The sequence below is a fragment of the Rhynchophorus ferrugineus genome, unplaced genomic scaffold, assembly GCF_030347505.1.
Source record: "Rhynchophorus ferrugineus isolate W39M unplaced genomic scaffold, kcgeb_rfMv2 rfM7, whole genome shotgun sequence".
Taxonomy (NCBI): Eukaryota; Metazoa; Arthropoda; class Insecta; order Coleoptera; family Curculionidae; genus Rhynchophorus; species Rhynchophorus ferrugineus.
In genome coordinates, this window is record NW_027472586.1 from 20,335,857 (window position 1) to 20,406,461 (window position 70,605).

At 34.7% G+C, this 70,605-nt stretch overlaps 6 protein-coding genes and 1 long non-coding RNA gene across 11 annotated transcripts; 4 read left to right on the forward strand and 3 right to left on the reverse strand.

The window, feature by feature from the left end:
• The first annotated feature begins 5,477 nt into the window (after positions 1-5,477).
• On the forward strand, positions 5,478-7,414 carry DCTN2-p50 (dynactin subunit 2). Its single transcript, XM_076409676.1, has 7 exons — positions 5,478-5,627; positions 5,680-5,914; positions 5,970-6,201; positions 6,280-6,512; positions 6,576-6,739; positions 6,787-6,889; positions 6,982-7,414. Exons 1-7 carry the CDS (start codon positions 5,592-5,594, stop codon positions 7,161-7,163), a joined length of 1,185 nt encoding a protein of 394 aa, XP_076265791.1. The 5' UTR covers positions 5,478-5,591; the 3' UTR covers positions 7,164-7,414.
• Positions 7,415-7,956: 542 nt separating this feature from the next.
• Positions 7,957-9,963, reverse strand: Ssl1 (general transcription factor IIH subunit 2 Ssl1). 3 transcript variants are annotated; one of them, XM_076409673.1, is made up of 6 exons: positions 9,763-9,963; positions 9,513-9,714; positions 9,160-9,462; positions 8,852-9,105; positions 8,527-8,795; positions 7,957-8,211 (listed from the first exon to the last, which is right to left on the reverse strand). In XM_076409673.1, the coding sequence occupies exons 1-6, from the start codon at positions 9,819-9,821 to the stop codon at positions 8,039-8,041; spliced, it is 1,260 nt and encodes a 419-aa protein (XP_076265788.1). In that variant the 5' UTR covers positions 9,822-9,963; the 3' UTR covers positions 7,957-8,038. The 3 variants fall into 3 exon arrangements, with proteins under 3 accessions (XP_076265788.1, XP_076265790.1, XP_076265789.1); XM_076409675.1 differs by lacking the exon at positions 7,957-8,211 and adding an exon at positions 8,350-8,471 and having other exon boundaries at positions 9,763-9,962; XM_076409674.1 differs by lacking the exon at positions 7,957-8,211 and having other exon boundaries at positions 8,350-8,795; positions 9,763-9,961.
• A 90-nt stretch (positions 9,964-10,053) lies between these two features.
• LOC143199691 (macro domain-containing protein PG1779) lies at positions 10,054-11,196 on the forward strand. Its single transcript, XM_076409677.1, has 3 exons — positions 10,054-10,497; positions 10,549-10,717; positions 10,772-11,196. The coding sequence occupies exons 1-3, from the start codon at positions 10,159-10,161 to the stop codon at positions 11,065-11,067; spliced, it is 804 nt and encodes a 267-aa protein (XP_076265792.1). The 5' UTR covers positions 10,054-10,158; the 3' UTR covers positions 11,068-11,196.
• Positions 11,197-11,490: 294 nt separating this feature from the next.
• On the forward strand, positions 11,491-20,311 carry Mi-2 (chromodomain-helicase-DNA-binding protein Mi-2 homolog). Of its 2 annotated transcripts, none has more exons than XM_076409671.1 (31): positions 11,491-11,694; positions 12,247-12,332; positions 12,646-12,777; positions 12,832-12,973; positions 13,039-13,184; positions 13,266-13,501; positions 13,556-13,771; positions 13,824-13,965; positions 14,026-14,205; positions 14,294-14,506; positions 14,563-14,746; positions 14,817-14,986; positions 15,046-15,190; positions 15,297-15,467; positions 15,522-15,746; positions 15,814-16,049; positions 16,104-16,268; positions 16,320-16,635; positions 16,696-16,885; positions 16,947-17,104; positions 17,164-17,381; positions 17,433-17,797; positions 17,858-18,017; positions 18,069-18,347; positions 18,405-18,971; positions 19,024-19,217; positions 19,277-19,394; positions 19,448-19,610; positions 19,669-19,866; positions 19,923-20,066; positions 20,132-20,311. In XM_076409671.1, exons 1-30 carry the CDS (start codon positions 11,658-11,660, stop codon positions 20,057-20,059), a joined length of 5,889 nt encoding a protein of 1,962 aa, XP_076265786.1. In that variant the 5' UTR covers positions 11,491-11,657; the 3' UTR covers positions 20,060-20,066; positions 20,132-20,311. The 2 variants fall into 2 exon arrangements, with proteins under 2 accessions (XP_076265786.1, XP_076265787.1); XM_076409672.1 differs by having other exon boundaries at positions 11,494-11,694; positions 13,571-13,771.
• A 2,100-nt stretch (positions 20,312-22,411) lies between these two features.
• htt (huntingtin) lies at positions 22,412-36,193 on the reverse strand. 2 transcript variants are annotated; one of them, XM_076409669.1, is made up of 32 exons: positions 36,010-36,193; positions 35,771-35,954; positions 35,435-35,713; positions 35,234-35,375; positions 35,001-35,173; positions 34,762-34,948; positions 34,459-34,671; positions 34,243-34,400; positions 33,725-34,189; positions 32,785-32,940; positions 32,566-32,726; positions 32,254-32,515; positions 30,446-30,677; positions 29,986-30,383; positions 29,670-29,933; positions 29,381-29,614; positions 29,108-29,268; positions 28,855-29,055; positions 28,153-28,483; positions 27,748-28,099; positions 27,422-27,687; positions 27,189-27,368; positions 26,880-27,133; positions 26,420-26,819; positions 25,622-26,367; positions 24,634-24,888; positions 24,256-24,568; positions 23,969-24,163; positions 23,517-23,909; positions 23,311-23,461; positions 22,985-23,247; positions 22,412-22,924 (listed from the first exon to the last, which is right to left on the reverse strand). In XM_076409669.1, the coding sequence occupies exons 1-32, from the start codon at positions 36,090-36,092 to the stop codon at positions 22,577-22,579; spliced, it is 8,400 nt and encodes a 2,799-aa protein (XP_076265784.1). In that variant the 5' UTR covers positions 36,093-36,193; the 3' UTR covers positions 22,412-22,576. The 2 variants fall into 2 exon arrangements, with proteins under 2 accessions (XP_076265784.1, XP_076265783.1); XM_076409668.1 differs by having other exon boundaries at positions 24,634-24,903.
• A 523-nt stretch (positions 36,194-36,716) lies between these two features.
• On the reverse strand, positions 36,717-44,379 carry LOC143199692 (uncharacterized). Its single transcript, XM_076409678.1, has 3 exons — positions 43,894-44,379; positions 37,137-37,178; positions 36,717-37,080 (listed from the first exon to the last, which is right to left on the reverse strand). The coding sequence occupies exons 1-3, from the start codon at positions 44,336-44,338 to the stop codon at positions 36,848-36,850; spliced, it is 720 nt and encodes a 239-aa protein (XP_076265793.1). The 5' UTR covers positions 44,339-44,379; the 3' UTR covers positions 36,717-36,847.
• LOC143199694 (uncharacterized) lies at positions 40,032-41,344 on the forward strand. Its single transcript, XR_013006522.1, has 4 exons — positions 40,032-40,178; positions 40,266-40,454; positions 40,732-40,858; positions 41,041-41,344. It is a non-coding gene; the product is annotated as an uncharacterized LOC143199694 (long non-coding RNA).
• Positions 44,380-70,605: the final 26,226 nt, after the last annotated feature.

Consider the following 70,605-nt stretch of genomic DNA (forward strand, 5'->3'; position numbering starts at 1 on the left):
TACTTAAGCCCATTTGGACCTATGATATTGTGGGGTACTACTAGCAAATCTAACATAGATATCCTCCAGAGGTTCCAGACTAAAGTGTTGCAAGTCATCGTCGATGTCCCATATTAGGTGTCCAACAAATTGATTCAGCGTGATATCCCCATAGAACCCATAACGAATGTGATTCGGAGTGCTAGTGCGAAGTACTCTGAAAAACTATTAGTGCATCCCAATGCACTCGCCAAATAGTTATATGTGCGCGGTGACAGTGAAGTGCATAGGCTCAAACGCAAACTGTCATACGAACTGATTGTCTCTCTATGTCATCTCTAGAATAAGCTAGAATAGTATCTACAATAAGATTTAGATTATAAGTTGTACAGTAGATCACTTACTGAGCTGATCTACTACGTGTCAGGATAGTTATATTATATAATTGAAATCATATAATAATACTTATTGCTCACGGGCAGATTGTTGATGTTCTAGGAGATTAATGAAAAAAGTTCCTGACGAACAATTCTGCTTTTGCTCACCATTAATTTGTCCATCAGGCTACCCATCTGCAGCATGCATCCATCACGCTCTTGACCAACGCAAAAAGCTTGGAGCAGTCCCCCTGGACCTAACCAAAACCTTCGACAAGGTCTGGCACGACGGTTCGATCGCAAAGTGCGTGCGGTTAGTCCCCCCAGAAGACTCCTACCTATCGGATAGATCTTTCCAGGCCAAGATCAGGAAAACACTTTCCAGTCGAAAACAATTCTCTTTATCTCTTTTTATTTTATTTGACAAATTGGAGAACCTCGTCCTTTTTCGAAGTTGGTTAAAAATTAACTAAATTGCAATAAAGAACTTCGGGTTCTTTGATGGCACTTGTTTCTGTATTAGTAGTCTTTTTCTAAAGATAGAATATGTAATTACTGCTATACTTTTATTGAACATTTTCATATAATGAAGTTACAAAGCGGTTATGATAAATGGCTTATATAACTAGATGAATATAGTATAGGAACTTGACGAATTGTTTACAAAAATAAAAAAAATTCAGTGTACCATTTGTTTCAGTAAAAATATTTAAAGCATATAATTATTTATCTTCAATGTATAGAATTAATTATCTTCAATGAAATTCTGATTCGTTGTTTCTTAATTCTTAATTAAGCAGGATTACACTAGTAAGGATTTCTTTAAGTTACGATGAAGTCCTCCTCTAGATTGCTCCCGCTGTCAAGTGGCAAAGCCTTCTGCAAGTAGATACACTTCTTGACTGGACTGCTAGCTGCCGTGGCATAGCTAGTACCAATATGCCCATGTTACCGCAACTGGTACAAGTCTTGCCTAAGTCCAATGCAGGAGTTAGGGCGTTCTTGCTTTCTGCAACTGGTACAGGTGTTAGCTAAATCCACCGCAGATATGTGCTTCCAGTTATAATTCGCCAACTGAGTGTAGATTCTTTCTTCTTAATCGTTGATACGAACAGCGTACACTTATTCACGATGAACTTCGCGATATACTTGAAGTATTACACCGATTGCGCCAATTATATTAAACTCCTTAAATTTGTCTTTAAAAATTAACTTTATTTAATTAAGATTAAGATTACAGGTTTTACACTAGAACTAACGAACAACAAGACTGCATGCAATACAACGCCAACCTATACTGATTTGCTATGTAGCAGGAATGCAGAAAAAACATCGATATATCGATATTTTTCAACATTTTTTCAGAATAAATTAAATATAATTTTTAATAAGCCTTTAAAATTTATTAATAATTACAGGTTTTACACTAGAACTAACGAACAACAAGACTGCACGCAATACAATGCCTAACTATACTGATTTGCTATGTGGCCTAGGGATGCAGAAAAAATGTATCGATATATCGAAAAAATATAGATATATCGATATTTTTTAGCCGATATTTTTTTATTTTAAAGGTCTTAAATATTATTACATTTTAGAGGTTTAGAAAATTTTGAAAAACTGCCACATATGTGCCACAAATGCGGCGTTAAAAAAAACAATAGCAGGTTTAAAGACATGGTTTAAAATAAAAAGTGAAAGTGCGATCGGAAAATAAAGGTTAATTCAGTAGAAAATAAATGCAAAATGCCATAGAACGTTAAGGGTCGAAAACTCAACATCTGGACCACAAATGCAGCGTGCAGGATAATTTGAAACATAAAAACAAAAACCACAGTATTATTTTAACAATACATAAAGGAAATATAGAGAACACTGCACAAAAACAGGTAAAATGGAAATATCGACATCAGGCGAAGCATCACATGTTGCAGTTTTGAATCTAGAACATCTAAAGCCTAGACCGTACAGGTACTCTACAATGCGTGGATGAACGAAAAGTCGGCGCGGGAGAGCCTTGAAATTTCATTAGCCAATATGCAGAAACAAATAAACACCCTCCAACTGCTACTAAATAAACAAAGCTCTGAGGGCAATGACAAAATAACGATAAACCATCAAGCCAACAAAAGCAGTCTAATTCTAACATATTAAACAGATGAAGAATAATTGTAGAAAGAAGTAGGCTGGATAATGGTTAAAAACTTAAGAAAAAGGAAAGCAAATAATTCACCAGGATCTTCACCGCAGCTATTAAAAATATAACAAATGAATAAAAATGAACAAAATAAAGGAATTGAATGCCCAGGCCACTCCCAATTATCGTAAGTAATGTTACCGACTTTGACATGCTTTACAAAACATTGAGGGCCAACTATATAGTATTCAAAGAAACGGTGCTAAAGAATGACCAAATAAAATTGAACGCCGAATGTAAAACATTCACGAAAATAATAGATTGTCTAGAGTTGCTGAAACTGCAATGGCACTCTTACGGAAACAAACAAAGCAGAGACATCAAAGTTATGGCAAGAGGGCTTCCATCAACAGCTAAAACTGAAAAAATTATCTCAGAACTAAACCAAAATGAGCTTAAATGCTTAAATCCGACAAATATTTAAAAAAATAAAGGACCAAAAATAACAAAGGAGAAATTGTAGTCCACAAGAAGCCATTACCCCTATTTATGTTAGCCTTTGAAGATGATACGCAAAAACAATTTTTAGTATTAAAAGGAATTTAGGGGTCGATGAAAAAATCGAAACTCTTAAAAAATCGAACTTAATACCGCAATGCAAAAGATGCAATTGCATGGACACACACACACATTCTGCAGAAGAGAACCCAGATGTATAAAATGTTCAGACAAATATATCACCACAGAGTGTAGAAAACCCAAAGAAGCTAAGATAAAATGTGCAAACTGTAATGAAGCGCATACGGCAAGTTATAGGATGTGTAGTTTAGTATAGAAAAATTCGTAGGAGATCTTCAACAAGCTTGAAAAAATACTCCAGAAATTAAGAGTACAAAATAAGAGTATCAAAAAGAAGTTAAGGAAATGGTAGCTGAAAAACGAAAATTTACTTAAAAATGGCAATAAAACAGAACACCTGAAAATAAAAATACTTTAAACAATATAACGCAAAGACTGAAAAGGGAAATACTGGAAATTAAAAACAAATCCATAAATGACTATCTGAAAAATTTAACACATTATAAAGAAACTGATTATTCACTCTGGAACGCTACGGAATATCTAAAAACGTTCAAGAGACCTATGAGGGGAATTGGGCCACGTGACAATCACTAAAAAGCAGAAGCATTTGCTGAATATCTAAAAAAAACTCAAACCAAACGAAATTAATATTGAAAATAATTTGTCGGACATAGAAGCTGAAAATTTAATGATCGAATTAGTCACGACGAAATGTGCAAACTATAATGAAGCGCATACGGCAAGTTATAGGTAAATAAAGTTATTAAAACTGACATTAATCCCAAGAAATCACCAGGCTATGATTTAATAAGAGGAGAATTACTGCAAAAACTACCAAGAAAGGGAGTTATAAAACTCACCAACTTGATCAATAAAGCATTTAGATTAAAACACGTCTGAGCCATATGGAAGATGGCGGAAATTATAATGATCCCAAAACCTGGAAAGTCACCAAACGAAATAAAAACCTATAGACCTATATCACTGCTGCCAATAATATCTAAGGTTTTTGAAGAACTCCTGATGAAAAGAATAAAACCGATCATAGAGAGAAAAAACCTAATACCAACACACCAATTTGGGTTTATTAACAAGCATTCAACAATTGACCAGGTCCACAGAATAACAGATGTTATTGAAAAAGTCTACGAAAGTAAAAATGTATACTCAGCTATATTGTCAGATGTAGCACAAGCCTTCGATAAGGTTTGGCATGAAGGCCTTGTTCATAAACCACAGAAAATGTTACCAAAACAACACACCGAACCACTAAAATCGTACATTACAGCCAGAATGTTTAGAATTAAACAAGAAGAAGCTTACTCTACGATAAAAGAAGCTAAAGCAGGTGTACCAAAAGGAAGTTTAGGTACTGGGGCCAATGCTTTATCTACCCTACACTTATGATATACCAAAAATGAAGAATATTACGATGGCTACATTTGCTGATGATACTTCGATTATAGCCGTCGGAGACAATAGTGAAGAAACCATGCGAAAATTCAAGCACGAAACAACAGGCAAGTGACAATATAAATAATTGTACACAATAAAAATTAACGAAAGTAAATCTGTACAGTTCACCTACAATCAAACTGTACAAGCACCAAAAAATAAATCAAATAAATCATTCAATATAGCAATAACGCTAAATATCTCAGAGTGAATCTTGACATATATAAACATTATTTCACCAGAGACTGAGATAGGGCCGATGGGTCCTCTTAATTATATACCTAGATTTAATTTATCATAAAGGCAGATTGTAGGTTAGTTGGAAACGACTAGTAACAATGTAATAATTAAATATTAATAGAAAAATACTTATTGCAAAAAAATATCGATATTTATTTCTCAGATATATCGAAATATTTTTAAGTGTCGAAAACGCGATATCGATATGTCTAATTAATATTTTTTAAATATCGATATAGGGTAATATCGATATTTTCTCAATATATAATATTTTTCCTTATTTTTTTTTAATTAAAGATATTTTTAAACATTATATTATTGACCGATATATCGCGATATAGTAAGCCTATATTTTTTCAAAAAAATTAATTCTATTAAACACAAAAACCATTTAATAATTTTTTTATAAACTGCTTAAATTGGTAATAAATTTTTAAGTATTAGTGTATTTTGGTACTTAATTTTGGTTGTAAGATTTTATTAAAAAAATCAATATATTTTGCAAAAAAAATCGATATAGTATTTGTACGTTCTATCGATATTTTAAAATTTTTTTTTAAAATATCGATATTTTTTCGGTGCCCAAAACCCCTAGTCCTAATATAATTATTTTTTCTATAAGTCTGTAAAATACATAATGATGATAAAAAATTAATACAATTAACGCTTTTCTATTTAAGAAGATGTATCGTTAACATTGAATGTCAATGTCAAAAACATATGTTATATGTCATTTAGTGAAATCCTATTACTCACTGCTAAGATACTGCCTTGTAAAAGCTAAACGTTTGTAATTAAATATTTACTAAATATTTAAGATGGCAGATCCAAAATATGCTGATTTACCGGGCATTGTGAGTATACCCCGTAATATAGTAGCCAAAATATGATTAAACACACTTGTAGGCTCATGATGAACCTGATATATATGAAAACTTACCGGAATCAGAGCAGGACAACAGTTTTTTCGTCCCAGAAAGTTGTCCTGTTGAGAGAATTCATATATCTTCTGAAGAGGCTTTTAATAAGTTTAAAGGAAAATTTTTAAATGCAACTAATGTAGATTTTTCTGATAGTATCAGTAAACGCATCAAAACAGGATATGATTCTAGAAGTGGAGATTGGGAACTAGTAGGAAGAGGTAAAAGAATTCCAGAGTTATATATAACATTGAAAAAAATATTGTTTCATTTTAGGGGAGAATGAGACACCAATCCAAAAATATCAAAGACTTCAGTGTGAAATGAAGGAATTATTGGAAGAAATGAACACTCTAAGCAAGGAAAAAAGTGAGGATGATCAAGGATGTCTGATTCCAACAGATCAAGTAGAGCAATCCTTAAAGTTATTAGCTGACTTGAAGCTTGAGGAGTCATTAGGTGGAGAAATAATTTCAAAATTATCAGACCCAGAAGGAACCCAAATTAAGTAAATATTTTTTATATTTTGTTATTTGCTATTAGAGTTTTAGATGTTGCTAAAAATTAATTATGATTTTTGTTTTAGAAAATTATTTTTGCAATTACAACAGTTTAAACAGAATATAAATGAGAAACCAGAATCACAAACCCAAAGCAATGAGGAAGCCATTGTGTATCAATTGAAGTATAGACCAGAATATGCTAAGTTACAGCAGACCACCAGAATATCTGAACTTGAAGGTAGATTGCATAGATTGGAGACCGTCTTAGGCTCCAATAATGATAAATTATCACGTCTTACTACAGTTGCAAATAAAGGTAATGAAAAGAAGCTATTGTAAGTAAAAATTAAAATGTATTGCATTGGTCATTTAATTTTAGGAGGTTTATTAGAAGCTGCTCAGTACTTGAGTGCCACAGCTAGTTTATTGGATTCAGCTCAGTTAGATCATATAGAAGGGAGGTTATCAGCTTTAGATCAAAAATTGGATCAAATTTCTAAGAAAAAGCAGGAAATTCAGCAAGATGATGAAAAAGATAAAATGGTAAAATTATATTAAGGTGTACGTCATTTATTGATTAATTATTTTAGATATTGGAGTTGTATGATTTAGTGAAAAATAGTGAAAATATTACTAAGCTGCTGCCTCCTACCATAGAGAGATTAAAATCTTTAGAAGCTCTTCACTTAAAAGGTAGTGTTTTACTTGAACATATTTAGAAGTAGTAGTTTAGAAGTATTTAGTAGTTCTTAGTTTCTGATTTTTTTCATTCTTATACTTTACAGCTACAGATTTTGCTAAAACCTTAACTCAAGTTGAGCTTATGCAATCTGAAATCCAAACCCATGTACAAAATAACAAGGCTTTACTGCAGGGTGTTCAGGAGAGTTTTGCAATGAATCTCAATGAAATTAATCAGACAGTTATCAGTTTGGATGCCAGAATCAAAGCACTAAAGAAGAAATAAGCAATTCTACATCTATTTAGAATAAATTTATATTTTATATGGATTCTAATTTATTTTTAATATATTGGTATCTAATTGCGTTAAGTATACTTCTCTTTCCAGGGTGTCTAATTCATTCATTTAATAGCACATTTGAAAAAAAATTGTTAATAGGTATTTATATATTAGGCGACTAACACACCCGATGTAATGTGATCTTTTTCTATGCTTCGTAAAATAATTTTTCCCTTGCAATAAAAGTATTATATCTACTTACGTTGTTTGAATATATATATGTTTTAATTTTCTGGGCTATGCAGTTAAATAAATTACAAATATTTTTGTGGGTTTTTATTTTTATCGACATAATTGAACAACTGAAAAACAGATATCTAAAACAGTTATCGAAAGTGTCCCCAATATATTTCCACTAACTGGACTGGAACAAATGTTCGGCAGACGGTAGGAGAATTAAAACGGAAAATTCATAGATTTCGGAAAATACTGTAAGTCAAATCGAGGTGGTTAAAAACATATTACAAAGAGAAGTTAAGCCTACTGGATTAGTGTAGTCTCCGTTTTCGAATGTACTGCATTGAAGTGAGAATATTGTACTGTGTGATACAAACACAAAACCTTATTGTGTTATCAATTGATATTAGACTCGATTTTCTGGTGATGGCTTATTAACAACAGCAATAAAATCTCCGAACTATGGTAAAAATTCAGTATTGCTGAAATTAAATGATCAAAGCCAATAAGAAACCTTGTTTCATTTAGGTGTCATTTCTTCACTGCTTTCAACAACTACATGTAATTATGGAACATTTATATTTAAAAGGACAGGGTATTCAATATGATGCAACAAACTTCTTAATCAATAATTTGGATATGCTTTAAGAATAAATGAAGAAAAGTTCTAAATCTTGAAAACCGACTGCATAAAAAACGTTAAGTCCAAATACTTCACTAATATATGAGAATAAAATATGTGAAACTTTTGAGGGAATCAACTCAGTCAAGCTTTTGCTTCGAGCGGGTGGGATTAAGGCAAAGTCGGCAAACAAACCTAAAACACAGATTACGGTAGTTATCAATTAAGAAATGAATGAAAATAACATTGTTCGTTCATTTTTTTTAATACATAATGAGCGAACACTAACAATTATTTTGCTTAAAAATATAACTATTAAATCTATTCTATATATTCAGGAATTTTTTATTACAAAAATTTTATACAAAAGTACAATTAAATAGGTTTAATCAGAAAAGGAAAGCTAGTTTTGCATTATTTGAAATGTTGCTAAATCAGTGGCGCATCCTGGGCAACTGTGTAAAATATCATGAATGAAGATATCACAATCAATGCAGAAAATCTTCTTACATTTAGGACATCTGTATACATTCTTGTCTTCATCAGTAAAATTTTTTTGGCAACCATAACAATTTTCAGCAGAGTTTGCCATGGCAACTTCTACATAATTAGCTGCTGGAAACAGATGATGATAGGAACGAGCCAAATGGGGAGCAGAGACCAGTGTTAAACCACAAGCTCTACATTCTACAGGAAGTTCACAATACTTGCTGAAACATTGTGGACAGTAATAACCACCTGTTGTAAGTTTACTTCCTTCTTCGGTACTGTCTACATGACTACAATTGTTTCAAAAAATTAAGAATTTGAAAGCGATTGCAATAAGCCTACTTACCACATACACATTGTAAGTGGCTCTTCTGTACCCTCAGTATTCATTTGATGGGGAAAACCCATCTTTATTAAACTAGATTCTAAAGCAACAGCTGCTGGCGGAGGTTCAACTTGTTGGTATAGCAAATCTTTAAAATGACAATCATCCAATATTACGTTATATGTTCCTTTAGTTTCATTAGCTAGGAACCTACAAACACGTACTTCTGCAGCTAAACCAATAATTGAGCATCTTATTCCCTCTTGTTTCAATTTCTATGAGCGAAATGATGTTTATATGCCAATAAAAATATTACATATTAATCTTACAGTTACAGTGGTACATATATCTCCAGGATCACATGTGGTTAAACTTCCCATAATTACTAATATTTCTCTGCTAGCATGGGAGGGTAACAATTTAAGAGAAGAAATTGCTAGATCCAAACCATTTTGAAGAGATGGCTCCCCTATTAAATTTGTTTTTGAAAGTGACTTCAAATATTTAATATGCTTTCTAAAATTCCCAGCTAATTCACTCAGTTTATCAGCTCTTTTATTTTGCATTAATATTATTCCCATTTGACTTATTGGATTTTGATCAAAGAATTCCTCAATAAATCCTTCTAAAATCTACCACTTTTAAATTAATTACATTATTTTTCAAAAGATAAAATAAATACCTTTAATGTACAAATCATTCGAGTTGGTTTTAAATCTTGACTTGACATGGACTCTGAACAATCTAATATTAAATATAAATGCCTCATCATACCAAGTTTTTGACTACCCTGCTTTTGAGCTTGTCTTTTCCTTTTGGCTCTTAAAATAATATCAGCTACGGAGGCTTCCAAGAATCCTTCATCATCTTCTTTAATAGCCTCCCTGCAATTAAATATTTAGAACAGGCTTTAAATAATTTCCAAAACAAACCATGTTTTTTCATAACCAGTCTCCCATCTATATTCCTTAGGATCTTCATCGTCGTTCATAGTAAATTTTTGATGAAACTATATAAACACAGAATACGTTTTTGTTTAGAATAAGTTATTTCCGGGTTTTGTGTATATAAACTTTTATCTCTATAAATTTAGTTGAGTGGAACGCCAACTCTTAACCTCACTTATACGTACTACGGCAACCCTTTATACTAGATTTGTACTACCCTCTACAATATTCACCTTTTTTAGGACGATTTCCCTAGATACTATAAATAAATATATTAAATATGTGTAAATCATTAAAAATTAGAGAATTTCTCTGAAACCATATATTTTTAACGGAATAATTTAATATGTTAAATATGACATAACATGGATATACCCAATCATGTTTTCGATTATCTCCCAATCAGCTGTTTTCAAACAGTTCCATTTTCTTCGAACTTCAACAGAACGTCTATTTTCGAGAACGAGTATTTATCTTTTAGCTTCTAAAATGGGATGGCAAGATGTAAAAGAAAAGTTTCTATCATTATCGGGAGAACAAAAAAGCCCGAACTGTGAGACGCTTGAAAATATTCCTACATGGAAGACATACGCATCTATTAAAAAAGCGACCCTGCCTGCAAAAAAACAGACACTTTCAGATATCGTTATTGATAACAGTAGAAACGAGATACTTGCGGAAAAGATATCAATATACATTGGTGACATAACTCATTTAGAAGTATATCCTATTTGCTGTTTATATTACATTTACTAGTTAGGTTACTTATAGGTTGATGCAATTGTCAATGCAGCGAATAAATCCCTTCTAGGTGGTGGTGGAGTAGATGGAGCCATACATAGGGGAGCAGGGAAATATTTATTAGCAGAATGCAAAACTCTAGGTGGGTGTGAAACAGGGGAAGCAAAAATTACAGGTTCTTATCAACTGCCATCAAAATGTAAGTACTTGATAAAAGTTTTCTTTTCTTTATACATAATATTCATATCAACAGATATTATCCATACAGTTGGACCGGTGGGTGAGAAACCAGGTTATCTGAGAAATTGCTATGAAAATAGTTTAAAGTTAGCTCTGGAGAATAATTTGCGAAGTATTGCTTTTCCTTGTATTTCAACTGGTATATATCATTATCCTAATGAAGCTGCTGCTCATATAGCAGCAGGTGTAGTAAGAAAGAAATTGGAAGAACATGCTGATAAATTTGACAGGGTGATCTTCTGCTTGTTTTTAGACATTGATACAAATATTTATGAAAGTATTTTACAGTCATACTTTCCACTAAAATAAAATATGTGTTGACTGATAGAATTTCTATTTTTCAGTGTAATTTACAGTTTCAACTTATATGAAACATGTTATTATTTATTGTTTTTAAATTTTTTCGTAATATATTACTACTACAAATTATATTAAAAATGTGGTTTTATTGGCTTAACTTACTGGTTTATTAATTTTTTTATATCTCTGCTGATAATCATCTTACTTCTGTAATTATGGTTGCCCAACGGTTACAGCTTAAAAATGCATATCAAAAATATATATAAATAAAAATTTAAAATAAAATTGAAAAATAATATATTGAATAGAATAGTATCTTGTATAATAAGGAGTTGGCAAACACATAGCTTTAAATATTTTTATTTTTTATTGTAAATAAAGATGGCAATAATTGTTACATCTCACTTTTTTGACGTTTTAACGCGCATGTCATTTCATACAATTAGAGGAAAGGAGTGGGAGATAAGTGAAGTGTCGAAAGAACTGTACGGCTTTTCTTTGCACTTTTTAATATAGTTTTAATTATCCAGTTTTCTTAATTAAATATTACTTGAAATTTACAAATAAGTGTTTCGTGAGTTTCCTTGTACGGATTAATTATGGCATCAGATGAGGAAGTTGAAGATTCTTTCGCCGGTAAGTTTGTTTTGATGCTACCGCTAGCTGATGTTAAAAAACACGCTTTAATATAAAAATATTCTTATTTGCATGCAAATAATTTGTTAAAAGCAATAGTTAATCGTCTTATTTATGATTTAGTCCTAGTTATCTGGTAGAAATAGGACTTTATAGAAATTTGTCGCATAATTATTATCTTCTAATCAGATATAATCGCGGGGTGAGGGGAAAGTGCGTTTTCATTATTTTTGTGACAGCGCGGGCATACCCTGACCCTTAACAAAATGGAGGCCATCAAACAAAGAGATTGGCAGATTGCAAATAATATTATTTACATTTTTTCTTTTTTATTTATGTCTTTGGGGTTAGAAAATTTGATTTTTCCCACCAAAATGACGTTTAGGTGACACTGGCCACTGTCCATGTGATGCCGTTTTGTAATTTTAAAAAGCTGTTGGCCTAATAAACCCACTAATTACCATAGTATTTTTCTGTGTACCCGCTAGACGTTGTAGATTGATATGATTTATTAAGTAGATTATAAATTGTAATTATTTTTATATAATTTAGGAGGTGAGGAAGAAGCCGCAGAAGAAGCTGCTGGAGATGTTTGTGAGAACGAAGAAGCTTCTGATGATGGAGCACCAAAAGTTGGGGTTAGTATTCAATGTTACAAATTTAAATTATATTTTAAAGTTAATTAAAAATGATAATTTATTCGTTTATGTTTAAAAATTCATAAATGGGACCTTTTAATTACTTTTGAGAAGATTACAATTTGAACATGATTGCGCCAATATTTATTAAAATTAAATATGTACTCAAAATGGAATAGTTTACGACAATTAAAAAAATTCGTGATTGCGTCGGTGCTTCTGTCTATTAAATAATTTGGAAACGTACAGTGTGTTTTGAATTATATATGAATATGTTTGAATATATTAATTTATTTATATACTTTATTTATAGGAAGAAGATGATGACTATGAACCTGACGATATGAGAAAAAAGAAAAAAGGTAAAAAAAGAAAAGTTAGAGGTGAAGAAGGTAGTAAAAGAGGCCGTAAAAAGAAGAAAAAGAAGAAGAATGAGAGTGGAGAGGTAAGTAGGTACAACATAGGACTTGAATATTCAAAGTGTTATATGAATATATAGGAGAGTGATTTTGGTGATGAAGATAATGGTGGGGATTCTGATTATGGATCAAGTAAAAAAGGTGGAAGGAGATCTAAAAGTTCCAAACACTCCGTTCCAGCTGCCCCTAGTACACCAGCTGCAGAAAATACCAACACAGCAGGTATGTGGAATAATATTAAGAACAATAAAACTGAACTGAATATTTATGTGTTGTATGTTTTGAAGGGATGCCTACCATTGAAGAAGTATGCTCCACATTTGGTTTGACTGATGTCGAACTTGAGTATTCTGAGCAGGATATGCAGAATTTAACAACTTACAAAATATTCCAACAACATGTTCGCCCATTGTTAACAAAAGAAAACCCTAAGGTAATAGATTTATAGTATTACAGATTATTATAATTGATATTTTTAAAATAATTTTGGTCTATATAATTATTTTTAATAAAGGTGCCAATGTCAAAATTAATGATGTTGGTGGCTGCTAAATGGCGAGAATTTTCAAATATGAATCCCCACCTTCAATCAGAAGGCCAGGATAGTGCAAATGTCAGTACCGCTAATGAAGAAAGTTTTTCAAAGCCAGCAAGGTCTTCTAGGGCATCTAAAGAAGCCGCCGCAAAAATTGTTGAAGCAGAAGCTGAAGATTTTGACGATGAAGATGAAGATGATGAAGACGATCGAAGGTATGCAGTTTAGAATAGTAGCAATTAGTTTTAGTATAGCTAATGGGAGTGCAGTTTGTCATCTTTCAGGGAAAAAAAGAAGCGTGGCCGTAAACCTGGACCTAAGGCTAAAAAAGCCTCTAAAGTCCCCACATTGAAAATTAAATTGGGTAAGAGAAAAAGGGGCAGTTCTGAAGATGAAGAAGGTAGTAATGCTGGTTCAGAAAAAGATTCAGATGCAGAGTTTGAACAAATGTTGCAAGATGCAGATGAGCCAAAATCAAAGTCGAGGTTAGAGCATTATTATATGAATGTGATTTGTAATGAAACATTACTATTTTAGTGACAATAATGATGCTGGATCTTCAAAGGCTCCATCCGAAGTGGCTGATGATACTCAGCCTAAGCGTAAAGCTAAAACAAAGATTGGTGTTAAGACAAAGAGGAAAAAGAAGACTAAACAAAAAGATGAGGAACCATATGAGGTACTAAAATATTATTAGACTTGTTGAGATATATTTCATAATATTAAACTAACTGTTTAGCATCAAGACTATTGTGAAGTTTGTCAGCAAGGCGGAGAAATTATTCTTTGTGATACTTGTCCACGAGCCTACCATTTAGTCTGTTTGGAGCCAGAATTAGATGAAGCCCCGGAAGGGAAGTGGAGTTGTCCGCATTGTGAAAGCGAAGGCCCAGCAGATCAGGATGATGATGAGCATCAGGTACGAACTTTAAATGATTATGTGAAATATTATTGTATTTTTAAGAATAACTACATAAAAAAGATGATTGAATTAAAATTTTGCATAGGAATATTGCCGTGTATGCAAAGATGGAGGTGAATTACTATGTTGTGATTCATGCCCATCAGCATACCATACCCATTGCCTGAATCCTCCACTGACTGATGTCCCAGATGGAGATTGGAAATGTCCAAGATGTAGTTGTCAACCATTAAAGGCAAAAGTGTCGAAAATATTAACCTGGAGATGGGGTGAAGTAGATGTTACATCGAAAGACAAGGTTAATGTTGTTAATTTTTAATTTCAGACACAATTTAACTTTCTTACCAATTTTAGGATGGAAAGGATGAAGTAACAAAACACAAAAGGCGAGAGTTCTTTGTAAAATGGCATGAGTTGTCATACTGGCATTGTAGCTGGGTTACCGAGTTACAATTGGACGTTTATCATCCTTTAATGTTCAGAAGTTATACTAGAAAATATGATATGGAAGAACCTCCGAAACTCGAGGAACCAATGGGTACGAGTTTGGTGGAATGAAAAAAATCTCCTTGTATAATTTAATTCAGCTTACTGAGGTTTTTTTTTAGATGAAGCAGATGCTAGATGTAATCGTTTGATAAAAATGGGTGGTAAAAACAAGGATGAGGAATTAGAAGAAAAGTATTACAAGTACGGCGTAAAACCTGAATGGTTAGTTGTGCATAGAGTAATTAATCATCGTACTATGAGAGATGGTAGAACTTTATATTTGGTCAAAGTGAGTTAAACAAATTGTATTTAAATAAATACAGCAATTGGTATGAAAATAATTTTTAGTGGAGAGAATTGTCTTATGATCAAGCTACTTGGGAGGATGAAGGTGAAGATATATCTGGATTAAGACAGGCAATCGAATATTATCAAGATTTAAGATCTGCTTGTCTTAGTGGCAGTAGTGTTAAGACTAGCAAAAAGAATAAAGGTTAGCATATATATATATATATATATATATATATATATATATATATATAAACTATTTCTAAAAACTTTACTTATACATTGAATTAAATTGATTTCTTTATAAATAGGTAAATCAAAGTCAAAGACCAAGGAAATTTTAGATGATGACGATAGAATTACCCAAAGAAGATACACACCTCCTCCAGAAAAACCAACGTCGGACTTAAAGAAAAAGATGGATAAACAACCTATTTATTTGGATGAATGTGGAATGCAACTTCATGAATATCAACTGGAAGGTAATAGATAAAAGAATTGGCTCTACTTCAGATTAGTATATTCTATTTTTTTAGGTCTAAACTGGTTGCGTTATTCTTGGGCTAGTGCTATTGACACCATCCTTGCGGATGAAATGGGTCTCGGTAAAACTATTCAAACCATAACGTTCTTGTATTCGCTGTTTAAGGAAGGCCATTGTAAGGGACCATTTTTGGTTTCTGTGCCACTTTCAACCATTATCAATTGGGAGAGAGAGTTTGAAACTTGGGCGCCAGACTTTTACTGTATTACCTATGTTGGTGAGTTTAATATTTATTGAATTAATACTTATTGAACTCTACAAGATTGTTTTATATATTATTACAGGTGATAAGGATAGTAGAGCTGTTATTCGCGAAAATGAACTGAGTTTTGAGGAGGGAGCAATAGCAAGAAGCGGAAGAGCTTCCAAAATCCGCGCCGGTTCTATAAAATTCAATGTCCTTCTGACCAGCTACGAATTAATATCAATTGACTCGGCTTGTTTAGCTTCAATTGATTGGGCAGTTCTAGTCGTGGACGAAGCACACAGACTAAAGAGTAACCAATCGAAATTCTTCAAAGTAAGATTCAGTTTTGTTCTTGATATTATTTGACGCTAATTTTTTGTTCTTTAGTTTCTAAGCAGTTATAGTATTCAGTACAAGCTACTTCTAACTGGTACACCTTTGCAAAATAACTTGGAAGAATTGTTCCATCTATTAAATTTCTTGAACCCGCAAAAGTTCAATGACTTACAGGTCTTCCAAAATGAATTTGCAGATATCTCGAAAGAAGATCAGGTATATGTCCGAATTTTTAAAAGTATAGTATCATTAAAAAGCTTCTTGTAGGTTAAAAAATTGCACGAGATGTTAGGTCCTCACATGCTGCGTCGTCTTAAAGCAGACGTGTTGAAGAATATGCCCTCAAAGTCTGAGTTTATTGTTAGGGTTGAATTGAGCCCGATGCAAAAGAAATACTATAAGTATATTTTGACTCGGAATTTTGAGGCTTTGAATCCAAAAGGAGGTGGCCAGTCTGTGTCTCTGCTGAATATTGTCATGGACCTGAAGAAATGCTGTAATCATCCCTATTTGTTCCCTGCTGCGGCCGAAGAAGCACCTCTTGGTTCTCATGGTCAATATGATATCCAACATTTAACAAAATGTAAGTTATCAATCTTTAGCTATTATTAATATCCATGATTTTGACTTAATTATTGTTTAGCTTCTGGTAAACTGGTACTGCTGTCAAAGATGTTGAGGAAGTTGAAAGAGCAGGGCCACAGGGTTTTGATTTTCTCCCAAATGACCAAGATGTTGGATATCTTGGAAGACTTTCTGGACGGCGAAGGTTACAAATACGAGAGAATTGATGGAGCTATTACAGGAAATCAGCGTCAAGAAGCTATTGATAGGTAAATTTATAGCAGTGAATTTGACCTCAATCCATTCATATAACCTTATTTTGTGCTATAGGTTTAATGCCCCAGGTGCACCCCAGTTTGTATTCTTGTTGTCAACAAGAGCTGGTGGATTGGGTATCAATTTAGCTACTGCAGATACTGTTATCATTTACGATTCTGATTGGAATCCACATAATGATATTCAAGCGTTCTCAAGAGCCCACAGAATCGGTAATATTACTTTTAACCCTAACGTAGTCGTAGTTTATTTCACAATGAAAATGATTTAGGTCAAGCGAATAAGGTCATGATTTACCGATTTGTAACGCGTAACAGTGTGGAGGAGAGAGTCACTCAAGTAGCTAAAAGAAAAATGATGTTAACCCATTTAGTGGTTAGACCTGGAATGGGCGGCAAAGGAGCGAATTTTACCAAACAGGAATTAGATGATATTCTAAGGTTCGGTACTGAGGAACTGTTCAAAGAAGAAGAAGGAAAGGAGGAAGAGGTAGTATATAACGTGATATTTGTGCATTGTATAATCTATTTATTATTTTAGGCTATACATTATGATGATAAAGCAGTAGAAGAATTATTAGATCGTAGCAAGGAGGGTATTGAGCAAAAAGAATCATGGGCCAACGAATATCTCAGCTCGTTCAAAGTAGCAAGTTATGCCACAAAGGAAGGTGAAAACGAGGAAGAGATTGATACTGAAATTATCAAACAAGAGGCTGAGAATACGGATCCAGCCTACTGGATAAAATTATTAAGGCATCATTATGAACAGCAACAGGAGGATATTGCACGTACTTTAGGTAAAGGCAAACGTGTTCGAAAACAAGTGAATTACAACGACGGTGGTATGACGACGGACACTCGCGAGGATACAACATGGCAAGAAAATCTGTCTGATTATCATAGGTACTACGATTCTATTAAAATATTTTTGTTTCTATGTCTCAACATTCTTAACTCCTACAGTGAATTTTCTGCTGGATCCGACGAAGATAAAGAAGATGATGATTTTGATGAGAAGAATGAAGGTGATCTTAGTAGAAGAAGCAAGAGACGTATTGAAAGAAAAGACGAGAGAGATCGACCTTTGCCTCCTCTTTTAGCGAGAGTGGGTGGCAATATAGAGGTAAATTGTTCATAATGTGTTTTTCTATTGGCTACTAAATTCTTCAAATAGGTCCTAGGTTTCAATGCCCGTCAACGAAAGGCATTCCTTAATGCAATTATGAGGTACGGAATGCCACCACAAGATGCTTTTAACTCACAATGGTTGGTTCGAGATCTACGTGGCAAATCAGAAAAGAATTTCAAAGCCTATGTTTCATTGTTCATGAGACATTTGTGTGAACCAGGCGCAGATAATGCAGAAACATTCGCAGACGGCGTACCAAGAGAAGGATTGAGCAGGCAACACGTGTTAACTAGAATAGGAGTTATGTCGTTAATAAGGAAAAAGGTAATATCACCAATTAAAATATATATATACCTGAATTATCTATTAATGTATATATAGGTTCAAGAATTCGAACATATTAACGGCGAATACAGCATGCCAGAACTGATCAAGAAGGTTTTAATTGAGCAAAATAAATCGAGTTCAACGCCCACAGAAGCTGAAACACCCAAAAGTACAACCACCAGCACCAGCGCTACACCAGCAACAAGCGCAGCGCCCAGTCCAGCACCAAACGCGGCCAGTGAAACCTCTGAGAAAGAAAAGTCGGAGTCTGATGAGGGTGGTAAGGATGTTAAGACTGAATCTAAAGAGGAAGAGAAAGAGAAGTGTTCCGAAGAAGCCGAAGCCAAGGGGACGGATGAAGTTGAGAAGGAAACAAAAGACGCGGAGATTAAGGAGGAGTTGAAAGCCGAGGAAGTTAAGAAAGAAGGTACTGAAGAGAAGAAGGATGAGAAATCAGATGAAGTTAAGAAAGAAGAAAATGTTGTTAAGGACGAAGTAAAGAAAGAGGAAGAGGAACCTTCTAAAGAAGTTAAAAAGGAAGAGGAAGTTGAAAAAAAAGAGGAGAAACCTAAAGTAGAGAAAAAGGAGGAAGATGATGTAGTATTAGTAGATGAGGATAAGGTAGACTAAATATTTTTCGTAGAAATTAAATAAAAATTGCATATTATTACAGAAGGAGAAAAAGGATGAATCGGCTGAAGCTAAGAGGAAATTCATGTTTAATATAGCTGATGGCGGATTCACAGAGCTCCATACGTTGTGGCTTAATGAAGAGAAAGCAGCTACACCAGGTAGAGAATATGAAATTTGGCATCGCCGTCACGATTATTGGCTTCTAGCAGGAATTGTCACACATGGTTATGGAAGGTTTGTAGTTCTTTCTTTTGAGTTGTTAAACAAACATTTCTTTGAATTGTTAATTATAGGTGGCAGGATATCCAAGCTGATGCCCGATTCGCCATAATTAACGAACCCTTTAAAATGGATGTCGGCAAAGGCAACTTTTTGGAAATTAAAAACAAATTTCTTGCTAGGAGATTTAAGGTGTGACTTTTTTAGCTTATAAGTTTCAAAAGTATACAATTTAATTTTTACAGTTGCTAGAGCAGGCCTTGGTTATTGAAGAGCAGCTTCGTCGTGCTGCTTATTTGAACCTTACTCAAGACCCTAACCATCCAGCAATGTCTTTGAATGCAAGATTCGCCGAAGTAGAATGTTTAGCTGAATCACATCAGCACCTTAGCAAGGAGTCTTTGGCTGGTAATATGTCGACATACTTACGATTTTGCATAAGGAATTATTAATCTGAACGTTTCAGGCAACAAACCAGCGAATGCTGTTCTTCATAAGGTGTTGAATCAACTGGAGGAGTTGTTAAGTGACATGAAGTCCGATGTTTCGAGGTTGCCTGCTACCCTGGCGAGAATCCCACCAGTTGCACAACGGCTACAAATGTCTGAAAGAAGTATTTTATCGAGATTGGCGGCCACATCTTCGTCTAGCAGTCAGTCAACCAGTAAGTTTACATGTAAGACGGTGTTAGAACAGACAGCTAACTTGGATATATTTTAGCCCAAGTGATGAGCCAATTCCCCCCTGGTTTTAACGCTGGTAACCTGGCCGGTTACACAGCGGCCACCGCCAACTTTTCCAACTTTAGGCCCCAATATTCGGTACCAGGACAACCACCAAGCGGATTCCCATCTTAAAACACTTGTGAGTATTTCACTTGTTTTAATATCTTTTCTATATGGAAATTTAACGTTAGGCAATTTTTTCAGGGTCTGCAATAAATGTATTCTAAACTCTGTGTACACTATTTTTTGCTCAGATAAGCCCAAAAGTCGACGGCTCTTAATGTTCTAGTTAATTACGATAATAGCTTACATATAAGTTCAAATTTTATATGTTTTCTTTTAATCTATTTATTGAATTGACAAAATAAATTCAACTTAAGTTCATTTGCGATTTTCATTTCGATTGTTTGTTAAATATACTGTATCATAACTTGTGTTTTACTTGTTCGGAGTATTTGTGAACTTTCATGAATCATTAACTAGTTTATTCGAACCATTAGCTGTCATAAGTATTGAATTTATTCGAACAGACCTGTTCACCCTGTGACCTGTTAATGTTGCCGACAGAGTCCATCATAAATTAACATAGCCACCACAAATTACTCTTGGGCAGCTGATGGTGAATCTATCTGTTAGAGATCTTAGGTGAAATAGGGATCGATCATAAAAATAATAAAATAGGCGTTTGTTACCGACACGTTCCACTTTTGTGGTATCGCAATTTTCTAAATGATATGTTCTTTCATGTTTGAGCATTCACTGAATAAAATACAATACATAAAAATTATATTTGGTTTTATTTGGAACCAAAATTAAAATAACATGACTTCAAGCTTTATAGTTAAGAACTTGGCTTAGATGACTTGATCTCCAATCTCACGATCCCAGAGATTCAGGCTTAACACTTATTACAGAGCCATCTTCATTATCAGTTAATTCTGAAAAACCGCCTTTGCAACGAAAGAGTAGGCTGACAATTTTGTAGAAACTGATGCTTCAGTCCAAGCGACGGCTTTCCATTTAGCATATTTGTGAATTCGATGGATTCAAAGGTGAAAAGGTTACACACCTGAAGCCTGCACACTGCAGTTATTATACCTTTATTTAAAGCGTCGAAATCACTTTCTATTAGTGGTTTTAGTTCTGTAAGAACGTAATGACGACTCAATTTTGAACATATTTATAATATTATATAATATTCATTCAGACAAATGATATTGGAATTTTGAACCCAATAGTATTAGCGAATCATTTACAGCTGAGACTTGTGTTCTCATATTAAAAATGTCTTCTTGAGTTCAACAGGTCGATGTTGTGACTGATGGCGCAAATATGTAGAATTTGGAAATGGAAAGACTTAATGCTGAGCATCATAAAGATCTGGTATTAGGCATCAGTATTGAAGTTTATCAATAATTTCGATATTAGAAAAAAATAACCGGAATCTAATCTTCAGGTTAGAGTACACTTTAGGAGGTAATAATTGCAGAGTAATGGTAATTTGCCGATTTTCCGATCCATAAGTTGGAGGATCATTGTAAAAAGTGCTCTGAAGAAGGGAATTATTTTGAAAAATAATCATCTTTTATTCATCACAATGTTTAACATAGATATAAATACATTTTAACGCATAGAAAAGGGGAGATATTGAGAAAAAATTTAAAATGGGTTGTGTCACCTTCGAGGGGTATTGTGACACGAGGTTATAATTATGAGAAAAATATCATTACTCTATGAACTCACGTGAGATTCTAGACATATTTTTAAGAATGCATGCTGTATAAACAAATATACAGATCTTCAGCTGAAACCTTTAGAATATTAAAATATATAAACTAATATTTAAATTTGTTTATTATTTAATCCGTTATCCGATACTGACTCTGTTGACCATGTTCTGGCAGCATCTGGGTAACTTGTCAATTATTCAAAGTCTGACTTTATTGTTAGGGCGGAATTGAGCCCAATGCAAAAGAAATACTATAAGTATATTTTGACTCGGAATTTTGAGGTTTTGAATCCAAAAGGAGGTGGCCAGTCTGTGTCTCTGCTGAATATTGTCATGGACCTGAAGAAATGCTGTAATCATCCCTATTTGTTCCCTGCTGCGGTCGAAGAAGCACCTCTTGGATCTCATGGTCATTATGATATCCAACATATAAATTTGTTTATTATTTAATCCGTTATCCCATACTGACTCTGTTGACCATGTTGTTTTGGCAGCGTGTGGATAACTTGTCGATTATTCATTTGGTGATGCCAAATCATCAGGGCCAATCACGTGATTGTATAAGATCTGATACAAAAAATTAAATGATTACAATAAATTATTACATTACAACTAAAGGATTTAAAATTCTTCTACAGAAGGGGCGATATTAATGATTCATCATTGAGATTTGAAAAAGCTGGCTTGGTAGCGGAGTGCTCCAGGCGAATTAGGTTGGGATATAAACAGGGTAAACCCTAGCTGACAAAAAAACATTTGAAAAATATCATTGGTTTTATTAGCTCTTCTTTAAATATAACATTAACAAAAAAAACTTAAAACAAGATTAAAATATTAATATTATAGCTCTGGATCTATGTACAAAATATATTTGTATTTTTTGGTCTAAATTTACATTACGAATCACAACCGATAATATGTTATAACGAATTAAGCAAGTCGCTGAAGGGCATTTCCAACTGATCTTTGACTTTAACAAAACTATCGACAAAGGCCTGCCTTTGTTTGTCGTTGGTTAAATTTCGATAAAAGTCTACGCCGGCTATGCAGAAGATTTTCTTGTCTTCGTACTCGTATCTACCTACTCTATTTTGAACGTAAGGGAAATATGACCGTAACCATTCACTAGAACTTGCGCTGATGAAAAAACAGGTTAAACACCATGTATTTGCGGTATTGGAAAATGACTGTGTGAAGTTCGCCAAACTGAAGACTACCCAGTCCTGGAGTAGTGACAACTGGCACTGCTCTATAGCAGTTTCAAAAACCTAATACGAATATAAATGTTTATTATCTATAATAACAATCTGCTGGTCCAATATATTTACCTGAAACACTACACCACTCATTAATTTCAAATGTGGTTGTTGAGGGGACAAGAATTCACCAATAACTTTTGTCAGTATATCAGACGGGGAGAAGAAATCTTTCAGAATTAGTGGCAATACTGAACATAATACTTCTACTTCGATAGCGTAGCTTCTTTTGATCCTCTCAAATATTGCGGACAACTTTTCAATAGTTTGTACTAAATGATCCGGACTGGTCTGCTCATTGTCTGCCTCAGGTCTTTCTAAATGCTCCCAACAATCTGAAAATTATTTTATTTTATTTCAAACCAAATTATTCAATTATAATTTTAGTTTTCACTTACCGACATACATGTAGGTAATTAACAATTGAACTCCTAAAATCGAATCAAGAGGATTCTCATCTTTCAGTTTTTCCAAAGCCAGTTTCTGAATACTTTTACCGAACCTTTCTAATATGTACATTGGCCTTACAAGTAAAAGTCTTTCCAAACTCTAAAAAACAAATTTTTAAAACCAATTTGTCTTAATATGTTTTCTTTTTAAATACCTTAATTATTTCCACTTCTAAATCGTCACTGGCCATTTTATTTTTCAGCATGGTAAACGCTGATTGTAGCATATTAATTACAAAGTTCTTTTCCATATGAATGTCGTCAACATTCTCTATCAAGTAAAAGGCTACGGACCAGACGAGTAGGGTATGTTCTTGGCATCCTCTTAAGACAGGATTTTGGGTGTTGAAATGCTGCAGTACATATTCTACTGCACAAGGTAATATCAGTTGCAATTCTTCAGATATGCCTGCGATTTTAGAATTATTGAGGATGCATCCCTCTAAGATATAGAGTAGGCCATATAGACAGGATATTCTAGTTGAAGTGAATGGGCTTTTCAAGAACTGAACGAGGAGTTTCTTCGTTTGTTCATAGATTTCTAAATCCTGCAACAGTACATTTATAGATAAGTCAATAATAGTTATCAATAGTAACATCTACATACCGGAGATAAAACACCTACACATTTGCAGATACCCACTAATAAATACTGATGTATGAGTTCGTCTTCGACAGCGTGGGTTTTTGCCAGCTCCAGGAACATAACTAACATCCAATCAAATTGAGATTTATCGGTAAATAGATCCGAAATGAATAGAGTCGATCTAACAGTTTCATGTAATATTCTTAAACCGGTATTCTGTAAAAATATATATAGATATCTTAGTTTTGCATTTTGGAAACTCAATACAATACATTTTGATCAGCTATTAAGTGTTCATATATTATTACCTCGTTTTTCATAAGTGGTGTATAATACTCCAATAAAAATTGTAGACAAGAATTTATATCTAAACCGTATTCCTCCAACGATCTTGTACGGTTGTTTAAAACAGTTTCTGCGAAACAGTTCTTACTCTGCTTTTCTGGGGATGTACATATCAAAAAATATTTGATAGACATCTGGCCGTAAGAATATTGATTTGAAGATTTCTCGAAGTTCTTCTGGCTAAATACATTTCTGATTTTGCTTGTTTTGGTTTGTGGAGAGAGCTCAGTGAATTTGTGCTCTATGAGGTTTTGAACCGCCATTAATTTGGTTACACTAAAAATAAATATACATATTTAAACATATTGCCAAGAAAGATACTTTTAATCAATTGGTGATACCTTAAAGCGGCTCCTTGGATCGGTACATTTCTGGATACATGTATCATTTCAGATATGTTATTATTTCCTAAAACCGGGTATCGCAGCGTCTGCATGAGCAGTGCTGTAAACGCTTTTATAGATAGGCTAGATGCCTGTAGGACACTATTTATATCAGCTGAATCTGGACTGTCTAGATTAGAACATAGTACACTCAGAAAACACATCCATGTTTCTTCAAACTGCTGTCTAGACATCCAGCCAAGCAAAATTACTCTACAAACCAAAAATCTATAGTATATTAGACAATTCATAAATATTAAATCAGCTGAGGTTCTCAATGTGTATATAACTACCAGTTTATTTCACGATATGCCTCAGTTCCTTGCCATGAGTTTTCTGTTCGGGCAGTGAAACGGCGTAGGCTGGTAAACCAAAAAAAGGGTAAAAGGCTGGATTTACCAGCCTACGGAAACCTTTTTTTACCCATGATGTCAAGCCGGTTTGAAATCGCTTGTTGAATATCCAATAACGTTTTTAACTTTACTGACTTCTTTTCGTGTTTGTTATTAATGTCATCTTTAAAAGGTCCATACCAGCACTCAAATGTTTATTGATAGAGCAATTAAAACAAAAAACTGTGTACAAATGCTATTTTCTTAAATAATAAAGTATATTGCTCGTTTTTCAGCGAAATATAACACATACTGATTATTATTTAGAAATAATGAAAATTTAACATGAATATAACACACCGTAAAATGTGTAATGTTGTTGCAAGACGAGAGTTTTTGAGAAGAGGAAATGTCTTTACAATTATTTGTAACGGTTAATTAGATATAAACCATTAGCAATGTCTTGTTGGAACCTTATCTCCCGGTCGTGTTACGGTCAAAATGTAGCTTATTAAAACTCTCTTGTCAATGATAATGTTTTTTATCATTCTTGTTATGCTACTAATTTTTTGTTTTATTAGTAAGTACATTCTATTTTTTATTTTAAAACTTACCTGAATATATATTCCTCTAAAACATCAACTTCTTGTAACATTTCAATTGGTAATGGAGGAACTTGAGTGGAAAACTTCCCACTTAGTACAGGTTGCCATCCTAGTTTCCATACTCGCGAGGGGATAAGATTATATGAATTAACAAGAGGTAGCCGTGCCAATGATACTATTAAACTTTTTATGGGTTCTAGAAGAAATCTTGGAATTTTCATGGTGCTTCTCTGATAGCTATATAGCCACTGAACCAGAATGTACAAATTGTGCGACGATTCCATCGCTTGATTCACTTCAATGTTATCTGAAGTAATACTTAACATAATCGATTCACTGGAAGGAAGCGGTTCTTCGTGCCTCAAAAGATATCCTAGAAAGTAATGCAGAACATTGATTGATGAACACAGCCAAGATATATTGCTATCCAATCCCAGATAACTGGAAAATTGTGACTGCTTGAGTATTTCGTTAGATGTATTTATGAAAATATCCAGGGAACTAACGTTGATGTACTTATTATCGACGTCTATGATGAAACCGATGAACTCCAACGAAACAACAGCAAATTTTGATATATTCTCGGAATCGATTTCAGAAAGCTGTATGGTCGGTAGGCTTTCGAGGGCCTTCATTAAAACTGCTAATGATAAATTTATATTTAGGACCGAATTGAAAAACTTCTCATCCTTAAAAGACTGCAGTATTTTTTTGGTGTAAGAGTTTTGTTGCTCAGTTGCAGACATTTTAAAAACCTGCAAACAAAATGACAAGTAGTAAATTACAAAATCAGTTATTCTTTCTTACCTCATGATTACTACAAATATCATTAGTTATAACTGCGATTTCCCTTAAAACACAATCAATGCTGGCCTTAAGGATAGGTGGTTCCTGTTTTAGTTGGTGATCCCTTACAATTTGCATTCCAATTTCGAAACAATCTCGAAAAATGAGTTTGTTAAAGTCCTCACTAGACATAAAACTGATCAGTTCGGTATACTCCAGTTTCGCCATCACTTTTGCGTTTTCTTTTCTTAATGCACCGTCCTGATATTTGTTTTGAATTTGGGATAATAACCATTTTTTATTTATTTGCTGTTTCTTGATGTACTCATGGTTTATCATCCGGGAACGATTAAAATCTAATGGGCTCATGTCATAATATTGGATTAACAATTTATTAAATAAACTGATAAGAGTCTCATATCTGAAAAATAAATCAGATGAAGTAAATATTAATAATAAAAGAGTTATATACCCAACTTACTTTTTAGATAAATTCATTAAATTTAATTCTTCTTTTATTATAAACAGATCATCTTTTGAAAGCTGGCAGTGAACTTCTTCCAAAGGCAATGTAAAAAGATATTCGACCTTTCGGCTAGCTAGGTTACCAACCATCCTTGATATGGCGATTTGACGATTACTTAACATTTTAGGTATTAATAATTTGATCACAGCGCCAGTTTGAGACGAATGACTGTTCTCCAAACACTTCAGTACTTTTATTTTAAATATTGCCTAAAATTGGAGTTATTAGTACAATATGGCTTCAGTGAAGGGAATTATGATATACTGTTTTAACATCAAGATATTTCTGATCTATACTATGAATAAACAGACGACTTAACGTTGCGTTCCTATGTATAAATGTGATAAATTCTGATACAGGCACTTCGCCTATTAAATTAATGAGATTCTCAGAGTTTTCGGATAAATTCCATGATAACTGTTTCGTTTCAGAAATATTTTCGTTCTAAAATAAAACAAGCATTTATTTAAAATAGTGGCGGCTTTTGTTTGGATTACCAAATAATCACAAAATACTATAGTATTTCCAACGTTAACAATGCAATTGTTTATGGGACCGTGCCCTTTGGTGGTGATCATATTTGTCCAAAATTGGAGTTCATTGTAGTGTAGAACACTTAATATATGACACCACTGAAATGTAACTGTTGGGTACCATTTACCAATCTCTATAAATCTTTGGTTGAGTATGTTAATATCGACATCGTTAGAATTCTTTTCGTTTAGTAAGGATATAGCGATTTGGGAAACTTTACAAAGACTTCCTATAATATTTCAATTCGTAAATGATACAAAAATAATGATAAAACTGGTGATATGTTTACCTGATTGGAAAACATGTAAACAGTACATTAAGAATACACTGAACTGACTAACCAGGAACAAATTGCTGTTGTTTTTACATAATTCCATTACATGTTTTGTTGTAAATGTGATTACTCGGAAAAACATTCTTGCAATAATATCTTCGCCAAAGACATTTTGAAAGGCGTCAGCATTATTGTGAACGTTTAGAGGATCTGCTGTGGCTATAAAATTTTCATGTATACAACCAGGACTGAATTCATCTTTTAAGTTGTTAATTTTCGAGATCAATACGTCTTCCTTTAGAGGTGAGAGTATTAAAAGCAAGAGGATAACTTTCGAGATCCACCGCCTTAACATAGCCGTGTCTTCCTGTAATAAAAAATATTTAGAGCAAGTTATGGGGCGTGATTTGTAATACTGACCGATGATGGGGGAGCCTGAAACAGCATTATGATTAGGTCATCACAGGGTTTGAAAACGTTGGGATTTAGAGCGAATATGAATTTCCTGAGGGCTGCGAACGTTTCTTTATTTTCGATTTTTATGCGGTTTTGCTTCAACATTTGTAAGAACACAACTACCACTTGATTGGACCATCTATACCATTTGTCTGTATCGTCGATGCAGTACTTGCTGTCTTCCAAGACCAAAGTCACTAATTTGATTACTTCTCTATATTCAAGTAAACGCAAAAGCATTGATAATATAACTTCTCGAGTTGTTTCTAATTCCTTCACGTCAGTGGTGTTTGATCTGAAAAATTATAACTTTATACTAGCTAACGCTTACATATAGTACAATAATCAATGAAAAATTTCAGATATGGTTAACATAAATATTGCAACTTGAAAATAGCATTGCTTTGTAAAAAATCGTATATCGAATACATTGACCAATTGCACTCAAGTTTCTTTAATGTTATACATGAGATTAGAACGAAATCAATTGAATCCTAGAAATACCATTTATTGAGCCACAGATAAAAGGAAAACTAATGGAATATTTCATTAGATGTATCGGCACAACAGCCACCATGCATTGCAATTACAATTCAACTGGTAGTTGGAAAATAATATGTACATTAACTGAGAGATAATATATTGTACAAATATGTTTTTAAATACCTGTTTCTGATCAAAAAGACATCTTGAACTATGGGCTCCAATGCTGGAATGTAGTGGGTTTTTGGATCTTGACCACTGGCCATCAATCCATCACAGAGCTGTATTATTTCCGGAATACTGATGATATTTCGAGAATGCTGCTTGGAATAAGATAGGTGTACTAGAAATTTGAATATTCTCGGAGTAAGTTCTTCGGAGTGACTAAAAAGTATGAGGTAAAGCAATTGCAGATTTTCAAGTATAGTTAACGTACGGCACTTGACCCGCCTCAATATACTCGACCTGTTTTAAAACGAAATTTTTGAACACTTGGTCTGAGTCAAATAAACAGTAATTTACTCTTAGTTGGACTAATTGGCTTAATAATTGCAATACACTGCATTGAAATTTTACATTGCTAGTGATGATATATTCCTAAAAGTATACGACTATAACAGCAGCATTTGTACAGTGGTAGTTTGCTTAGTTTTTATGATAAGAACAATTTTTTGAATCAATACGAATTTGTCAATGATCTTTGACTTACCTCCAATGACTTGATTACTATCGGTTCAAAAATTTTTAAATAACTTGCAAGTATTTTATCGGAAGTTCTCGTTATTGATATTGGTTTTTTTATATCACGTCTATGTAAATATCCCATAATTGTACTGTCACCATCACATTCAATCTTACTGATGCTTTTTAACGAATTTACGCAAATCAAAATCTCTTCGCAGGGTTTTTGGAAAATATTGTGGTAAAAACTGAAATTATTGCTCTAAAACAATTATAAGTTTTAATTCCATTTTATATTAATACTTTTTTCAACCAACCTCTTTCTTTTTAAGGTTTTCGTCAAGTATATCTGTAACATTGGATGTCAAGTTACTTCCAAAAAGGCATTTAAGTAATTGTTGGACACATCGTACTGTTAAAATAGAATCTAGTAAAAATGTAGATTGTAGGTACGTCAAAACTTCTTCGGATATACGACCAAATTCGCTCAGAGTAGTCACTTCCAATATCACAGATAAGGTTTGCAAAGTTTTTTGCAAGAGATCGATTAAGTTTTTCGAGTCCTTTGGATCTAAGGATGACTAGAAATACAGGCTGTAAGTAAATTTTCGGAACAATAATGAAGCAACTAACTTTGTAATTAATAAAGGCACCCCGCAATATATCAAATATCTTCATGTAATGTTGAGATCCGCCGAAGAATCCTACAAGGGCCGATTTGATATATTCCTTTTTTTCCTCTCTCTCCATAACAATCTTCCCTGGAGCTATGGGTATCTTTCTTTCGTCGCTTTTTCTCCTTTTTATTGGCGACAGTGTACCAGTGGATGGCAAATGAGGCAATACCGTTTTCGATTGAGGAACAATCGGTACTAAATCGTTAATAACGTTGTGGAAAATGTTCAGTAGCTTTACTGTGTGCAGTAAGTATTGTTCGGAGAGTGGTTTAATCGAGCTACCGGGGATCATCGACCATGTTTGATTCCCGGTTTCTAGTACATCTACTGGTTTTAATAGTAAAGTAGCATGACCTAAAAATCAATAATTTTACAAAATTAATTCTAAATAATAACAATTGGCATTGTTAATATACCTGCATACAAGTTAGCTGATAAATTCATTAAATTGTTCATAAATGCTATGTCGTACACGTAAATTGAATTCGTTAAATAGTCTACGCATAAAGTGAAAAGATCCTCGGAACTGTAGGTCATGGATACCTCAACATCATTGTCCTTGAAATGTTTAGAGTCGCACCACGATTTCCGATATATTGTGCAGGGATATTTGTTGGAGAGAAGCGATAAAGCTTCAATGCCTCCGTACTGGAATATAAGCCCATTAGTACTTAGGAACTTTTCATTAATTCCTTTAAAAAACTAAACAAGCATTTCAATTCGAGTTCGAGATCCCATGAAGGCTAAGCTTATTTTATTTTATAAAATCTGAACACTTTTATTGAAGTACATTACTATAGGTAGGAACAATTGATAATTAAGTAATCTTTTGATGCTGTTAAAATACAAACACGTACTTAGCCATGTTACACCAGATCCTGAAAAACACTAAAGAATTTACAAGTCTTTACGAGTTACAAGAATCTTGTAACAGCGCTTTATCGCTTTTTGTGTGCAGTGGAAAATACAGTTGAAGCAAAAACTTGGCTTGATGCCGAGTTTTCGGATACTGCTCCAAGAAAATCAACCATCAAGGATTGGTATGCTAAGTTTAGACGTGGTGAAATGAGCACCGAAGACGGTGTATGCAGTAGACGCCCAAAAGAGGTTATTACCGACGAAAACAATTAAAAAATCCACAAAATGATTTTGAATGACCGTAAATTGAAATTGAATGAAATAGCAGATACTCTAAAGATATCAACAGAACGTGTACATCATATTATTTGCAAAGTGGGTGCCGCGCGAGCTCACTTTTGACCAAAAACAGCGACGATTTGATGATTCGGAGCAGTGTTTGAAGATGATCAAGTGTAATAAACCCGAGTTTTTGCGTCGATATGTGATAATGGATGAAATATGGTTCCATCATTTCAGTCCAAAGTCCAATTGACAGACATTGAGTGGACTGCACACGATGAACCCGCTCCAAAGCGTGGGAAAACGCAACAGTGGGCTGGCAAGGTTATGGCGTCTGTTTTTTGGGATGCGCATGAAATAATTTTCATTGAGTACCTTGAAAAATGAAGAATCATCAACAGCGACTATTACATAGCGTTATTGGACTGTTTGAAGGACGAAATCCTCGAAAACGGCCGCATTTGAAGAAAAAGAAAGTGCTGCAAGGTTATGTACCGTGTCACAAGTCAGTGAAAACGATGGTAAAAATCCAGGAATTGGGCTTCGAATTGCTTCCTCATCCACAGTATTTTCCAGATCTGACCCCCAGCGACTATTTCCTGATCTCAGATCTCAAAAGAATGCTCATTGAGAAGAAATTTTCGTCCGTGACCGCCGAAACTGAGGCCTATTTTGAAGCAAAGGTCAAATCGTACTACAAAAATGGTATCGAAAATTTGGAGGGTCGCTATAATCAGTGTTGAAGAGAATTATGTTGAATAAAAAAAAACTAATTTTGCCAGAAAAATGTGTTTTACTATGGTAAGCCGGGGACTTTTCAATTTACCTGTTATAAGATCATGCAAGTACCATTTAAAGTTGACTGTTGTGAATGTGAATTATTATACTTTCTCGTAAACAATATCAAAAGCTTATTCTTTCTATCATACAATGTCGCTTTTTGCTACTTCTTATCTGACAACGCCATTGCAATCAACTTTTCAAAATAGTTAATTGTTCTTACCTATAGTTCTCTACGTACGTCTTCGTCAATGGGACCTTGGACTAAAGCAAATGATGTTTATAAATATCCACTTTTACTTACAATAAGATATTTCGATTGTGTTGATAATACTGTGGAATACAGATGCATCACTATTTTCGACAACGAGTAGTCGATTGATTTACTGATTGATCCGCCGATTTTCAAGTATGGGAAGGGCATAGATTCTATAAATTGTTTCCTTTGCAGATTCATTTCTCCGGTGCTGTTTTTAAAGCCCAATTTATTGTTAATTAAAATAGCTTTGGTAGTTACATGACTTTCCATTGGATGGTATTCTTCAAAGTACAGGTTTTCAATTATTCTAAAAGAAAACAGTTAAACGCATATCTTAATGATAAATCCATTTCCTACTCGGTTAATGATGCTGACGCTGCGCTTCGGATCCTTTGATCGCTATCTTTCAAAAATAGAAACAATATGTTATATAACACTTTGCTTTGAAATATGCTATTTTCTGTTATGTGAAAAAGTGTGACGTAGGACAACTTGGAAACCAACTCGCATAAAGAAACCTAAAACAGCTCACTTGTTTATTCCAGCGAAAAAAATGTCATAGGGTACCTTTTTTACCTTCACTAACCAGTATGGATTGTTAGCTAGATATGGCAGTGTATCTAGTAGAGATAAAATATCATGACAATTTTTAGACTCCGCCAGTAGCATTAAAACAGGATTGAGGCTTATCAAAGTTTGTTTGAGGCAATTGGAATTCTCGTCTTGCAAACCCTAAAATGTGTGGTTTACATTTAATCATTTAAGCTAGTCCAAATTATAAAAAATAGACTAATGTTGAATAAGCTGAATCTATTGTTTATTGGATCGTTTACATCAGAATGGACGGGTGGTAATGTTTGCATAGTCGATTCAACATGTTGTTTCCATCAAAATAACATAGATTTTAATCAGTTTGACAGTTTTTGTTTTAAATGGAGACCTATTAAGAAAAGACCAGTTGACGCTGGACTCGTTCGAGCTATGAATTATTGGAATTAGTAAATATCCGTGTGCTTGTAAAAATGCCCATAATCCAGGATTCCCAGCACAAGCATCCCAGTTAAGGATGTAAGGTAACCATGGGCAGATTGAAGTTACTGTGATCTAACATAGTCTAGTAAAATCGATTATCATAAATATTTTTACTAAAAGTGTATTCAGATAGGATACGACCGGGCACATCGCTTTGGTCTCTTCTTCAGAAGAGAGGTGTTATAATAGCGCGATCATATAATCGATTTACTGCACCAGGATTGATAAGGCCCTGCTTGTCAAAAAATGAACGATGTAATTAAGGGTTTCGTTTCTCTGCCCTGTTGTTGAATCAATAATAACAATATGTTAAAATCCTATATCATAACTGTTATGTTTCTTATTTAAATTAATTAAACGCTAAGTATTACTACATATTTTATAACAATGAATAAATTGTTTGCTGACTCATTTAGTTTTGGTATTAAATTTCACGCTGAGCATATTTTACTTACTTTTTTTTTTGGTAACTGGGGGTACTTACTTTAGACAGAATAGCAATAAAATCAGTCATGTGATAACACGTCCCATCTTTCGGAATATTTCTTTGATTTATATTATTTTTAATCCACAGATCAAAATCTAGATTACTTTCCAATAGAATGGCGGAAATCAAATCTGACACAATCATTCGAATGTTGCCTCTTAGTTGCGGATCGGAGTGTTCAGAAAATAAAAGAATATCTGATATTTTCTGGTGACTGATCTTGCTGAGTTGACTTTTAGAGTCATTTGTACCATTTTTGTTTAGATACTGGAAGAAAACTTGAGGATAGAGGCGAAATATGGAAGAGAGACAACACAAGGCTGAAGATTTTACTGACACCCTCACTGTCTTATCACTTATACATTTTCCTGCGACTCCACATAATAGAAATGATTTTATAATAAGGCGAGCGCAATATGACAGCGATACATTTTTATCCAAATACTTTCCAATATCGACTTCCTAAAATAACTTATTGTGTGATCTTAACACCAAACAATCAATTTACAATTTACCTGATTATCTAAGTCATGATCAAGTAACTTGTCTACACTTTCTGAAGCCGTAATACTTTCTTCAGATGATTTATTGCTTAACTTATCAATAGTGTCAGCATTGCCAATTTTTCTCAGTTCTATCCCAAATTTGTTCTGTTCTTTCCGAACATTATTTTCTAAAATATATAAAACCATTCAGAATAACTGTAGTAGGGTACATAATTAATCAGTTACCACAGCTACTAGCAGCTATGTTATCCTCATTGCTAGTCATTACAGGTTCTATGATGTCTTCATCTGCAGCATTCCCATGAGGCATATTAATTACTGATAACTTGGATTCTCCAATCCATTTTCCTATATCACTTTCTATGGTTTCAGTCAGATCACATTCTGAGAATAATGTTTCCTCAGCAGAAGTTGTATTAGTAGCAATACTCAATTGGCCTAAAAAAGGGTAAGAATTCCTGTATCTATAATTTATTTTTTGAAGTTTGGTTCAAAATTATTTAACATAACTCAGCAAGAATAACTTACTGGGTGATTTTATGTTATTGAAGGATTGGCTCTTGTGTATTCTACACTTATCTACTCCACTGGGAGATAAAAGTTTGTTCTTCAAATCAGCAGTTATATTCGATAATAGAACATTTAAAGTCTCTAATGAAGCATTAATAATATTGTGGTCCTTGTTTCTTATATAAAACAAACATAATTCATAAATCTACAAATTTAGAAATATTAAAATATATATATGACATTTAACATAAGAATACCTGAAGAAATTTACTGAGAGCAAGAGGCTGAATTATTTCTATATCTTTTGAATAACTAAATCCATCATTGTTAATATTTGAATCTATTAATGCAGGCAGTAACAACTTTAAACTATATAATACTCCCAAAATAACATAATTATCATGAGTATCATCTACAGGAATTATCAGACCTAAAATTTAAATAGTGTATAAGTTTATACATATATTATTTATTTATAATTATATCTTACCTAACAATATATTAACACAATATGTTACAAAAATGTATGGTTTTCTTGAATTTATACAAATGCTTAAAATACAATTTGATGCAGCTCGTCTGACAGTAGGGGAAGAGTTGTTGATATTGTTTAAAAAAGCTTTTAATAGCAGCTGAAAGAGAAATTGTTATATTATTTGAATTAAATATCTAATTATAAAAGAAAATTTACCTCAATATCAGCATCTGTAGCAAAAGGGCCCAACACATTTATAATCTTTGGCAAACAATTGGCTAAAGTTTCATGAATTGGTTCCTCTGTTCTTTTTGTTATTCTTATAATACTAGGAAAGAAATTTATAACATAAACCTTTCCTTTATGAGGTTTTATATGATGGGCTAATTGGGAAAACCTAACAAGTGCAGCTCTTAGAGACCTTGCTGAGCCATTTTTTGATATTTCCTTATGGAGTATAATCAGAACTTTTGCTATATGCTCAGCACTTACAGTCTAGGAATGTATTGATACATTAAGTAATGATTATATGTACAGATAGTTTTTACTTACACGAATTATTCTATTGAGACATTCATCACTTGTCATGCGAATATCAGATTCAGGGTCATCACATAATTGCAAGAATGTATCAATTGTAAAATTGAGTAGAACTTGAAATTTTGTTGAAACTTTGATTGTTGAATTTGAAAAGGCTTCAGTAACAATATGACAATGATGGATCTTTTCCTTTTTCCTGAAAAAATAAAAATTTTAATAAAACATACTACAATTATATATTTGGGGTGTACCTTATTGGATCTGGAGAATGTGGAAGGCTTGAAAGATTCTTTAAGGCCTCGAGCGATCTTTGTAGCTTTTCTTGGGTTGCCATTATAATTTTAAGAATTAAACATATATTTAGTAATATAAAGATTTCATATTTTTATTCGCAACAAAAGTAATAAATCTGATATACACTATTCTGTTTACAAATGAAACCAGCTGTTTAAATGTCAAACTATTTTGAGAATATTTTTCCTCCCACGCAACCAGGAATACAGATATCGTTTTCTAATTTTTAAATTCGGGTTATATCAATATTTTATTGTGATATACAATATCTCAAAAATAAATACAATTTTCTTTCTTGATTATTTATTAAAGATTAAACATGGGTGATTTTATTAACTTCTCAATGTAATTCTCAAACTCCCACTGAATTTTTTAAAAATTATTTAAATGTCAAAACTAAATATCATTTTTTCAATTATAGCTGAAGAATAACAATGTTACAAAATAACATATTTTTAATTTACATATTTCACTGTGTATATAAATTTAACTGCATGGAACATATTACTAAATAGGTAATTTATATTAGTATAGTGATAAAGTAGAAATATATTTTTATTTATGGACAAATAGTAATTAAACGAAGACAAAAGACTAATTTATTGGGATTACTACGCAGTTTAATTAACTTTGTTTTTACATTTATGAGCTAGATTAGATTAATTGAAGTATACTATTTTTGTAAATTAAAGGTTATATGTACACTGTAAAAGGTTCTTTTTGTAATTTTTTTAAACACTACAGATGTGTTTTTTTTATGAATAGAAACCTACGTTCTAATAATCATAAATTAAATTAAAAAAATGTGGCCTTTATTTGTTGAACGTACATGAACAAAACTATGATTATGTTGAAGGCTGTGAGTAGCAATATTATACCGAGAATCTTCGACCAATCCTTATGTGTCCTTAATATTGCTTCCAAACAACTTGTTGGATAAGAGTCTAGTATTGTGCATACTGTTTGAATTTCTTTGCAACACTCATCTATAAGATGTGACGCGTTCATGATTCCTACAGGGTCTTTACCTAAAAAATGCAAATTTAGTGAAATTACAATATTTGACATCTTATGCTCAACGCACCTTTTGAAATATATGTTTCTTTATAAATCACGACGTCTTCACCTATAACAGAAAAGTGCAGCGGATAGATTAAAACTTAGATCAAAACAAAAATTATTGATATAAATTAATTTAAAGTTTGCAATATATGTTTTAAACTTCATGTATCTGCTGGTTGTTTGTTGCCGGCTGTGTTTTCCCAGGAATAATTGCCCAATTCTCTTAGTTATTTAAGAACCGATAATGTGTACATTTTTGATTTGAGTTTGAGATACTTTTTAGTACTCCTAGTCCTACATAAAGCTTTTGACAAGATTTGGCACGACGGCTAATTTCAAAATCCATTCGACGTAGTTTTCGTTCTAAGTACAATCAGGTTTACCTGAAGAGACTGCTTATTGGCAGTTCGTATCAGCGAAGCTTGAAGAACGCCTTTCTAGTCAGAAACACGTAAAATCAAGCGTCCCCCAAGGTTCACCGCTAGCCCACGCCATTTTTTATCTGTTCATAGCGGTTATCTTGCTGCTGTATGACATTTTTTATCTGCTCGTTTTCACCGCAAAATCAAAGCCAAAACCCAGGCCGTCATCTTCCATAAGCAGAAGCTATGTCTACTCTTCAATCTAAGATTTAGTTGGTCCTTAGAAATCCGTTTAAATAAAACTGGACTACTGTTACTGCTACTGCATGAACATTTTTCCTCGTAATTTCATTAAAAGAGATTCAACGTGACTTCCACTATTCTACTAGCGAAGGTCATACTTGGTCCATGAGTCTCTGAATTGGAACCTGTTCGCGGATATTCACTTTTTGCCATAACCGAGGATACATCGGCAGGAACATTTTATGTTTTAGCGTTTTTTTTAGTAGGCAGTATTTTTATCACATCTATTGTTTTCGCTTAACCTGATTTCAGTTTATCTAATTTAGGTTGTTTTTGGTTACGAATTTCTTTAGGAATATAATGTTTTTCGGGGGTAATTTATATTGCCATGGAAAATTATTTCTTTAAATTTAATTATTAAGTCTTCTGTTCTATACCGTGAAGTTCTAATTGAATTAATTGCTTCCCAAGAATCCAATTCTAGCCCAGATATGGGTTTTAAAAAGTATGAAAAGCTCAAGATGGTCTTTCATAGGGTTATACAGCTTGTTGAGTGGTGATATTAAAAAAAATCGATATATCGATATAATGGAGGAAAAAATAACGATATCAATTCAATTGGGACTGAAGAAGATGTATAAACTTATTCTATATGCATAGAAGTTAAAGCAACCAGGAGTCCTTTCTATAGCAAGGAGAGGAGAACAAGTGCAATCGGAGAGTTAATTCATTCGGATATTTGTGGGCCAATAAACCAAATATCTGAAGATGGAGGAAGATTTTTCCAGACAATACTAGATGATTTCTCCCATTTTACCAGAGTGAAAATTCTGAAGACAAAAAATGAAGCTGAAGAGAATTTGAAATAATAATACATTAATGAATTAAAAAGACAGCATGGGGTAAAGTAGAATTTTGTAAGAAAAAGGGGATTCGTTTAGAACATACAATAGTCCATTCACCGCAAAGTAATGAAAAGGCGAAAAGATTAAATATGATTAGAACAAAAATACTTGAGTCAGGGATTCCAAAATATCTCTGGGGAGAAGCACTTAAATATTCTGTATACGAATTAAATAGGAGACGAACCGCAGCACTGACAAAAGGAAAAACACCATCAGGAATATGGCACCGGCGAAATGACCTAAATAAATTTAGAGTCTTTGGATGCCGAGCATAGTACAGTATCTTAACAAAAGACAACAAGCTAGACACAAAAGCAAGAAAAGCTGTGATGGTGGACTATACAGGAGGAGGATACAGATTGTGGCTGCCTGAGAAACAAATGATCATAATGTCGCGAGACGCAACGTTTGATGAAAGTACATTATATAAGGCATGCATAGAAAATTCATAGAATCTGTGAGTAAACCCATGCAGGCAGCTTTGCAAGAGAAAGAACAAAATAAGAATGTGAGTGATGATGAAGAAAGCATTCAGGAGCAGATAAGAGACAGTGATGAAGAACCTGATGAAAATTAACCTATCTTATCTAAATTGGAGGAAACCAATCTAATCAAGCTATATGTCACCTATTGTCTGTATCCCTTTCTACTTTGATTTTTATATTATATTTTAATATATGCACAGAAAACTGTATTGAAAGTGTAGGGGATAATGTCAAGTAGGGATGCAGAAAAAATATCGATATATCGATATATCAATATTTTCTGAAAAAAATTTCGATATTTTTGACCGATATTTCGATATTTTTTCTTTCAGGTTTTAAAATATTTTTGCTTAGATAATTCCGTTGGACCCCGTGTTACTAGTTACTAGTATTTCACTGATCCTTGTATATTATACACGTGGTTGCTTTTTTAAACTCTTGACTACTCCATTACTATTTGCTACATTGATTACAATGTTTCCTTCCATCCTACTGATAACTCGAGATCACATGTTTCTAGTTTTCTGGTGTTTCATCAATCCTTGAGTGCCCTAGTGCTCCGAAATTAATTTTCATTTGTTGCATACAGCCATCTTCCTATTTCCACTTTCCCTCGTGTATATATATTTATATATATGCTTTCCCGAACTCAAACTTTACATAAATTTCATTCCCCTGCACTCTCCGTGTAAGCCTACTACTTCTTTTTATTTATACCGGGAAATCTGAGATCATAACCTGTTACGAATCACTTATGATTCGGGACGGGACGGAATTAATAACAGCACTTATGGCCTTGGAACAAAATAGAAACTTTATTTAGATCCCTGGTATTTAGTTACAGCGCCGTTTACTAACTCTTCTTCTTCTTTTTACACTGGCTTTTGTATCGGTACAAATCATATATTTAATACATCTTGATGTATATTGGCAATACTCGTTCCGTTTACATATCAAGTCTTGTAGGTTGTATTTCAGTGTATTATATACCTTGTTCTACGTTTGAAACAAGCGATCGGTGAAATGTGTGAATGATCAGATTTCGTACGAGGGCAAATCGTTACCCATGGTAATGATAGCATACACAAAATATACTAAGACATCACTGGCGAAGATGAACAGTGACTGTGTTTAAATGTTTATTTTTTAATTTTAGAATTTAATCCTTTTCCGAAAGAAGCTACATAAATGGCTATATACTTTTATTCTTGGATCAATTATTTGATAGCTGAAACTCCACTAAAATGATAGCTCCTGAAAGCAAACTTTTAAGAGAGGATTAACCAAAGTTCAATACACTAGGAATTTTGGTGCAAAGCGATGGTGCTTAAATTTAATTGCCCAAGTAAGAACAAATTCGTTAAAGTGAATTAAAATTTTCACCTTGAGGGGATTTATTTCATTAAAGAAAAAAAAAATGTGTGATATATCTTAAGTGTGGCTAAAATTGTGACAAAATTAAAGTATGGCTTAAGGCTACTTAATCAAGATAATTTTGATTTTTTGTTTGGGCCTATTAGAGTTCATGGATTGAAGAATATCCATACATCCTTCGGCTAGTGTGTTTGACAAATCATTTAAAGCTCTCATATATTAATTTTTTCCATCTCTTTTACCTTTAGGAAATTGTGAAGAGGATTAATTCTGTACTAACGGGGGATGTATTACCAAGAGTTGAGAAATTGCAACTTCATTTTATATCTGCTTTATATCAATTGCAGATGTTCTTATATGAACAAATGAGGCAAGGTAATATCACATGTCCCAGAAAATTGTTTTATTATACTGTCAGTAGTCCTTTGAGCTATCTTTTATATTTTAGCTCACTATATTACCACGTAGATAATATAACATATATTTTGTCAAACATCTTTAAAAAAAGGCAAATCTAAAACCTTTTAATTCTTTTACATGTTTTAATTATTTTTCAGATAGAATATTAAAAATAATATGCACCATATACTTTTGGATGAAACAGGTAAACATAATTTTAACAGAGAAAGACTGAAAGTTTGCTTTCAGTATAAGGGAACAAAAATCCAGAACTCCAATAAATCCTAATAAATTGATGGCCCTAATAAAATATGAAAAAGGAAAAAAACAGAAGAGATAATTTTGATTTGTTCCAAAGTTCTTTGTTTATGATAATATTTATATTTTATATATTTATTTTTGTGCTATATTTATATTTTATACATACTAGTTTTACAAATTATATTTATTTCATTCATTGAATTTTATTTAATAAATTTATTTTAGAAATTAAATTGTTTTATATTAAATTCTCTTGGTCAATTTAACGTGACGTCAGGGCAGTCACGTGCCAAATTTTATCACCGAGCCAATCAAATTGTTTCACAGCAAAATGTTTTACTTGCAGTGTGTGCCTATAATTGAGATTTAAATTGACCAACCAAATTATTTGAATGGCTGATTTAATCCCATATGGATGTTGGCCAAAGCAAAAGTTTTCTTCAGAGTCCCCTATCGAGTTGTCTCTCTATTACTCTATGATTAAATGTGAAGGTTATTGGGTAAAAACTATGTAGCATGAGAATGACGCCGAATTTATTTATTTATTAAATCTAATTTAACTGTGAGAACCGGTGAAATGATGTTGTATTGAAGTAGAAAAATTCGTAGTAGATATTCAACAAGCTGCTTGGAGTAATAGTCCAGAAATTAAGATTAATTAAGTACAACTAAAGCAATTAATTATAAAAAGAAGTGAAGGAACTGGTAGCTGAAAAACGTAAATTACGAACAAAATGGCAACAAGCCAGAACACTGAACAAGCTTAAAATTCCATGATTGAATTAGTCACGCCGAAAGAGTTAACCAAAGTTATTACAACTGACATTAACCCCAGGAAATCGCCAGGCTACGATATAATAACAGGAGAATTACTGCAAAAACTACCAAGAAAGAGAATTATAAAACTCACCAACTTGATCAATACAGCATTTAGATTAAAACATGTCCCAGACATTTGGAAGATGGCGGAAATTATAATGATCCCAACACCTGGGAAGTCACCAAACGAAATAAAAGCCTATAGAGTTATATCACTGCTGCCAGTAATATTTAAGGTTTTTGAAAAACTCCTGGTGAAAAGAATAAAACCGGCCATAGAGAGAAAAAACCTAATACCAACACACCAGTTTGGGTTTATTAACAAACACTCAACAATTGACTAGGTCCACAGAATAACAGATGCTATTGAAAAGGCCTACGAAAATAAAAAAGTATACTCAGATTTATTCTTATATGTAGCAAAAGCCTTCCATAAGGTTTGCCATGAAGGCCTTGTTTATAAACTACAGAAAATGCTACCAAAACAACATACCGAACTATTAAAATCATACATTACAATCAGAATATTTAGAGTCAAACAAGAAGAAGCTTATTCTACAACAAAAGAAGCTAAAGCAAGTATACCACAAGGAAGTGTACTAGGACCAATGCTTTATCTACTCTACACTTGTGATATACCACAAATGGAAAATATTGAGATGGCTACATTTGCTGATGATACTGCGGTTATAGCTGTCGGAGACAATAGTGAAGAAGCCTCACGAAAATTACAGCAGGCAAGTGACAATATAAATAATTGAACACAAGCTTGGAAAATAAGAATTAATGAAAGTAAATCTGTACATGTGCAGTTCACCTATGAACAGACCGTACAGGCACTAATAACATTAAATAATACTTATAGCATCATCTTATCATTCCATATAGCAACAACGCTAAATATCTCGGAATGAATCTCGATGCAAAACTTGGCTAATTGGAAGAAAATCACAATTATCAGTACATAATAAATTGCTATTATATGCTTAAACCATGATATAGGTTTCAGCATTTGCTTAAATACTGAAACCTATATGGACATACGGAGTTCAATTATGGGGATATTCTGCAAAGAGTAACATAAATAAGATGAACATTTTTCAGAACAAAGTCCTGAGAGGTATTGTGGGTTCACTCAAATACTATAGGACTGATTACCTACATCGAGACCTTCAGATACCCACGGTCAGTCAAGAAATCAAGAGAATTGCAAGGGGGTATGAGGAAAGACTCCATTCTCATACGAATATTGAAATATTGCAACTTTTGGATACCACCAGAACAGGACACAAACTCAAAAGTATCAAACAGTCTTATCTTGTGTAGTGAGGTGCATATATTAAAAAATTCAGTAATGACATGTATAAACATTATTTCACCAGAGACTGAGATAGAGCCGATGGGTCCGCCTAGTTATATATCTAGATTTAAGTTATCATAAAGACAAATTGTAGGTTAGCCGGAAACGACTAGTAACAATGTATTAATTAAATAATAAAAAAAATTTAACACCAATAAAATGTACAATACCTAATATAGTTAAACATTTCATTCGTACTTCATACCAGCAAATGGTGGTATTTTTTAGTATAAGGTATCGTGTATAGCATATTCAACAATATGTTCAAAGTTCAAAAATAATAATTAAGTGTTGTTTGTTTTGATGAATTATTAAGGTTAATAAAGTTTTAAGATTATTTAAAATTAAATTCAAATGTAATGTGGAAAACTTTCTAACTGATGTAAGACCGATTTCAAAAAGAGGTAAAAAGTTCGATATAAAAAAATATCTCGTACAATTTTTCACTTGGAAATCTCAAAAGTGATGTAATAATGGTTTGATCATCACGAAATTACTTTTTTTCCTACCCAATATAATTAAATTACTAACAATATCGACTAATATAATATGAAATACTATTATTACTTACCAAAAGGCCCATCATATCCACAACACCTATAATAATCTTGCACGATCTTAACGTCAGTATTAAAAGTATTTTTATCTTTCATACTGAATATATTTCCCAGGAATGCTTTAATCGATATTTCCGCCGTGGTGGTTAAACCGATGAGGCCGTAAACTACGTTTACTCCAAAAATACAAGCCAAAATGATGCTGTTGATGATTGTGAGCCATACCTGCCTGGTTCTGATAGATACAGTTCCTAATAGCGAGAACATGCAGGTGACTATGCCGAGAATAATGGAAGCTTGAGCGATAGACACTTGTGGTCCTGGCATCTTTTGAGCGTGTAAAGCCACGCCGGTTGTGATGACTCCAAAGATGCAGAGAAACCCGCTGGTGTAGTATATCAGCAGTTTCTCATCGAATATTTCGTAGCAGTGCAAGGGACTGGGCAAAATTTCAGACATTTCAGTTTATCATTCATTTTTCATATATATATATCGGGTACCAAGTTATTTGTGTCATTCAAAATTATTGACGTTTATGACAGGCATAGAATAAGGAGAATTTAATAAATCGATCTTTTATTGAACAATCCATTAGGTCTTTCTAGGTGTAAAGTAAGCAGAGATAAGTTTCTTTTTTAACCAATTGGTGAGTTATTGAAGTAATATTGATCCTTAATAAAGAATATCCAAAACAATAATTGCCAATTCTAGGTGGTCTTCATTCGGTATTCGGTAAATTTCTTTAGTTTCCGCAGGATTTGCAACGTTGTCAAGCGATCGAAAAGCTGAATCCAATGAACTACCGCAATTATTTTTGTTTTGACTTTGGATCTTAATAGCAGGCATATTTTGATTGTAAATAGTAGGTAGTAATTATAAAACATAGAAATATAGAACGGGCACTTAAGTGCTTACGGAAACCGTATTTTGCGTGTCCGAATCGCTAGACGTAAAAAACATTATAGGTTTCTTTTTCTCTTTCGTTTTGAAATTTTGTGACATCTTTGTGACAGGCTATATTTATATTTCTATTCTTGTATAATTGTACGGAAATTTGTTACGATGACGTTATTTTTATAGCCTTTAAGGTAACTATTATTTATTTAGGTGCAAAATCATAATATGCGTGTTATTCTTCAGGATGTGATGGTTAAAAAAAAAGAATTATTTTTCAAAGTAGTTCGGTTCAGTTCGGTTCCAACCTTCGTAGGGTGAAGACTTATTTTCAATACGCTCCAAGCTCTAGAAAGATACCTTTCTTTAAAAAAAACCAGTATTTTATTACGGTTATTTAATTGAGTGTTACAAAAAGCATAACAGATGCGGCTATCCGTCTCTCAGTAGACCTAAAGTGTAGTGAATACGTGTTTAAAATTATTTTGTTTTAAAATTATTTCTCCTTATTTTACAACAGTCCTTTTAAAATTCATTTATAGTATTTTTGGTCAAAAACTAGTGCAAAAATAACGTAAGTGAAAAATGAAGTGCGGGAAATAAACAATGTATTTATTTTATTTTTTTATTTTTTTATCATCTGGAAGTAAAAAAAATAAAATACCAAAAATCTAAAAACGGCAAACCACAGCAATTCAACCAAATCACCTGCACACTTTGATATAAGATTAGAACAATCAGCAATAATGCAAACTCCACCATCAGAATGGACTACAGTTATTAACAAAAAACGATTGAAAAGTCCAGAAGAAGAAATCGAGAGGAAACAAACAAGAATCAGTGACTATTGGTTACAGAAACCGATAGAGACAAAAACAGCTTTAGCAATCTGTCGGAAGTAATTGAAGAGAACATACAACCAAGCCCTGAAAAAGTTGTTACGAAACCACCACCAATAGCAGTCTATAAGGTAGGAGTAATAAAACATATCAATGACCTATTGAAAACCATTACTACGAACTACACAATAAAAACAGTGAGCTACGAAACAATTAAAATCCAATTGTTCGAAGCGGATCACTTTAAAGTTCTTATAAAAGAATTAGATGAAAGAAACACTCAATACCATACATTCAGGCTAAAATCCGAGAGAATATTTAAATTCATGTTAAAAGGATTACATCACGGGACGGACTTTAACACCATCAAGGTAGCACCAGCTGAAAAAGGCCACGAGGTCGTAAATATTCAGAATACACGACATCGCACGACAAAAAAACCTCTGCCTATGTTCTATATAGATATAAAACCTAATGGAAATCATAAGGCGGTGTATGAAATCACCAAATTAGAAAATAATATTATTAAATGCGAACCATCTCATATAAAAAAATTATACCACAATGCACAAGGTGTCAAGCGCACGGCCACACAAAGAGTTACTGTCGCAAATTATATAGATGCGTAAAATATGCAGGAGAACACAAAACAGGAGATTGTACTCGTAAAGTTCGCGATGAAAAAGTGAAATGTGCTAACTGTAACGGAAATCATTCAGCGAACTACAAGGGTTGCGCAGTTCACAAGCAACTACAACAGAAACTCTATCCTGCCTTAAGGGAAAAAAGGCATCAACAGCAACAAAAACAATCCACACCTACCAGTCTACCCACCAGATCAAGTCAACCAGACATAACTTATGCCCAAATGGTTGAAAATGGTTCAGCACAAAATCGACGACATCTCAACTTACTGAAACTAGCAACATCTCTAGATTAGAAAATATGATGGCCAAACTAATGAATCAAATGAGTACGATGCTTGGTCTACTCACAACCGTCGTCAGCAAACTTGCCTAATGCCTGAAATCAATAGCTACAAAATAGCCGTCTGGAATGCCAATGGGCTCCAACAACACGCCAGGGAACTAAAAATGTTCGTAATTGAACAAAATATTGACGTTATGATGGTTTCCGAAACACACTTTACGGACAAACATTATTTGAAAATTCCTAAATATAAACTTTATCATACAAATCACCCCGATGATAAAGCACATGGAGGTACAGCCATAATAATTCGAGATTATATAAAGCATTTCGAAAAAGAAAAATTCCGCAAAGACTACCTGGAAGCCACCAGTGTAACCATAGAGGAAGTTCATGGACCATTAACAATTTCTGCAATTTATTGCCCACCCAAACATAACAACAAGGCAGAACAATTTCAAGAATTCTTCAGTACGCTAGGTAATAGATTTATAGCCGGAGGAGATTATACTGCAAAACATTTAATGTGGGGTTCAAGAATAATAACCTCAAAAGGTAGAGAACTGCTAAAAGAACAGATAACTTTCAACATATCTCTACTGGTGAACCAACATATTGGCCGTCAGACAGAAATAAAAAACTAGATACAATAGATTTCTGTATTACAAAAAATATTGATCCAAAAAAGTGTCATGCAGAATCATGTTTCGACCTGTCTTCTGATCATTCACCAGTAATAGTAACAATTTCTTCAAAAATTACCATCAAAGATAAACCCACTTCTCTGTGCAATAATAAAACTAACTGGCCCTCATTTAGAGAAAACTTAGACCAAAATATTTCTCTAAACTTACCGTTACAAACTGAAATGGATATTGAAATAGCAGCAATAAATCTTACAAAAAATATACAGGAGGCAGCATATTCCGTGACTCCTAACAGTGAAACATTTCCAAAAAAAATACACATATATCATGTACAATGCAGAAAAAGATAGCAGAAAAAAGAAAGTTACGACGAAATTGGCAACAGCAAAGGACTGAAGCGAATAAAAGAAAATTTAATAGGGCAATAAAAGAGCTGAAAGAACTAATCCAAATTAAACAAAACCAAGGCTTGAATGAATATCTAGAAAACTTGACATCAACTGAGGCTAGGGACTATTCGTTGAGGAAAGCAACAAAAAAGCTTAGGAGCTAAAATATTAATGATTCTTAAACCAGGAAAATACCAGAAGATGTGACCTCCTACCGGCCTATAAGTTTATTACCGATAATCTCGAAAGTTTTCGAGTAATTATACATAAAAAAGCATGTAAAAGCTATATAATAGAAAAAAGAAAAATTATTCCAGAACATCAGTTTGGCTTTCGCAATAAGCATGGGACTATAGAACAAGTGCATAGACTTGTAAACAAAATAAACACTGACCTAAATGCCAAAAGATATTGTTCGGCTGTTTTTCTAGACATATCTCAGGCTTTTGACAAAGTATGGCATACGGGCTTGCAAGTTAAACTAAAGAAACTTCTCCCTCATCCGGACTATTAGTTACTAAAATCCTATCTCACTGATAGACATTTTATTGTAAATCAAGGCAATGAACATACCGAATCAATTCCCATACATTCAGAAGTTCTGCAAGTTAGTGTACTGGGTCCAGTACTGTATCTCCTGTATACGGCCGATCTGCCCTCCACAAAAATAACTGCTGTGGAAACATACGCAGACGACACAGCAATCTTAGCATGCCATGAAAATCCAGGCACAGCATCAATATACCTACAAACCCACCTGGAGCAAATACAATTATGGTTGAAGACATGGTGCATTAAACCCAATGAAACAAAATCCATCCAAGTAACGTTTACCCTGCGTAGAAGAACATATCCGCCAGTTAATATCAATCATCGTCAACTCCCCCAAGCAGAGCATGTTAAATATCTTGGTATGCACTTAGTTGACGCCTAACTTGGAAGAAGCACATACTCTCTAAACGAAAACAACTTGGACTTAAATTATATCAAATGTATTGGCTCATCGAGCCCAAATCCAAGTTATCATTAGATAACAAGGTATTGCTGTATGAGTCTATATTCAAACCTATTTGGTCATATGGAATCCAACTATGGGGTACCGCTAGAAAATCTAACATATCCATCATTCATCATATCCGTACTATATTTCAAATAAAGTGATACTACGCGATATTCCTGTTGAACCTATAACGAGTGTAATTCAACGTTTTTTTGTGAAGTACTTCGAAAGAGTGTCAGTGTATCCCAACATACTCGCTAACCAGCTAAATATGCGACGTAATAGTGAAGTGCGTAGACTAAAACGTTTAACGGCACCTGATCTGATTACTGGACATATATAGACTTTAGAATAAGCTTCAGAATGAGACTGATTAATTAAGATATTTTATACAGGACATCGCTTAATGAAGTGATTTTCTACATTCCATGTTGATATAATGTAGACATAAGAAATACCTATTGTCTATAGGGCAGATTGTGGAATCACAAAGAGTAAAAAAAAATCCAAAGTATTCTGGTCTGGCACAGAAGCTATTTTTAAATGTAATTAATGATAAACTTTGGAAAATCTCTTATGATTTCCTACATGTAGTTTTTGAACAGGAACAGAACAGGTATATTCTTTACATTTCAGACTGAACCACATGATTATGGATCCAAATGTGGAATATCATTGCTTAACCAAGGTGCAATTTCTAAATGTGATTTTAATATTTATTCTGGAACAGACGAATCTGTATATTCAAGTTCATGCTGATAAGAACCAGAAACCTAATAACACCAGAAAGACTAAATACTACCACATGTGCGGGTAATATTGCAAGCAAAAATTAAACATTTTCTATGGCTACACATTATATGAATAGTGTCCAATTAAGTTCCTATAGAAATATATATTGTTAGAAATGAAGAATAAAATAAAATACTCGAGCGGGTTTAACAAGTATATTAGAACTCTTTTTTAAATAATTACAAGAGAGCAAACTTGATCAATATATTAAGACAATAAGGATGGTACAATAAACACGTAAATATTAAAAGAGCTATGTTTATTAGAAGAGAGATGAGAACTGTACAAGCTGGTACCGAGGAATGTGTCCTGGATTTTTTTTGCCTGATTTATCAGCTGAAAAGGTTTCCTTGCTGATGTTAACTCAATTTATAAGAGAGGATTGCCCGTGAAGCGCTTTATTTTAGGGTATGAGATCTGATGTGAGAATTTTTGGAGAGAGCTGATGTTGCATGAGGTATAAAGAGAAAACGAACGGTCTTATTTCTGGTGTGTCAGTTTCCCGATGAATTTGGGTATTTCTGACATAGTGCGTTCAGAGTTTGCCTGGGAAGTTTATTTTGCATTACTTGAAGTTTTTCTACTAGTTCCGGCCTGACAAACCGATACCAAGTGTTAGATCCATACAACATGATAGATCCATCATAAGCAACATGGAGACAATTTACTTTTTCTGCGGATGAGAGAGTTAAGCACTGTGACGATATCGTAGCCTTTGTCTCTCTGATTGTGAAATTATTATTGTAGAATTACGGCCTGGGTTTTTTGGAGATTGATTTGCAACAGCCAGAAATTTAACTATTGGACTGTGGCATTTAATTGAATTTGAAGTTTTCTCTGAGCGGCATTTACAGAACGAAAACTGGTAAAGAAAGCTGTGTCATCCGCGTATTGGGCGGTTTCAACATCTTCATTGGAATATCTGACATGAAAAGATTGAATAATGCTGGCGCTAATGGGAAACCTTGGGGAACTCTTGTTTTGACTGATTTAGGACTGGAGAGTGTACTACCGATCTTTACTTAAAAGAACCTCTCCGGCAAAAAGAAACGCAGTAAAGTTATCAGGTCTTCGATGCCTGCTTCTATGGCTTTGTGTATTAGGCCGTCGTGCCAAACTTTGTCGAACGCTTTTGTTAGGTCTAAAAAGACAACGCAGAGCTTGTGCTCTTTCTTCATGGCAAAGTGCATTTATGCGGCAAATCTAGTGGTCTGATGTGCACATGAATGTTTGGCTCTGAACCCGTGTTGTTCTTCTGGTATGATATGGTTCTGCTCAGTGAACCAGTTGACTGTAAACAGGATCGCTCTTTTAGCAATCTTGGACATTGAACTAAGCAAGCTGATGGGTCTGTAGTCTGAAGGCGAAGAATCTGCTCCTTTTTTCGGAATGACTATGTGTGCATGTTTCCAAATTTTTGGGAAGTGTTGCAGCCGCATGATGTAATTTATAATGGTTAATTCTGAGAGCTGCTTGTGTGGGAGCTTTTTGACTTGGAACACTAAAATTTCTTTTTTCCTTTTTGGGTTTAAGATTGCTGATGATTTTTTTGTAGCACCTTTGGTGACACTAGATGGTTTTGGATATAGTTTGGAGGCGGCATTTTCCATAGGTTGCTGGCCTGTGTGATGACTTTTTTGTTTCGAGTGGCGCCACTTTCTTTTTTAAAAGGTAGGCATTCCATTTGTTTTTCGAACGATTCGGCCAGGAGCTCAGCTTTTTCGCTGTCCGAGACTGCGAAATTACCTGACCCTTCAGATTTCAGGGCGAAATGTCTTTTTTGACTTTCCCCGCTAGATTTTTCGAGATTTTCCAGATGTGTGCGGGCGCGTCATGTCTTTGATTGAAGAGAAGTGAGTTCTACTTCTCCTCTCTCCAGACTCCAGACTGTCTCACGGACTTGGCTGGATGCCTCGTTGGCCTCCCTTTTATCGCCGTGGTCTAAGGTTGCACGAGCTCTTCTGTGGGGTCTGTTCTTGTGGCGAATTAATTCCCTGCTATTTGGCGGCAATGCTGTGTTGTAATTGCCTTACGGAGGTGGGATTGTGACAGTTGCCTGTTTGTGAGCATTTTGAATGTCATTTGTAAGCTTGATAATTGCTTCCTCGATTTGTTTGCGGTTGTTAATTTTGGGTATTGGACCTGTTTTCAGTAGGATCTCTTGAAATAGTTGGTTTTTCGGGTTTGTTTTCCACACGGCGTTTCGATCATCTGAGAGTTTCCCACCGTCAGAGTAATCGGGCGGTGACTGTAGTTCATTTCATCGAGAACTCAACGGGGTTTTGTATCTTTTGGAATATGAATCAATTTGGAAATCAATTGTTGATGGAAGCGAATGCAGGTTGTGGTAGTGTGTCATGTTGCTGGGATTATCAGTTCGAGACCCAGATCTGAGCTCAGTCGGTATCGACCGACCGACATTGATATCAATCAACCCCCGTCTGATTAGCTCGGAGGTTGCCCCATGAAGGGTGGTGTGCGTTGAAGTTGCCGCCAACACGGTCCTGAATACGGAGGGGTGGTAATCCGTGCATTTCCTATACATAGAAGTGATTTTGACTGGCCTGTCTGTTAGAATAATTGAGATGGAGGTTGATTCAAAACTGTTCGTATGTGAGGGCGGCAATAAGAAATGACGGATTCCCTTTTTAATTAAGATTGCGGTTCCTCCACCATTGCCAGTGGTTCTATCGTTTCTGCAGAATCTATAATTTGGTATCGAAAAACGGATGAATGGTTTGAGGAATGTTTCCTGAAGCATTAGTATATCAGTATGTCTGAAGTCAGTACGTCAGCAAGTTTCTCCTTGTTGTTACGTAGTGATTCTGCATTCCAGGATATGATGTTTAGGGATCTAAGAGGCCTAGTGTCCATTCCTGGGCAGGAACATTGCTGTAATTTCCGCGGAGAGCGCTTGGAAGATTGATTGTTTCGATTCCTCAAGCTGCGATTGAAGAATCCAAATTTTTGCCTGTTGGGCTACCTGCCCAGATTTGGCCAGGGTATTAGAGAGTCGCTTACCTCCCGCGTACCCCGCGTACTCACGGTAGATGATGCTAAGGGTTTTGACGACCTTGTTATTGGTGTTTTGTTCGCCGGTCTGCAGCTACAGCCAGAAAAGTTGGCTGTATGTGGTTCACCGCAATTGCTGCATTTGGCTGGCGATGGGTTTTATTTTTCGCAGGCCCTCGTTTCGTGTTCGCCTGTGCATTTCAGGCATCTGAGGTTTGCGTGAGAGTGGTTTGCGGAGTGGCCGAAAGTTTGGCAGATAAAACATTGAGTTGGATTTCCTGAGCTGCATTGACCTTGATTGATTGGTCCATGAAATATTTTAAGTTGAAAATATGGCTTTCTTCTTTCGGAACCATCACATTTACACTAGAAATTGGGTTACCTGATTTGATTTGTCAACGTTGGATAAATTTGGGAGCCCGAGAGCTTTGAGCTCAAATTTAATATCATCTATCGCAACAAAGACTGCCAGAAAAAGAAGACATCTGAAGATTGTCCGGAGGCATCTTTCCTCCAGGAGGCAGAACGCATGATTTTGATATTTCAGCTCGTCTAAAATTTAAGTCAACGCACGGAAATCCTTTTCTATTGGGGGGTAGAAGAGGATAACATCTGTTTTTGTCTGTATAATGCCGATTTGAATGCCGTTTTGGCTTGTTATTTGTCTTAACTTGGATAAATATCGCTGGTCATGTAATAATAGCGGCGGCATTTATCGACTTTTGATCGTAAAAATTATATTTACGTGGGTTGGCTGCGGTGCCCTCTGACGCATCAGCTGTTGTTTTGAGAATTGGCTGCTTTGGTTTCTTGAAGTTGGCCGATTTAGCTGCTTCGCTGGTGCTTGGAGTGGGTAATTATCTGTCACAGTCGGCCCGGTTAACTTTGATTTTTTCTCTTGGTGGCTCAATAACGTGAGCCTTTGTTTTTTCGGCTATTGGGCATTAGGAATCCGTGTTCGGATCTGGTTTCATCGTCTGTTGTATCGTTTCTCGGTGTGTATTTTGATCGCTCACTGCTATCAAGTTGATATTGGAAGTTCCGGTTTTCTGTGCTGGTTTTTGTTGGTTCCTGCTTGTTGGGCAGTTATTGCCCATGGATTTTATTGTTGTCAGTAATTCTACTTGTGTGAAGAGATGGAGAGATAATGCAATCTGGCAAACGGCAAAGTAATTAGCATGCCGAATATTACTTGGAATGTGAATTGGAACGAAGTCGGTAATTCATAAGACCATTTTACAATTCTGGCCCAAGTTAGAAGCAGAGCTAATATTGTAAGATGTCGATAGTCCATATCTCGGAAACTATAAGAGATAATGCAATTTGGCAATCGGCAACGTAATTAGCATGCCGAATATTACTTGGAATGTGAATTGGAACGACATCGCTAATTCATAAGACCATTTTACAATTTTGGCCCAAGTTAGAAGCAGAGCCATTATTGTAAGATGTCGATAGTCCATATCTCGGAAACCATAAGAGATACTGCAATTTGGCAATCGGCAACGTAATTGGCATGCTGAATATTACTTGGAATGTGAATTGGAGCGAAATCGCTATTTCATAAGACCATTTTACAATTCTGGCCCAAGTTAGAAGCAGAGCTAATATTTGTCGATAGTCCATATCTCGGAAACTATAAGAGATAATGCAATTTGGCAATCCGCAACGTAATTAGCATGCCGAATATTACTTGGAATGTGAATTGGAACGACATCGCTAATTCATAAGACCATTTTACAATTTTGGCCCAAGTTAGAAGCAGAGCCAATATTGTAAGATGTCGATAGTCCATATCTCGGAAACTATAAGAGATAATGCAATTTGGCAATCGGCAATGTAATTAGCATGCCGAATATTACTTGGAATGTGAATTGGAGTGAAATCGCTAATTTATAAGACCATTTTATAATTCTGGCCCAAGTTAGAAGCAGAGCCAATATTGTAAGATGTCGATAGTCCATATCTCGGAAACTATAAGAGATAATGCAATTTGGCAATCGGCAACGTAATTAGCATGCCGAATATTACTTGGAATGTGAATTGGAACGAAATCGCTAATTCGTAAGACCATTTTACAATTCTGGCCCAAGTTAGAAGCAGAGCCAATATTGTCAGATTTCGATAGTCCATATCTCGGAAACTATAAGAGATAATGCAATTTGGCAATCGGCAATGTAATTAGCATGCCGAATATTACTTGGAATGTGAATTGGAGCGAAATCGCTAATTCATAAGACCATTTTACAATTTGGACCCCAGTTAGAAACAAACTCTAAGGTGTAAAATTTCGATTGCCCATATTTCGAAAACCATAAGAGATAATGCAATTTGGTAATCGGCAACGTAATTAGCATGCCGAATATTACTTGGAATGTGAATTGGAGCGCAATGGCTAATTCATAAACATTTTACAATTCTGGCCCAAGTTAGAAGCAGAGCCAATATTGTCAGATGTCGATAGTCCATATCTCAGAAAGTATAAGAGATAATGCAATTTGGCAATCGGCAATGTAATTAGCATGACGAGTATTACTTGGAATGTGAATTGGAAACAAATCGCTAATTCATAAGACCATTTTACAATTCTGGCGCAAGTTAGAAGCAGAGCCAATATTGTAAGATGTCGATAGTCCATATCTCGGAAACTATAAGAGATAATGCAATTTGGCAATCGGCAACGTAATTAGCATGCCGAATATTACTTGGAATGTGAATTGGAGCGAAATCGCTAATTCATAAAACATTTTACAATTCTGGCCCAAGTTTGAAGCAGAGCCAATATTGTAAGATGTCGATAGTCCATATCTCGGAAACTATAGGAGATAATGCAATTTGGCAATCGGCAACGTAATTAGCATGCCGAATATTAACTTGGAATGTGAATTGGAGCGAAATCGCTAATTCATAAGACCATTTTACAATTTGGACCCCAGTTAGAAACAGACTCTAAGGTGTAAAATTTCGATTGCCCATATCTCGGAAACCATAAGAGATAATGCAATTTAGCAATCGGCAACGTAATTAGCATGCCGAATATTACTTGGAATGTGAATTGGAGCGAAATCGCTAATTCATAAGACCATTTTACAATTCTGGCCCAAGTTAGAAGCACAGCCAATATTGTCAGATGTCGATAGTCCATATCTCGGAAACTATAAGAGATAATGCAATTTGGCAATCGGCAACGTAATTAGTATGCCGAATATTACTTGGAATGTGAATTGGAACGAAATCGCTGATTCATAAGACCGTTTTACAATTTTGGCCCAAGTTAGAAGCAGAGCCAATATTGCAAAATGTCGATAGTCCATATCTCGGAAACTATAAGAGATAATGCAATTTGGTAATCGACAAAGTTGATTAACATGCCGAAAACTACCTGGAATGTGAATTGGGACGAAATCGGTAATTCATAAGACCATTTTACAATTTGGACCCCAGTTAGAAACAGACTCTAAGGTGTAAAATTTCGATTGCCCATATCTCGGAAACCATAAGAGATAATGCAATTTGGCAATCGGCAACGTAATTAGCATGCCGAATATTACTTGGAATGTGAATTGGAGCGAAATTGCTAATTCATAAGACCATTTTACAATTCTGGCCCAAGTTAGAAGCACAGCCAATATTGTCAGATGTCGATAGTCCATATCTCGGAAACTATAAGAGATAATGCAATTTGGCAATCGGCAACGTAATTAGCATGCCGAATATTACTCGGAATGTGAATTGGAACGAAATCGCTAATTCATAAGACCGTTTTACAATTTTGGCCCAAGTTAGAAGCGGAGCCAATATTGCAAAATGTCGATAGTCCATATCTCGGAAACTATAAGAGATAATGCAATTTGGTAATCGACAAAGTTGATTAACATGCCGAATACTACCTGGAATGTGAATTGGGACGAAATCGGTAATTCATAAGACCATTTTACAATTTTGGCTCAAGTTAGAATCAAAGGCAAAATTGTAAAATTTCGATAGTCCATTTCTTGGAAACTCTAAGAGATAATGCAATTTGGCAATCGGAAACGTAATTAGCATGCCGAATATTACTTGGAATGTGAATTGGAGCGAAATCGCTAAATCATAAGACCATTTTACAATTTTGACCCCAGTTAGAAACAGACTCTAAGGTGTAAAATTTCGATTGCCCATATCTCGGAAACTATAAGAGATAATGCAATTTGGCAATCCGAAACGTAATTAGCATGCCGAATATTACTTGAAATGTGAATTGGAGCGAAATCGCTAATTCATAAGACCATTTTACAATTTTGGCCCAAGTTAGAGGCAGAGCCAATATTGTCAGATGTCGATAGTCCATATCTCGGAAACTATAAGAGGTAATGCAATTTGGCAATCGGCAACGTAATTAGCATGCCGAATATTACTTGGAACGTGAATTGGAACGAAATCGCTAAACCGTAAGACCATTTTACAATTCTGGCGCAAGTTAGAAGCAGAGCCAATATTGTAAGATGTCGATAGTCCATATCTCGGAAACTATAAGAGATAATGCAATTTGGCAATCGGCAACGTAATTAGCATGCCGAATATTACTTGGAATGTGAATTGGAGCGAAATCGCTAATTCATAAAACATTTTACAATTCTGGCCCAAGTTAGAAGCAGAGCCAATATTGTAAGATGTCGATAGTCCATATCTCGGAAACTATAAGAGATAATGCAATTTGGCAATCGGCAACGTAATTAGCATGCCGAATATTACTTGGAATGTGAATTGGAGCGAAATCGCTAATTCATAAGACCATTTTACAATTTTGACCCCAGTTAGAAACAGACTCTAAGGTGTAAAATTTCGATTGCCCATATCTCGGAAACTATAAGAGATAATGCAATTTGGCAATCGGAGACGTAATTAGCATGCCGAATATTACTTGAAATGTGAATTGGAGCGAAATCGCTAATTCATAAGACCATTTTACAATTTTGGCCCAAGTTAGAGGCAGAGCCAATATTGTCAGATGTCGATAGTCCATATCTCGGAAACTATAAGAGGTAATGCAATTTGGCAATCGGCAACGTAATTAGCATGCCGAATATTACTTGGAATGTGAATTGGAACGAAATCGCTAATCCGTAAGACCATTTTACAATTCTGGCGCAAGTTAGAAGCAGAGCCAATATTGTAAGATGTCGATAGTCCATATCTCGGAAACTATAAGAGATAATGCAATTTGGCAATCGGCAACGTAATTAACATGCCGAATATTACTTGGAATGTGAATTGGAGCGAAATCGCTAATTCATAAAACATTTTACAATTCTGGCCCAAGTTAGAAGCAGAGCCAATATTGTAAGATGTCGATAGTCCATATCTCGGAAACTATAAGAGATAATGCAATTTGGCAATCGGCAACGTAATTAGCATGCCGAATATTACTTGGAATGTGAATTGGAGCGAAATCGCTAATTCATAAGACCATTTTACAATTTGGACCCCAGTTAGAAACAGACTCTAAGGTGTAAAATTTCGATTGCCCATATCTCGGAAACCATAAGAGATAATGCAATTTGGCAATCGGCAACGTAATTAGCATGCCGAATATTACTTGGAATGTGAATTGGAGCGAAATCGCTAATTCATAAGACCATTTTACAATTCTGGCCCAAGTTAGAAGCAGAGCCAATATTGTAAGATGTCGATAGTCCATATCTCGGAAACTATAAGAGATAATGTAATTTGGCAATAGGCAACGTAATTAGCATGCGGAATATTACTTGGAATATGATTTTGAACAGAATCGCTAATTCATAAGGACATTTTACAATTCTGGCCCAAGTGAGAAGCAGAGCCAATATTGTAAGATGTCGATAGTCCATATCTCGGAAACTATAAGAGATAATGCAATTTGGCAATCGGCAACGTATTTAGCATGCCGAATATTACTTGGAATGTGAATTGGAGCGAAATCGCTAAATCATAAGACCATTTTACAATTTTGACCCCAGTTAGAAACAGACTCTAAGGAGTAAAATTTCAATTGCCCTTATCTCGGAAACTATAAGAGATAATGCAATTTGGCAATCGGCAACGTAATTAGCATGCCGAATATTACTTGAAATGTGAATTGGAGCAAAATCGCTAATTCATAAGACCATTTTACAATTTTGGCCCAAGTTAGAAGCAGAGCCAATATTGTCAGATGTCGATAGTCCATATCTCGGAAACTATAAGAGGTAATGCAATTTGGCAATCGGCAACGTAATTAGCATGCCGAATATAACTTGGAATGTGAATTGGAACGAAATCGCTAATTCGTAAGACCATTTTACAATTCTGGCCCAAGTTAGAAGCAGAGCCAATATTGTCAGATGTCGATAGTCCATATCTCGGAAACTATAAGAGATAATGCAATTTGGCAATCGGCAACGTAATTAGCATGCCGAATATTACATGGAATGTGAATTGGAGCGAAATCGCTAATTCATAAAACATTTTACAATTCTGGCCCAAGTTAGAAGCAGAGCCAATATTGTAAGATATCGATAGTCCATATCTCGGAAACTATAAGAGATAATGCAATTTGGCAATCGGCAACGTAATTAGCATGCCGAATATTACTTGGAATGTGAATTGGAGCGAAATCGCTAATTCATAAAACATTTTACAATTCTGGCCCAAGTTAGAAGCAGAGCCAATATTGTAAGATGTCGATAGTCCATATCTCGGAAACTATAAGAGATAATGCAATTTGGCAATCGGCGACGTAATTAGCATGCCGAATATTACTTGGAATGTGAATTGGAGCGAAATCGCTAATTCATAAGACCATTTTACAATTTGGACCCCAGTTAGAAACAGCCTCTAAGGTGTAAAATTTCGATTGCCCATATCTCGGAAACCATAAGAGATAATGCAATTTGGCAATCGGCAACGTAATTAGCATGCGGAATATTACTTGGAATGTGAATTGGAGCGAAATGGCTAATTCATAAACATTTTACAATTCTGGCCCAAGTTAGAAGCAGAGCCAATATTGTAAGATGTCGATAGTCCATATCTCGGAAACTATAAGAGATAATGCAATTTGGCAATCGGCAACGTAATTAGCATGCCGAATACTACTTGGAATGTGAATTGGAGCGAAATCGCTAATTCATAAGACCATTTTACAATTTGGACCCCAGTTAGAAACAGACTCTAAGGTGTAAAATTTCGATTGCCCATATCTCGGAAACCATAAGAGATAATGCAATTTGGCAATCGGCAACGTAATTAGCATGCCGAATATTACTTGGAATGTGAATTGGAGCGAAATCGCTAATTCATAAGACCATTTTACAATTCTGGCCCAAGTTAGAAGCAGAGCCAATATTGTCAGATGTCGATAGTCCATATCTGGGAAACTATAAGAGATAATGCAATTTGGCAATCGGCAACGTAATTAGCATGCCAAATATTACTTGGAATGTGAATTGGAACGAAATCGCTAATTCATAAGACCGTTTTACAATTTTGGCCCAAGTTAGAAGCAGAGCCAATATTGCAAAATGTCGATAGTCCATATCTCGGAAACTATAAGAGATAATGCAATTTGGTAATCGACAAAGTTGATTAACATGCCAAATACTACCTGGAATGTGAATTGGGACGAAATCGGTAATTCATAAGACCATTTTACAATTTTGACTCAAGTTAGAAGCAAAGCCAAAATTGTAAAATTTCGATAGTCCATTTCTTGGAAACTATAAGAGATAATGCAATTTGGCAATCGGCAACGTAATTAGCATGCCGAATATTACTTGGAATGTGAATTGGGGCGAAATCGCTAAATCATAAGACCATTTTACAATTTTGACCCCAGTTAGAAACAGACTCTAAGGTGTAAAATTTCGATTGCCCATATCTCGGAAACTATAAGAGGTAATGCAATTTGGCAATCGGCAACGTAATTAGCATGCCGAATATTACTTGGAATGTGAATTGGAACGAAATCGCTAATTCGTAAGACCATTTTACAATTCTGGCCCAAGTTAGAAGCAGAGCCAATATTGTCAGATGTCGATAGTCCATATCTCGGAAACTATAAGAGATAATGCAATTTGGCAATCGGCAACATAATTAGCATGCGGAATATTACTTGGAATGTGATTTTGAACAGAATCGCTAATTCATAAGGACATTTTACAATTCTGGCCCAAGTGAGAAGCAGAGCCAATATTGTAAGATGTCGATAGTCCATATCTCGGAAACTATAAGAGATAATGCAATTTGGCAATCGGCAACGTAATTAGCATGCCGAATATTACTTGGAATGTGAATTGGAGCGAAATCGCTAAATCATAAGACTATTTTACAATTTTGACCCCAGTTAGAAACAGACTCTAAGGAGTAAAATTTCGATTGCCCATATCTCGGAAACTATAAGAGATAATGCAATTTGGCAATCGGCAACGTAATTAGCATGCCGAATATTACTTGAAATGTGAATTGGAGCGAAATCGCTAATTCATAAGACCATTTTACAATTTTGGCCCAAGTTAGAAGCAGAGCCAATATTGTCAGATGTCGATAGTCCATATCTCGGAAACTATAAGAGGTAATGCAATTTGGCAATCGGCAACGTAATTAGCATGCCGAATATTATTTGGAATGTGAATTGGAACGAAATCGTTAATTCGTAAGACCATTTTACAATTCTGGCCCAAGTTAGAAGCAGAGCCAATATTGTCAGATGTCGATAGTCCATATCTCAGAAACTATAAGAGATAATGCAATTTGGTAATCGACAAAGTTGATTAACATGCCGAATACTACCTGGAATGTGAATTGGGACGAAATCGGTAATTCATAAGACCATTTTACAATTTTGGCTCAAGTTAGAAGCAAAGGCAAAATTGTAAAATTTCGATAGTCCATTTCTTGGAAACTCTAAGAGATAATGCAATTTGGCAATCGGAAACGTAATTAGCATGCCGAATATTACTTGGAATGTGAATTGGAGCGAAATCGCTAAATCATAAGACCATTTTACAATTTTGACCCCAGTTAGAAACAGACTCTAAGGTGTAAAATTTCGATTGCCCATATCTCGGAAACTATAAGAGATAATGCAATTTGGCAATCGGAGACGTAATTAGCATGCCGAATATTACTTGAAATGTGAATTGGAGCGAAATCGCTAATTCATAAGACCATTTTACAATTTTGGCCCAAGTTAGAGGCAGAGCCAATATTGTCAGATGTCGATAGTCCATATCTCGGAAACTATAAGAGGTAATGCAATTTGGCAATCGGCAACGTAATTAGCATGCCGAATATTACTTGGAATGTGAATTGGAACGAAATCGCTAATCCGTAAGACCATTTTACAATTCTGGCGCAAGTTAGAAGCAGAGCCAATATTGTAAGATGTCGATAGTCCATATCTCGGAAACTATAAGAGATAATGCAATTTGGCAATCGGCAACGTAATTAACATGCCGAATATTACTTGGAATGTGAATTGGAGCGAAATCGCTAATTCATAAGACCATTTTACAATTTGGACCCCAGTTAGAAACAGACTCTAAGGTGTAAAATTTCGATTGCCCATATCTCGGAAACCATAAGAGATAATGCAATTTGGCAATCGGCAACGTAATTAGCATGCCGAATATTACTTGGAATGTGAATTGGAGCGAAATCGCTAATTCATAAGACCATTTTACAATTCTGGCCCAAGTTAGAAGCAGAGCCAATATTGTAAGATGTCGATAGTCCATATCTCGGAAACTATAAGAGATAATGTAATTTGGCAATAGGCAACGTAATTAGCATGCGGAATATTACTTGGAATATGATTTTGAACAGAATCGCTAATTCATAAGGACATTTTACAATTCTGGCCCAAGTGAGAAGCAGAGCCAATATTGTAAGATGTCGATAGTCCATATCTCGGAAACTATAAGAGATAATGCAATTTGGCAATCGGCAACGTATTTAGCATGCCGAATATTACTTGGAATGTGAATTGGAGCGAAATCGCTAAATCATAAGACCATTTTACAATTTTGACCCCAGTTAGAAACAGACTCTAAGGAGTAAAATTTCAATTGCCCTTATCTCGGAAACTATAAGAGATAATGCAATTTGGCAATCGGCAACGTAATTAGCATGCCGAATATTACTTGAAATGTGAATTGGAGCAAAATCGCTAATTCATAAGACCATTTTACAATTTTGGCCCAAGTTAGAAGCAGAGCCAATATTGTCAGATGTCGATAGTCCATATCTCGGAAACTATAAGAGGTAATGCAATTTGGCAATCGGCAACGTAATTAGCATGCCGAATATAACTTGGAATGTGAATTGGAACGAAATCGCTAATTCGTAAGACCATTTTACAATTCTGGCCCAAGTTAGAAGCAGAGCCAATATTGTCAGATGTCGTTAGTCCATATCTCGGAAACTATAAGAGATAATGCAATTCTGCAATCGGCAATGTAATTAGCATGCCGAATATTACTTGGAATGTGAATTGGAACCAAATCGCTAATTCATAAGACCATTTTACAATTCTGGCGCAAGTTAGAAGCAGAGCCAATATTGTAAGATGTCGATAGTCCATATCTCGGAAACTATAAGAGATAATGCAATTTGGCAATCGGCAACGTAATTAGCATGCCGAATATTACTTGGAATGTGAATTGGAGCGAAATCGCTAATTCATAAAACATTTTACAATTCTGGCTCAAGTTAGAAGCAGAGCCAATATTGCAAGATGTCGATAGTCCATATCTCGGAAACTATAAGAGATAATGCAATTTGGCAATCGGCAACGTAATTAGCATGCCGAATATTACTTGGAATGTGAATTGGAGCGAAATCGCTAATTCATAAGACCATTTTACAATTTGGACCCCAGTTAGAAACAGCCTCTAAGGTGTAAAATTTCGATTGCCCATATCTCGGAAACCACAAGAGATAATGCAATTTGGCAATCGGCAACGTAATTAGCATGCGGAATATTACTTGGAATGTTAATTGGAGCGAAATGGCTAATTCATAAACATTTTACAATTCTGGCCCAAGTTAGAAGCAGAGCCAATATTGTAAGATGTCGATAGTCCATATCTCTTAAACTATAAGAGATAATGCAATTTGGCAATCGGCAACGTAATTAGCATGCCGAATACTACTTGGAATGTGAATTGGAGCGAAATCGCTAATTCATAAGACCATTTTACAATTTGGACCCCAGTTAGAAACAGACTCTAAGGTGTAAAATTTCGATTGCCCATATCTCGGAAACCATAAGAGATAATGCAATTTGGCAATCGGCAACGTAATTAGCATGCCAAATATTACTTGGAATGTGAATTGGAGCGAAATCGCTAATTCATAAGACCATTTTACAATTCTGGCCCAAGTTAGAAGCAGAGCCAATATTGTCAGATGTCGATAGTCCATATCTGGGAAACTATAAGAGATAATGCAATTTGGCAATCGGCAACGTAATTAGCATGCCAAATATTACTTGGAATGTGAATTGGAACGAAATCGCTAATTCATAAGACCGTTTTACAATTTTGGCCCAAGTTAGAAGCAGAGCCAATATTGCAAAATGTCGATAGTCCATATCTCGGAAACTATAAGAGATAATGCAATTTGGTAATCGACAAAGTTGATTAACATGCCAAATACTACCTGGAATGTGAATTGGGACGAAATCGGTAATTCATAAGACCATTTTACAATTTTGGCTCAAGTTAGAAGCAAAGCCAAAATTGTAAAATTTCGATAGTCCATTTCTTGGAAGCTATAAGAGATAATGCAATTTGGCAATCGGCAACATAATTAGCATGCGGAATATTACTTGGAATGTGATTTTGAACAGAATCGCTAATTCATAAGGACATTTTACAATTCTGGCCCAAGTGAGAAGCAGAGCCAATATTGTAAGATGTCGATAGTCCATATCTCGGAAACTATAAGAGATAATGCAATTTGGCAATCGGCAACGTAATTAGCATGCCGAATATTACTTGGAATGTGAATTGGAGCGAAATCGCTAAATCATAAGACCATTTTACAATTTTGACCCCAGTTAGAAACAGACTCTAAGGTGTAAAATTTCGATTGCCCATATCTCGGAAACTATAAGAGATAATGCAATTTGGCAATCGGCAACGTAATTAGCATGCCGAATATTACTTGAAATGTGAATTGGAGCGAAATCGCTAATTCATAAGACCATTTTACAATTTTGGCCCAAGTTAGAAGCAGAGCCAATATTGTCAGATGTCGATAGTCCATATCTCGGAAACTATAAGAGGTAATGCAATTTGGCAATCGGCAACGTAATTAGCATGCCGAATATTATTTGGAATGTGAATTGGAACGAAATCGCTAATTCGTAAGACCATTTTACAATTCTGGCCCAAGTTAGAAGCAGAGCCAATATTGTCAGATGTCGATAGTCCATATCTCGGAAAGTATAAGAGATAATGCAATTTGGCAATCGGCAATGTAATTAGCATGCCGAATATTACTTGGAATGTGAATTGGAACCAAATCGCTAATTCATAAGACCATTTTACAATTCTGGCGCAAGTTAGAAGCAGAGCCAATATTGTAAGATGTCGATAGTCCATATCTCGGAAACTATAAGAGATAATGCAATTTGGCAATCGGCAACGTAATTAGCATGCCGAATATTACTTGGAATGTGAATTGGAGCGAAATCGCTAATTCATAAAACATTTTACAATTCTGGCCCAAGTTTGAAGCAGAGCCAATATTGTAAGATGTCGATAGTCCATATCTCGGAAACTATAGGAGATAATGCAATTTGGCAATCGGCAACGTAATTAGCATGCCGAATATTACTTGGAATGTGAATTGGAGCGAAATCGCTAATTCATAAGACCATTTTACAATTTGGACCCCAGTTAGAAACAGACTCTAAGGTGTAAAATTTCGATTGCCCATATCTCGGAAACCATAAGAGATAATGAAATTTGGCAATCGGCAACGTAATTAGCATGCGGAATATCACTTGGAATGTGAATTGGAACGAAATCGCTAATTCATAAAACCATTTTACAATTTTGGCCCAAGTTAGAAGCACAGCCAATATTGTCAGATGTCGATAGTCCATATCTCGGAAACTATAAGAGATAATGCAATTTGGCAATCGGCAACGTAATTAGTATGCCGAATATTACTTGGAATGTGAATTGGAACGAAATCGCTGATTCATAAGACCGTTTTACAATTTTGGCCCAAGTTAGAAGCAGAGCCAATATTGCAAAATGTCGATAGTCCATATATCGGAAACTATAAGAGATAATGCAATTTGGTAATCGACAAAGTTGATTAACATGCCGAAATCTACCTGGAATGTGAATTGGGACGAAATCGGTAATTCATAAGACCATTTTACAATTTTGGCTCAAGTTAGAAGCAAAATCAAAATTGTAAAATTTCGATAGTCCATTTCTTGGAAACTCTAAGAGATAATGCAATTTGGCAATCGGAAAAGTAATTAGCATGCCGAATATTACTTGGAATGTGAATTGGAGCGAAATCGCTAAATCATAAGACCATTTTACAATTTTGACCCCAGTTAGAAACAGACTCTAAGGTGTAAAATTTCGATTGCCCATATCTCGGAAACTATAAGAGATAATGCAATTTGGCAATCGGAAACGTAATTAGCATGCCGAATATTACTTGAAATGTGAATTGGAGCGAAATCGCTAATTCATAAGACCATTTTACAATTTTGGCCCAAGTTAGAGGCAGAGCCAATATTGTCAGATGTCGATAGTCCATATCTCGGAAACTATAAGAGGTAATGCAATTTGGCAATCGGCAACGTAATTAGCATGCCGAATATTACTTGGAATGTGAATTGGAACGAAATCGCTAATCCGTAAGACCATTTTACAATTCTGGCGCAAGTTAGAAGCAGAGCCAATATTGTAAGATGTCGATAGTCCATATCTCGGAAACTATAAGAGATAATGCAATTTGGCAATCGGCAACGTAATTAGCATGCCGAATATTACTTGGAATGTGAATTGGAGCGAAATCGCTAATTCATAAAACATTTTACAATTCTGGCCCAAGTTAGAAGCAGAGCCAATATTGTAAGATGTCGATAGTCCATATCTCGGAAACTAAAAGAGATAATGCAATTTGGCAATCGGCAACGTAATTAGCATGCCGAATATTACTTGGAATGTGAATTGGAGCGAAATCGCTAATTCATAAGACCATTTTACAATTTGGACCCCAGTTAGAAACAGACTCTAAGGTGTAAAATTTCGATTGCCCATATCTCGGAAACCATAAGAGATAATGCAATTTGGCAATCGGCAACGTAATTAGCATGCCGAATATTACTTGGAATGTGAATTGGAGCGAAATCGCTAATTCATAAGACCATTTTACAATTCTGGCCCAAGTTAGAAGCAGAGCCAATATTGTAAGATGTCGATAGTCCATATATCGGAAACTATAAGAGATAATGCAATTTGGTAATCGACAAAGTTGATTAACATGCCGAAATCTACCTGGAATGTGAATTGGGACGAAATCGGTAATTCATAAGACCATTTTACAATTTTGGCTCAAGTTAGAAGCAAAATCAAAATTGTAAAATTTCGATAGTCCATTTCTTGGAAACTCTAAGAGATAATGCAATTTGGCAATCGGAAAAGTAATTAGCATGCCGAATATTACTTGGAATGTGAATTGGAGCGAAATCGCTAAATCATAAGACCATTTTACAATTTTGACCCCAGTTAGAAACAGACTCTAAGGTGTAAAATTTCGATTGCCCATATCTCGGAAACTATAAGAGATAATGCAATTTGGCAATCGGAAACGTAATTAGCATGCCGAATATTACTTGAAATGTGAATTGGAGCGAAATCGCTAATTCATAAGACCATTTTACAATTCTGGCCCAAGTTAGAAGCAGAGCCAATATTGTCAGATGTCGATAGTCCATATCTCGGAAACTATAAGAGATAATGCAATTTGGCAATCGGCAACGTAATTAGCATGCCGAATATTACTTGGAATGTGAATTGGAGCGAAATCGCTAATTCATAAGACCATTTTACAATTTGGACCCCAGTTAGAAACAGCCTCTAAGGTGTAAAATTTCGATTGCCCATATCTCGGAAACCATAAGAGATAATGCAATTTGGCAATCGGCAACGTAATTAGCATGCGGAATATTACTTGGAATGTGAATTGGAGCGAAATGGCTAATTCATAAACATTTTACAATTCTGGCCCAAGTTAGAAGCAGAGCCAATATTGTAAGATGTCGATAGTCCATATCTCGGAAACTATAAGAGATAATGCAATTTGGCAATCGGCAACGTAATTAGCATGCCGAATACTACTTGGAATGTGAATTGGAGCGAAATCGCTAATTCATAAGACCATTTTACAATTTGGACCCCAGTTAGAAACAGACTCTAAGGTGTAAAATTTCGATTGCCCATATCTCGGAAACCATAAGAGATAATGCAATTTGGCAATCGGCAACGTAATTAGCATGCCGAATATTACTTGGAATGTGAATTGGAGCGAAATCGCTAATTCATAAGACCATTTTACAATTCTGGCCCAAGTTAGAAGCAGAGCCAATATTGTCAGATGTCGATAGTCCATATCTGGGAAACTATAAGAGATAATGCAATTTGGCAATCGGCAACGTAATTAGCATGCCAAATATTACTTGGAATGTGAATTGGAACGAAATCGCTAATTCATAAGACCGTTTTACAATTTTGGCCCAAATTAGAAGCAGAGAAAATATTGCAAAATGTCGATAGTCCATATCTCGGAAACTATAAGAGATAATGCAATTTGGTAATCGACAAAGTTGATTAACATGCCAAATACTACCTGGAATGTGAATTGGGACGAAATCGGTAATTCATAAGACCATTTTACAATTTTGGCTCAAGTTAGAAGCAAAGCCAAAATTGTAAAATTTCGATAGTCCATTTCTTGGAAACTATAAGAGATAATGCAATTTGGCAATCGGCAACGTAATTAGCATGCCGAATATTACTTGGAATGTGAATTGGGGCGAAATCGCTAAATCATAAGACCATTTTACAATTTTGACCCCAGTTAGAAACAGACTCTAAGGTGTAAAATTTCGATTGCCCATATCTCGGAAACTATAAGAGGTAATGCAATTTGGCAATCGGCAACGTAATTAGCATGCCGAATATTACTTGGAATGTGAAATGGAACGAAATCGCTAATTCGTAAGACCATTTTACAATTCTGGCCCAAGTTAGAAGCAGAGCCAATATTGTCAGATGTCGATAGTCCATATCTCGGAAACTATAAGAGGTAATGCAATTTGGCAATCGGCAACGTAATTAGCATGCCGAATATTATTTGGAATGTGAATTGGAACGAAATCGCTAATCCGTAAGACCATTTTACAATTCTGGCGCAAGTTAGAAGCAGAGCCAATATTGTAAGATGTCGATAGTCCATATCTCGGAAACTATAAGAGATAATGCAATTTGGCAATCGGCAACGTAATTAACATGCCGAATATTACTTGGAATGTGAATTGGAGCGAAATCGCTAATTCATAAAACATTTTACAATTCTGGCCCAAGTTAGAAGCAGAGCCAATATTGTAAGATGTCGATAGTCCATATCTCGGAAACTATAAGAGATAATGCAATTTGGCAATCGGCAACGTAATTAGCATGCCGAATATTACTTGGAATGTGAATTGGAGCGAAATCGCTAATTCATAAGACCATTTTACAATTTGGACCCCAGTTAGAAACAGACTCTAAGGTGTAAAATTTCGATTGCCCATATCTCGGAAACCATAAGAGATAATGCAATTTGGCAATCGGCAACGTAATTAGCATGCCGAATATTACTTGGAATGTGAATTGGAGCGAAATCGCTAATTCATAAGACCATTTTACAATTCTGGCCCAAGTTAGAAGCATAGCCAATATTGTAAGATGTCGATAGTCCATATCTCGGAAACTATAAGAGATAATGTAATTTGGCAATAGGCAACGTAATTAGCATGCGGAATATTACTTGGAATATGATTTTGAACAGAATCGCTAATTCATAAGGACATTTTACAATTCTGGCCCAAGTGAGAAGCAGAGCCAATATTGTAAGATGTCGATAGTCCATATCTCGGAAACTATAAGAGATAATGCAATTTGGCAATCGGCAACGTATTTAGCATGCCGAATATTACTTGGAATGTGAATTGGAGCGAAATCGCTAAATCATAAGACCATTTTACAATTTTGACCCCAGTTAGAAACAGACTCTAAGGAGTAAAATTTCAATTGCCCTTATCTCGGAAACTATAAGAGATAATGCAATTTGGCAATCGGCAACGTAATTAGCATGCCGAATATTACTTGAAATGTGAATTGGAGCAAAATCGCTAATTCATAAGACCATTTTACAATTTTGGCCCAAGTTAGAAGCAGAGCCAATATTGTCAGATGTCGATAGTCCATATCTCGGAAACTATAAGAGGTAATGCAATTTGGCAATCGGCAACGTAATTAGCATGCCGAATATAACTTGGAATGTGAATTGGAACGAAATCGCTAATTCGTAAGACCATTTTACAATTCTGGCCCAAGTTAGAAGCAGAGCCAATATTGTCAGATGTCGTTAGTCCATATCTCGGAAACTATAAGAGATAATGCAATTCTGCAATCGGCAATGTAATTAGCATGCCGAATATTACTTGGAATGTGAATTGGAACCAAATCGCTAATTCATAAGACCATTTTACAATTCTGGCGCAAGTTAGAAGCAGAGCCAATATTGTAAGATGTCGATAGTCCATATCTCGGAAACTATAAGAGATAATGCAATTTGGCAATCGGCAACGTAATTAGCATGCCGAATATTACTTGGAATGTGAATTGGAGCGAAATCGCTAATTCATAAAACATTTTACAATTCTGGCTCAAGTTAGAAGCAGAGCCAATATTGTAAGATGTCGATAGTCCATATCTCGGAAACTATAAGAGATAATGCAATTTGGCAATCGGCAACGTAATTAGCATGCCGAATATTACTTGGAATGTGAATTGGAGCGAAATCGCTAATTCATAAGACCATTTTACAATTTGGACCCCAGTTAGAAACAGCCTCTAAGGTGTAAAATTTCGATTGCCCATATCTCGGAAACCACAAGAGATAATGCAATTTGGCAATCGGCAAC

What these genes read in the sequence shown, in the direction of transcription:
- DCTN2-p50 (XM_076409676.1), top strand. Translation starts at nt 5,592, where the DNA reads ATGGCAGATCCAAAATATGCTGATTTACCGGGCATT. An exon ending in TACTACAGTTGCAAATAAAG is followed by an intron (nt 6,513 to 6,575) that starts GTAATGAAAAGA and finishes ATTTAATTTTAG; the next exon opens with GAGGTTTATTAGAAGCTGCT. An exon ending in AGAAGCTCTTCACTTAAAAG is followed by an intron (nt 6,890 to 6,981) that starts GTAGTGTTTTAC and finishes TATACTTTACAG; the next exon opens with CTACAGATTTTGCTAAAACC.
- Ssl1 (XM_076409673.1), bottom strand. Translation starts at nt 9,821, where the DNA reads ATGAACGACGATGAAGATCCTAAGGAATATAGATGGGAGACTGGTTAT. An exon ending in GAATGATTTGTACATTAAAG is followed by an intron (nt 9,463 to 9,512) that starts GTATTTATTTTA and finishes TAAAAGTGGTAG; the next exon opens with ATTTTAGAAGGATTTATTGA. An exon ending in CCACTTACAATGTGTATGTG is followed by an intron (nt 8,796 to 8,851) that starts GTAAGTAGGCTT and finishes AAACAATTGTAG; the next exon opens with TCATGTAGACAGTACCGAAG.
- LOC143199691 (XM_076409677.1), top strand. Translation starts at nt 10,159, where the DNA reads ATGTTTTCGATTATCTCCCAATCAGCTGTTTTCAAACAGTTCCATTTT. An exon ending in GTGACATAACTCATTTAGAA is followed by an intron (nt 10,498 to 10,548) that starts GTATATCCTATT and finishes GGTTACTTATAG; the next exon opens with GTTGATGCAATTGTCAATGC. An exon ending in TTATCAACTGCCATCAAAAT is followed by an intron (nt 10,718 to 10,771) that starts GTAAGTACTTGA and finishes TCATATCAACAG; the next exon opens with ATATTATCCATACAGTTGGA.
- Mi-2 (XM_076409671.1), top strand. Translation starts at nt 11,658, where the DNA reads ATGGCATCAGATGAGGAAGTTGAAGATTCTTTCGCCG. An exon ending in AGAAAATACCAACACAGCAG is followed by an intron (nt 12,974 to 13,038) that starts GTATGTGGAATA and finishes TATGTTTTGAAG; the next exon opens with GGATGCCTACCATTGAAGAA. An exon ending in ATATCTCGAAAGAAGATCAG is followed by an intron (nt 16,269 to 16,319) that starts GTATATGTCCGA and finishes AGCTTCTTGTAG; the next exon opens with GTTAAAAAATTGCACGAGAT.
- htt (XM_076409668.1), bottom strand. Translation starts at nt 36,092, where the DNA reads ATGGCAACCCAAGAAAAGCTACAAAGATCGCTCGAGGCCTTAAAGAAT. An exon ending in CATAGCTGCTAGTAGCTGTG is followed by an intron (nt 34,401 to 34,458) that starts GTAACTGATTAA and finishes TATATATTTTAG; the next exon opens with AAAATAATGTTCGGAAAGAA. An exon ending in TTAGAGGAATATATATTCAG is followed by an intron (nt 24,904 to 25,621) that starts GTAAGTTTTAAA and finishes AATATACTATAG; the next exon opens with ATTTTTGGTTTGTAGAGTAA.
- LOC143199692 (XM_076409678.1), bottom strand. Translation starts at nt 44,338, where the DNA reads ATGTCTGAAATTTTGCCCAGTCCCTTGCACTGCTACGAAATATTCGAT. An exon ending in TGGATATGATGGGCCTTTTG is followed by an intron (nt 37,179 to 43,893) that starts GTAAGTAATAAT and finishes TTTCTGTTATAG; the next exon opens with GTGAAGACGTCGTGATTTAT. An exon ending in AGAAACATATATTTCAAAAG is followed by an intron (nt 37,081 to 37,136) that starts GTGCGTTGAGCA and finishes TGCATTTTTTAG; the next exon opens with GTAAAGACCCTGTAGGAATC.